The following is a 72,089-nucleotide window of genomic DNA, read 5'->3' as shown; positions in this document are numbered from 1 at the left end:
AAAATAACAAAACAAAAGAAAACGCATTGCTTGGTCCCAGGAGGATATATCCAAAAATATTTAACCCTATAAATTTGCATATTAACCCTTTCATGCACAGTGGTCACTGCAGTGGACAGTTATTCTACAGCTGTTCTCTTGTATATTATGGATTTTGTTGTTTTAGTTGCGTATCAGCCGACACAGCGGACCACTTATGCACCATCCCATAATACACTGCAATTCATACCATTACTCTAACTCTGCAATGCTTGAGAAACCTGATCTGTAGCTACATATTTTAATGTAAATCAATTGCTAATTGTTATTAGACTGTAATTAACAGTTTTGTTTTGGTTTTTTTTTTAAGTTGTTGTGTTTTATTGTTTTTTGCATATTATTTGAGTGAGTAAAAACTACTATTATAGTATGTTAAAATGTGAGAAAACATCAAATTAGCAGCATTAAAACAATTTTTTCCATAGTTTTCACACAGTATGACAGTAAATGCATGGCTCTTTGCTTCAAAAATTAAACACATGGTGTCCAGCTGAGTGGACAATTTTTGTAACCCCATGAAAATAGATTAAAAAAAAAAAAAAAAAAAAATTCAATCACATTGGTTTTTTTCATGTCTAAAGAGGAATAAAAACACTCAGGAAAAAAATCTTGATTAAAGTTCTCATAATCATGCATGAAAGGCTTAATTACTAATCTTAGCCAATTTAAGAGAACGATTTAATAACAAATTGAGTCAACCTGCCTGATGTGCAAAGGTAGTTTAATCTACAGTTTAGGGGCAGCGACTTAACAACACCCTGTAAACTGTCCCAAAAATATAAAACACCAATATATGACATGGGACCGTTCCTTTGTAATAGTAATAATGACCCTCCTCTGTTGCATTTAACCTCCTAAGACCCAGCTATGGGTTTTCTGTCCACATTTATGTATAAGAGTTTCACAATTTTATACAAAAAACCCCAAAACTATCCACCACAAAGGACATTCCATAAAAATTTTAAAAACTGCATCTGAAAAAATTGCATCATGATGTTTCCAATATAGGCACTTATTAATAAAAACAAAAAAAAGCTGGTCCTTTGCTGACATTTCCTGGGTCTCAGAGGTTTAAAGAGGACTATAATATGTCTTTATTATTACTGACTCTTACTATTTCATCCTACCGTTAGTTGTCTAACTTTTCCATTGCATCATATGTTTAATCTAAATAAAGGACATTTAAGGAAGTCTAACTCACAGACACAAGGGTTCTGATTGGCCTGAGTTCTTAAGTCATTCACAGCCTCTCCTTTTCGTGCAATGTGTGTGTGTAAGGATTCATCTACATTTTGTTGCAACAAGAGACAAAAATCCAACATAAGCAATGCCTGGTAATTTACTCCCACTTTATTAATTTCTAGGCGAGGGTCAAGGGCGTCACAGATGGACAGCCCATGACTTTTTGATTCATAACTTTTGAACCGACAAGTATAAGACAAATATTACACATAACTGTAAAGATCTAAATGCCATCTTAAACATAATCAAAGGGCAAAATTTTAGTTTCAAATATTTTTAAATGAAAATATCAAAAACTTCTGCATCACAGATGACATTTTTTTGGTAAGAATTACAAAGTTCTCAAAAGTGAAGTTCCTATGACATTTTCATCCTAAAATGTATTCAGTGTATACATTAAACCCTCTATTTTACAACCTAATAATTGGTTTGAGGAAAAAAATATGTTATACCTAAATAGCAAGAGTTTTGACAAATGGCAGCGTCACAGATGGACAAAGCCAAAAACGACACGGATGGACAACAAAAGTAAATATCCAGTTAAACATTTTTTATTTCAGTTATCAATATCATATACTTTTTTTTTTTTTTTTTTTTTTACAATATTTACAACATACAAACAATATTAACATTATATTCAACTGTATTTAGCATAGATATATGCATTTATTAATTTTAAACACTGTGTTTAGAATATGACATAAACGATATAATTGTCAAATATCAATGTATTTGGAATAAATGTCAGTTTATTTATGGAGTTTCTAAAACGAACCCAGAATGACGGCACAAAACTTTGTCACTTTTTTCATAAAACTCCTCAAATTTTTGTTTCACAAATTTTTTTTCATTTCAAAATCATTTTCCTAAAAATATAAGTAATTACCTACCCAAAAATATGTTTGGTGTAGATTATTGTCATTTAATTTTTTACCAGATGTTAACCTTCCCTTGACTTCGCCCATAAATTGATACAGAGGCTTATATTTTACTTATTTTGCTTTAGTTAATAATTGCTTGGAGCTCAGACAATCTGCTATCTGTCGACTATCTATTGTTGAATGTGTGCACCGTATGTCACCAGTAAAACCCATTGAGTTTGATCAATGACAGTATATGGGAACACTGGGTTATGTTCAGTTGTTTATATGTTTTTCTCTTCGGTTTTCTCTGTTTAGATACAATCACTTTTGAATTTACTATAGATATTCATGAAGATTTAAATTAAAAATAGGAAAATACATGATTTATGGTGAAGATGCACAATATAGAGGATAATATGACAGTTAAAGCTGCTACATCACTTGAGGAAAGTTGAATGGAGAGAAACATTTATTTGGGAACTGGGGCAATAATACTACTGGGTCTTTATTGGTTAAACAAAAGTGCATTTTCAGATTAACAGTTACAGAGTCTGACAAAGTTTAAACACACAATAAATAAATACTCAAGAGTTACGTAACTTTGCTTTATACTAGAATGTATAATGTCACTAGACCTGTCGATAGACATATTAATTTTGATTGTTTATGTTATTGGTCAATTAGTCCTTTCAGCCATAATTATTTTTCTTGATGTATAGCACTTCAAGCCCCTCCTTTGAAGTAGATCAGACTACACTTGTCAAGATCTGTTTGTTTTTTAATGGTGATCACAAAGGTCTAGTTGATCTCACTGATTACAATAATCTGGTTTCCAACTCGGTTCAAAACAAAAGAGATTAGTTTAAGATGTGCCTATATTGCTTCGTCCAGAAGCAACCAGTATAAACGTCTTTTTACTTCCTAACGCCTTCAAAAGGAAGGCGTCTTTTAAAATAAAAGCACCCATTTTTATAATTTAACCTAATGAAACAAAGTCCAAACAAATTGAACACACATCATATTTCAGATCCTTTCCGGTGAACCTCACCGACTCCAAACTCATGTTGCACTTCGGTCCCGTTGGAGATTTAGTTTACCTTTAGGTCCCTTTTCCTGTCCATATGTACGATGACCTCTGTCAAATTGGGCACCCCACAGAAACACAGAAAGTGCACAGACATGTTTGCAGATACTGTCTATTTCACATATTCCTTGAACAACTTTTTTTTCCAGATGATGAGCCTGTTTATCTTGGTACTTGGTAAACCTGTTAACATGTAAATATGAAATCTCTCTGTTTTCTATACATTTGCTTGAGATTACTTAAGAGTCTGTCCTCTGGGAAAACAAAGCATTCCTCTATGATGGTTTAGGACATCTCTACTTAAAACTTGACAGGGGTTGTAGGGATGGATGTTGTGTGAATTGGTCTTTTTGTTATGGTTTATTCTTAGTGATCAACGATATGATCAAGAGGGGGGAGTATGTAATGGCAAAATTACTTATATCCATATATATTCAATATATTTCATATATCATATAGGCTCTAACTCTATTTCAGATATATTCATGTTCACTGTGTATTCAGAGCAGTTTGGACCTCTTTTGTGTTGTGTCCACAGTAGAAGGCCAAACCAAAATTTCTCACAGGGTCTTATCTCTAAGTTCCTGACACTAACCAAAACACTTTCCACACATCATAATTTTCTCATGGGAGACAGAAGACTACAGGATGATTTTGTATTTTTGGGTTCAGACCGTCTCAGTCTTTGTCTGAGGGGTATCTCTTTCTATGGAGCTCCAAATAAAGGGATTTCTTTGACACTGAACGTTTGAACTTATCCTTCTTATTATAGACGAATTAGTAGAGTAATATCTTTCCATAACACTAAGTATATAAGTTATTATTAATAAAGTACTGGTACTGACCAGATCATCATGGGTAATGTCACGTCCGTCCACCAGCAAAAGTTTTCACATACACGTGCTATTCAAAATCCAGTATTTCTGAAAATATAGCTTCCACTGTCAAATAATATCAGTAGTCTGTGCACAAATGTATTAGCATTATTTCAACACAGTTCTATGCATTTCTTACATCTTTTTTTTGACAAAATGGCCACTCATTTAACTCCCTAAGTAAATTTTAGCCGTTATGAGCTATTTTTGTTGTTATTATATTTGTCCAAACAAATGTACCTTTAATGGTACCAGGCATTAAAATAAACAAGAAACTGAAGAAAACAAGGGTGGTCTAATAATTTTTTCCACGACTGTACATCCACACAAAACAGTAAACAGTCATCAGTGACTGTGTGATTTTCAACTCAGACTTCAATGTGCCTAAGCTCATCTGGGATATCCTCAGAAGAGTCAACCATTTCTGCAGCAGCAATTTTCACTGCTTGTTTTCAGATAACGCAACTTCGTCTCTGACCACAAGCTCCAGGTATGCCTAGTCTATTCTGCACTGATAGCACAGCAGCCTAATACAAATTGACCAATAGGTGAAGAGCTGGCAAATTTTTTTTTAACTGAGCCTTATAACCTGCATTGTGAACATAGTAAATCACTGAAGTGAACATCAAATGCATAACCCTATTTCACGGCAAATTTCTGCTGATGTGTGAATGGGTATTTGTTTATCACTCTGGAAAGGCTGAAAATTAAATAGTCAACAATCACATAATGCAAGGACCATACATAATGCGTAACCAGGACTCAGGATTATGGACAAAAATGTCCCTATAAAAAAGTATAATAATAATAATAATAATAATAATAATAATAATATATTAATAAATAAATGAATGAATGAATGAATGATGTATATGTTGACAGATGTCTGGATCAGCACTTCTATTGTTGCAATGTTCTAAAAGTGATCTTTTTTTACCTTACATGTGTTTTTCTTGTATTTTTATATATACTTCTTAGATTTTTGTGTTTGTTTGTTTTTGTTTGTTTGTTGTTTGTTTTTTGGCACTTATGGGAAAGGAACCACATATGGTAACTTCACTGACTTTGATTTTCTTCATGACACTAAAAAAAAAAAAGAAAAATTAAAATAAATAAATAATAAAAAATGCCAGCATCAGTACAGATCATGATACATGTTGAATCACAAGCTGTATTTATTTGTTAAACTATTAAGTATAAGCTGTTAAACTTTTCTTTTACTGTCACAACAAGACAACACTTATTTAGAACATCTGACAAATGTAACCTTGAAGAGGAGCACTCAGACACTGTGCACATAAATAGCACATACAGCAGAACGTCATGGAAATGTCCATGTTGAGGCTAGACAGACGTTTGGCAGTGTACGCCTCCCTCTGCTGGTTTGTGAAATGCACATACATACGTATCTGTTTACTTTTCTAAGTTGCTTCCTGTGTTGTTGTCTGTTTACTTCATGTCTTTGGGTCATGGGTTAACCCAGTTGTCTACATTGTCCCTGCCCCACTTCTCCTTTTCTCCATCTCATAGTCACTCCCCTCTCACCCGTCCTTTCCCTCCCTCACCTCTGCCTCCACCCATTCTCACCTGTTTCCAGTCAGGGAGGACAGTCTGAGTCTCTACACCCACCCACCCTCTCTCTCTGTGTCTGTTCCTGTCAGTTCATTTCACATCGTCTCTCATCTCAGCTTCCAAGGCTTTGTGTGTTTTTCCTGGTACCTTGACCTTTGTACTCCCATGTCTGTGTATATTTGGATTTTCTGTAGGACCAGCTACTTATCTTTGTAAGATTGGGCTTCCCTTCACCATTAACCCTGATGAAAAAGTTTGAATCGAAAGAAAAACTTGACCTGCAACAACTGTCAGTGAACTTCAGTAAAGAACAAATACAGAGTCAGCCAAAAATAATGTATACACACATCAGGAAAATAAAAACTTGCATAAATACTTAATTTGTATAAGTCTGATCAAATTAAGATAATACTGTATACTGTTGTACAATGTTTCCCAACAGATGGCATTACCCTCATGAATAGGGGTGTTAGCAGGGGTGATTCTAGGATCAGAGATTTAGGGGTGCAGAGCATCCAGAGCACTGGCCAGGCCAAGAAGTTGCACTGTTTTGTACATTTTAACGCAATTTCAGACCATCGTTCCCACATTTATGAAAGAAAAGCATAACATTTTTTGGGTATGAGAACTCTGTGACTAAACCATCAAATCTGATAAAAGTTATTTAAATGCTGAGCCACAGTAAAAGAAGAATGGATTGGAATTATAAGAGAAATATACCCTAACTTTAATTTCTGATGGAAGACAATCCTCTATTTTGATACAGCAGCTCCTCAGTGTATACATATACAATAGAATGGATTTAAGTCCAGGGGAATGTTAGTGTCAGATCTACCAGATCTACTTCAAAACACTGTCTGCACATGACAATACATGGACTTTACAGGTTATCAGTTGAACATTTATAAATGTGTTTATAATGTACTGTACATAAACCAATTTATATATGGAATAACACTTTACCATATACCATCAAAACATCAGCAAACCAGTACTTTTGTCATTCGTTTTCCAATTAATCTGACAAAAATACATAACATTAGCACATTTAATCTCTGAGGCAGATAATTTCTAAAAAAAAAAAAAAATTGTAGACCAGAGTATATGTTAAGTGTCTCTATGCTGTATTTTTGTTGTTAAAATATTACGTTTCAACCATGTACTGTATATGGTTTTGATATTTTTCTAGCATGTTAAGAATGGACATAAAGTAAACAAGAAAAAAGAAACATTTCAGCAACCTCAAATATTTTAGGGGTGCTGGGAATCAATTTAGGGGTGCTTCAGTACCCCCAAAAATGGGCTAAAAACGCCAGGGTGTTAGGAAAATATCGGTTCTGCAATATATCGCGATATTTCATTTCACAATACTGTATCGATATTAAAAAGTACTGTATTGATATCTTTAGATTTATTCAAATGTGTCATATCAGTACCTGGACTCTTGTATGTTTTGTCTGTTGTTTGTGTTTCCTGTTTTATTTTGTTAAGTTCTCCTCTTGTGTCATGTCTGGTGTCTTTGCTTCCCTTCCCTGATGTTTCACCTGTGTTGAGTACCTGTCTCCGCCCTGATTTGTTCCACCTGTGTCTCATTGTCTCCCTCCTTCTGTGTATATAAGCCTGTGTTTTCCACTGTCCTGTGCCAGTTTGTATTCCTCCTTGTGGTGTTTACCTACCAGCGTTTCTCTGATCCTGTTTGTGTGCCTGCCTGTTTGTTCCTGACCTGGATTGTTCCTCGACTTCTGAGATTTGTCTGACTCCCTGCCGGTACTTCAGCTGATCTGCCACTCTGGTGTTTGACCTTTTTTGCCCGGATTCATGGTTTGTGTTTTTGCCTTTTCCCTTATGTACCGTTGCCTGATTGCTAGACTCCCTGTGTATGACCTGGTCTGTCCCCTGACGCTCCTCTGCTTTCTCCTAGTCAGGTTCCCCTCGTGTGCTCCCGACCCGGGCAGTGAGCTTCCTCTTTGGATTCGGACGCTGTGACGAATCCACGCAAACAGTCCTCGAGGATTCACTCAAGACCCCTCTGTGTGAACTGTTTATTCTGTCTGTTTAATAAACACCACTTAATTGTATTTTTGTCTTTTGGTTGTGCTTTTGGGTCCAGACGTTGTATTTTCAGTCCTAACAAAATGTAGATATGGCGGAGGTTCATTTTTGTCTTTTGTTTTTCTTTATTGTTTATATCTTATTTATTCTTATTCTTTATTTTCTCACTCTTTCATTAGATAATGTTAGTTCCTTTTGTTGGGATTGAACTAAAATACTGTTCTGATGTTAGTTCTGAACTAATAGAATATGAACATTTGAACAGGATCTGAAACTGTTATGTCTGTAAAAAAGAATTTCAGTTTGAACACAGGAACACTTTGTGATAGCATTAGATCCTGTTGGGAACAAATTAAAAACGTGTTAGTTTGTGTGTATTTCTGGTGTAATTCAGTTCTTCAAGGAAATAATCATTAAAAAAAAAAAACTGCTTTTTTTAACAGTATCATGATATATTGTGATGTATCGTGATCCTAGTATTGTGATTTGTATCGTATTGCCAGATTCTTAACAATACACACCCTACTCATAAATGTAGCATCAATAGGTGATGTCTACAACATGGCAGTGGTATGGTTGTCGACTGAGGAATGTAGGATCATTTAAAGTGGTGCTTCAAATTTGACAATGCTGTTGAAGTCCAAAGACAATGGAGGCGTGAGTTTGGTTCAGAACCTCCTACACGTCTGACAATTTCAAGGATTCGTGATAAGAGCGAAACACATGGTACTGAGTTACCCAAGCAGTAGTTTGCCGTACACATAAATGTTTGGAAAATGGCCACCACTTTGAGCACCTCTTGTAATTGTAGAGGTCAAAGGTAACTGTATTAATCTCATGATGTCTGAATAAATTGGTATTGAAATAATTATGCAAGTTTTTTTTCCTGATGGTGTATACATTATTTTGGCTTGCTCTGTACATTTGGTCTTCAGAAGATCTTTTTTTTCAGTGTTACATTGAGTCAGGTGTAAAGATAAAGATGTATTTATGTAATCATGGCCTTTTTATTTTATTTTTTGTTCCACTCGTAGTGCATTTGGTGTGACATCTGTAGTATATTTTGTTTTAATTTGATTGTTTTAGGGGAAAATAAGGGGTGAGAGATGAGGTATAGTTATATGAAAAAATTTTGGGCACCCATCAAAAAAAAATAGTATAATTTGGTGTTTGTGAACACAGGCTTTGTCGGATCTGAAAGCTAATTGAACAAAACTTTAAAGAATCATGATGATAAATAATAAGTGTCCCCACATCTAAGCTTCTTTCACTAATTTTGTGAAGTGTCTACTATCAGCAGTCAGTTCACTGATCCACCCATAGAGCACGTCCTTCTTCAACATCATCATCATCACACACTGCTTCCTCCCCTGACTATGGCTACTACTAACTCAACTGATAAAAGCCCAACTGCGTCATTCCCTCATTTACTCCCTCACAGAGAACGAGGTGTCTAAACTCCTTTCCTCTAGCCGTCCTACAACATGCTTGTTGGACCTATTCCATCCAACCTCTTACAGTCTGTTGCCCCTACTATCACAGCACCAATCACACATGTGATTAATGCTTCACTGACTTCAGGAACATTTCCTACAGTATTTAAACAAGCGCAGGTAACACCACTACTCAAAAAACCTTCCCTCACCCCCACTCAAGTGGAGAATTATCGACCAGTCTCACTCCTCCCATACCTTTCTAAGATCATCGAAAGGGCTGTTTTCAAACAGGTCACAGAATTCCTCCCCAAAATAACCTCCTGGACATCAACCAATCTGGCTTCAAAATCGGCCACTCCACTGAAACGGCTCTGTTGTCTGTGACAGAAGCCTTGAAAGAGGCTAGAGCAGCAGCCAAGTCTTCAGTACTCATTCTACTGGACTTATCAGCAGCATTTGACACTGTCAATCATGATATCTGTTATCCATACTCTGGAACATGGGCATCACAGGCCACGCACACTCCTGGTTTCAATCTTACCTTACTGGTCGGTCCTTCAGCAGTTCACCGCCTCACCACGGGGGTCCCCCAAGGCTCTGTTGGGCCCCTCCTTTTGCCATATACACCACCTCACTCGGTCAGATCATCCCTCACACGGCTTCTCATATCATTGCTATGCTGATGATACCCAGCTCTATCTGTCATTCCCACCTGATGACCCACAGTCTCAGTGCGGATCTCAGATTGTCTCTCTGACATATCTGCATGGATGAAAGCCCATCACCTTCAGCTGAACCTGTCCAAAACTGAACTGCTGGTCTTCCCAGCTAAGCCAACCATACAGCAGGACATCTCCATCACTATTGACTCCATACCTCTGGCTCCTACCAGTGTAGTACGTAACTTGGGAGTCATGATGATAATCAGTTGACCTTCACGGATCACGTTGCCTCTGTCACCCGATCATGCCGTTTCACTCTGTTCAACCTAAAAGATCAGGCCATACCTAACCGAACAGGCCACCCAGCTCCTGGTGCAGACTATGGTTATCTCCCGTCTTGACTACTGCAATGCTCTTCTAACGGGCCTCCAGCTTGTGTTGTCAAACCACTACAGATGGTCCAGAATGCAGCAGCGCGTCTGGTCTTCAATCAGCCTAAAGGGCACATGTCACCCCCTTACTCATTGAGTTACACTGGCTACCCATAGCTGCCCGCATCAAATTCAAATCTTTAATCCTAGCCTAAATTCTCGGGTCTGCTCCTGTCTACTTAGGTGCACTAATAAAAGCTTATGTCGCCCCACGACCACTCCGCTCGTCTGGGAACGTAGTCTGGTGGGCCCCAGACCTTGTACAAGACAATCCAGGCTCTTTTCATGGGTCGTTCCACGTTGGTGGAACGCTCTACCAAGTGCTACAAGAACAGAGTCATCCCTGCCTATCTTCAAGAAGCTCCTGAAGACCCAGCTCTTCCGAGAGCACCTCCTGTCCTAGCACTTTCAAACATTCCATTTTAAATATTCTAATAAGGTTTTTCCCAGGACAACCACAGATTCTTTCACGATTATCTCTGGACCTGCTGCGGTGGTCCGGCCTTTCCCTGCCCTCATCATCACCACTCACTTATCCTCAACCGCCTCCATGTGTCTCCCCCTACTCCCCCCTTCTCCCCTCTCCCCCAGTCCCTATCTCTATCGCTCTCTCTTTTTCCCCTTCTCTACTCTCTCTCTTAACCCCAACTGGTCAAGGCAGACGGCCATCCTCCAGGAGTCTGGGTCTGCTCGAGGTTTCTGCCTGTTAAAGGGAAGTTTTTCCTCACCACTGTCACCAGTCACAAGTGTTTGCTCCTGGAGGATTCTGTTGGGTTCTGTAGAATTGACTTAGAGTCTGGTTTTGACCAACTCTATATATAAAATGTCAAGAGATAACTTTCTTGTGATCTGGCGCTATATAAATAAAATTTGATTGATTGAGTGATTTAATTGGTTTTCCCTGTAAGTCGCTTTGGAAAAAAGCGTCTGCCAAATGCGTAAACATAAACATAAACATAATTTTTATAAGCTCAAATCCTTCATTGTTCACTGGAAATTGTTATTAGGAAGTGTCAACTGGTGCCAAATTCACAGTTCGTAAAAATTTTGATTCCTCCAAACTACAAACACTGGACAATCTAAGCAGCTGTGGAAAACTCTGAAAATGACAGTTGTTAATGCCCAGAGTGCAGAGGAAAGCTACACGATAGAGCGTCCACAAAAAGTTTCCACAGTTTGAAAGGTCATTAAGAGGTGGCAGTTAAAGGGGTCAACTTTGGAGGTCAAGATGAGGTCAACAAAACCCTCTGAGAGAACTGCTCACAAACTGGTCACAATGACAGATCAAAACCATTTGATTTAAAAAAAAAAAAAAAAAGTGGAGTGGTTGTGCGCCAATCCACTGTGCAACAACACTTGAATAAGGAAGATCTTCAAGGAAGAGTCTGTAGAGAACACCTGGCTTCAGCATCATAAAATCCACTGTCAGAAGTATGCAATGGAACATCTACAAACAACTGACATGTTTTGGAAAGTGCTGTCAACTGATGATGCTAAAATGAAACTGTTTGACCACAACAGGAAAAAGTGTGTTTAGAGAAACAAAAGGAGCAGCGGTTCAACATCTTGGCAGCTGTTCAGCATGGGGGTTGATCCATCAGGATTTGAGATTGTGTTGTAAACAATAGCACAGGAAACACTGCACAGGTGGAGGAAAGAATGGATTTCTCATAATACCAACAAATTCCTAATGTCTGTAAAAGAAGATGAATTCTCCCAGAGGATCATGGTCCGAAACATACTTGGAGATTGACCATGGACCACCTCAAGAGATGCAAACTGAAGGTTTTGGAATGGGCCTTACATCACTGAAAATGTGTGGTTGGATCTTTACTGTACTGTGCAGGCAAGATGTCCAAGAATCTCTCAGAACTGGACTATGTATGTATGTATGTATGTATGTATGATTCATTAAAATTAAAAGTAACTATGCATTAATGTTGCTGGCAATGTTGTCTTTTCCCCAAGGGCTGCAGAAAACATTCTCCTGTACAGTTGGTCACCATCATGCACATGAGCAATTTTATCATTTGAGAATACAGATTTCAAATTGTTGGAAAAAAAAAAGTCTTCTCACATTCTAGCACAACATTTTAAAAATCTGTAAAAAATGAATGAAAATTTTTAATACAAAATAAAAAAAAAAAAATCTGTAAAATGATTTTAAAATTCCAGAACAAAATAATAAAATCTACATAAAATGATGTTAAAATTCCAGTACAAAATAAAACAAATTCATGTAAAATTATGGACAAATTCGAGCACAATTTTATTTTACTTTATTTTTAATAATTGAAAAAAAAATTAGACAAGAACTTAAATTAGTAATTAGTGAAGTAACTATATGCCTTTGATGGGTATGTATGATATATGATGTATAGTGCACTGAATGGTTAACATACACAGATTAGCATGGGGGCCCTATGCTGATGGGGTCTACAAACAAGTGCCCATCAGGCCCATGCATTAGGACGGCCCCGTTATATGAACATTCATTTGCTCTGCATTCATAAGTAACTCTGGTTGCCCTCACTAACCTGGCTGTCACCGTGCACAATTGGAAACTGAAGGCGCTCTACATCATGGGAGGAAACACTGACTGCATGGTACCTGTCCATGCATTTGTGTATCTATGGTCCTCTGCTTTGATGAAAACTTAAATGTATGTGTACAGCCAGAGGTAACACAGCAGTAGGTGGACAGTTTAACTTTGTGGCTACTGACATCGTTACACCTGTCTCACCTACATCGCCAGCTGGGAGTTCACCTGCAGGAGCAGTCCGCCATGGGTGAGAATACAAGCACGTCTTCATGTCATTCAGCCCCAGTGGTAGAATCAACAAAATAGCTTTAGTCCATAGTTTAGGCCTAATTTTGATGTGCAGGTACTTATAAATATTTCTTCGTCTTCTCCATAACATCTCAGATTCAACTATTGCACTTTTTTGAGTGAAAACCATTACTTTCTACATTCAGAATATTTGTGATATAGTCAAGGATTATATGTTCCTTTATAGCAGTGGTTCCCAACCTTTTTTGGCTCGTGACCCCACTTTAACCCCACAAATTTCTGCCGACGCCTGACATTCAAAATGGAGACTTTTTTTTTTTTTTTAAAGTTAATTTGTTTTTGATCATGTAATAGTTTGCTATACTATGTTGCAAATAAACATTAATTTTAGACGACATTTAATCTATATAATGTATATTATTATGGACAGAGGCATAAAAGCCGGGTTGAGATTACTGCACAAAGTGAGGATTTTAACTCAATTATGAAAGTGCTGCAGCAACTGAAACTGACCACAATCAACATTTGAAAGATAAACAGAACCACAGTGCTTCAGTTTCAGCTTCACAGTTTGTCATGTCTTTTATGGATTATGATTGTCTCTCTCAAATCACCGTATTTTTTTTTCAGTAATTATTATTATTATTATTTTTTTATTAATTATTAGAAATTTCAGGTGACCCCATTTGAATTCCAAGCGACCCCACGTGGGGTCCCGACCCTAAGGTTGAAAAACACTGTTATACACAGCAAATTTGTGGAGTAAAATAATCTGGAGTTAGGTTAAAAAGACTGAAAGAGTTAAATTTCTGGAGTTTGTTCTGTAAGTTTAACTCCAGCTTGTGTGTTTGATGGTGTCAGTTTTTGGGGTACATTTACCAGGTGTTGAGGAGCATGATTGAACATAATGGGTGTTGATTTCTGGACAGAGCAACAGAGAAGACCAGTGTGCTCATGGACCTCATATGAGGCGTTATATAAGTACCATTTTACCTCTGAAAGAAGGCTATTTATTAGGCTGGAAGTAACTTTTCTGTCAGCTCTGTCAGTATCATAATGTGTGTATTACTGTTCGGACCAACTTGCTAACCAGCTGCTAAAATTAGCTCTGGCTGAAAACTTAGAACATCGAACATGCTAATTTTACCTGGATGGCTTCCTGCATTGGAGTCTTAGGTAATTCATACAATTCATACAAGAGTTGAGAGCAAAGCTATTGAACAAATAATGCATGTCATGGTGCACTCCTGCGTTGCCACAGACCCCTCCCTCAGACTCATTATCAGCTTCACCTGCTGCCACCTGTCACACCTGGAGCAGATCTGCATGAGGAGCCCATAGAAGCACCTCCTCCGCTCTGGTCTGGTGCCAGATCATTGCTGCTGCTGTCACTGCTTCATACCTCCACAGACGTTCATCCCATTTCACTTCAGAGCCATAACCCGGACTCTCACTGTCCTGATCCTGTCTTCCCGTGGACTCTGATGTTTTCAAACCCAGATTTTGTCTCATTCTCATGTATTGTTTTATGTTAATGAACCCATTTTCTCCCTTCAGCACCATGTGTATGAGTTCAGTCTTTCACTCAGTCATGACAGTAACTGGCTAAAACAGCAACAATGTTTAGCTGTTTCCTTTGTTTTACTTTGTTCAGGCACCTCAAACAATTCATGGACTGTCTCCTGGGCAATTTAAATTGTTGAAAGAAAGCACTTCATGCAAGAGCACTTTATAAGCATCTATATAGCATGTGTTTGAGCACACTTTAAAAAAAAAAAAAAAAAAACAAACAAAACAACTAGTCAGTAGATGGTGTTTTTTGTTTTTGTAATCATTTTCGCTCCCCCCAAAAATTAAATCCAAATATTAACTCCATTAAGTGTTGAATATTAACCCCCATTAAGTGTTAACATATTAACTCCATGCCAGAGTTCACATAAAATGAATTCCAGGCGAGAGTTGTGTTTTACTCTACATGAGATTAGTTTTTGTAACTCCCAGAAGAGTTAAATTTTAACTCCTGAAGAGTTAAAAGATCCACTCTCTGAAAAGAGTTACTTTAACCCTGCTCTAGAGTGTATTCCATGATCTCAAATGTACACTTAAATCGAGTTGATTTTAACTCCCATGGAGTTTATTCCAAAGACCAGAATTTGCTGTGTGGGTTCAGAAAGTTATCTTTCCTCTTAAGATAAATAAACGTTTGAAAACATTCTAGATCCATTGGAAAATGTGAAACAGAAAATATGTCTATTTCTCTGAGCTCTTGTAACAATAGATGGTGTCCAGATGCACGGTCCGAACAGGACAGTTATGATATGATGATTTTATAGAATAAGCAGTAAAATGAGTCCAAATACAGGTGAGATTTTGCACAGCAACTACAGTGGGGCAAAAAAGTATTTAGTCAGCCACTGATTTTGTAAGTTCTCCTACTTAGAAAGATGAGAGAGGTCTGGAATTTTCATGAGGTACTGATAGAAAAATTCTGTGATACACTCTGAGACAAAAGACGGAGTCACTGGATTCTGGAATCAGAAGATTTTACTTGCAAGGAGTCAAGTACATACAGTGAGATGCAGCAGTTGACTGACTAACAACAGGAAGTCTAAGATCTTATGAAAGAACATGAATATTACAATCATTGGACCAAGTGTACAAATATTATGACGTTGATCAAGTTCACCATTGGCTTAGGTATTCAAAACACGGTGATGCATGGGTTCAGTGACTGCGTTTGCACTCTTCCTCCACCTGCCCCATGGCCTGATCTCCTCAAGGGCAGCTCTGGTCCCAAACCGGATGGACAACAAGTACGCTTTAGTCCCACACTGGAACAAAACAAGCAGATAGCAAAGAAATGGTAGACATATCCTGAGTGAATATGTCCTGGCATTCTAGCAAAATATGTCATCATAACCCATCCATGACTGGTGCTCTGGACACCTGGGGCCTCATGTATAAAGACTTGCATTGATTTCATACTGAAACCTGGTGTACGCTCAAATCTAGAAAAGTCTGAACGCACAAAAAAATCCAGATGTATAAAACTGAGCGTACGCCCGAATCCAAGTACATGTCCTTTATACATCTCAATCAGCGTGGAATTGAGTGCATATGTTGTAGTACCTGACTCCTCTCCACGCCCACATTTAAATATGCAAATTAGTATAAACGGGTCTGCAGGTGGGATTCCCTCTGGGATTCCCCTGTCTGCGTGATCAGATGATGACGTCAGGTGGACGTGAAGCTGAGGACAAAACAGGCTGAAGGAGAAAAGAGACGAACTCAGCCTGTGAGCAGAGAGTCGATGGTACTGTGGGTGACACTGTTCACACAGGGCTGACGCCGATCACCCCCAAGGTAAATATACATTTAGTATTTGTGGAAGTCACACATTAGTTTATTCTACGGGTCATACACAGTCTGATCACAGCCAAACAAGATAAAGGTTCATGCGTAATCATGTCAGGATATCAAAGAGGAAGTCAAAGACTTTGACTCATATTTAATCACTCAAATTATTAGTTTCCAACAATGAGACAGAAGACGGTCAGTGCCATCCTCCTGTCACAGAGGTTTCCTGTTGACTCCCCGGCGTTAGCCGGTCCTCCGGTCCGCCACAGCCCACTGCTGACGCCCGTCTGGCCAGTGTCCAGAACACCTGCATGGGTCCGAGCTGACCCGAGTCACATTAGGACATCATGAGGACAATCGGCGGAGTCAATGAGCAACTGGACTGACTAATAAATGTTCTCACAGACATGAAGACTACATTAAATGCATTTATCAACCAGTGAATTTTGGGTCCTTGTCTCTTTCTGTGGTTGTTGCTGAATGTCCTCCCGGGCAGGATTGGCATTGATGGGTCCAGGGTCTAATTGGTTCTGGTTCTGGTGGTGGATGTGCTGCTCTGACAGTAGGATGGTGTGTCGGTGTGTTCATTGTTCATCTGTGTATCTCCGATGTGCCCATCAATCAGAGGAATGACCTTTTTCACATTATTAACAGTTTCTCAGTGTCACCTCTAAGTGTCGCCAAAGGTTCCAAAGCACTAGAAACGTGCGTACGCCAGCTATGGACTTAGCGTGAAGGACCGCACATTTCCACGGTCATTTCACTCTTTATACATCTGAACGTGAGCGTGGAAAAGGGCGTACGCCAGGTTTTTGTGCATACGCACGCTTTATGAGGCCCCAGTGTTTACAGAATATAGTCTAAAACTGTTATCATCTTACATTGAGGGAACAATTTTTAAAAGAGCATTCTATTATCTGTTATGTAAACAATGTCCCCAAGACATCCTCAGAATCTTATGACAAATGTTTTACCTTTGTTCAAATATCACATCATAGGAACATTCTGGAAAAAAAAACAAAAACATTCCATAATTTGAGGCTTTAACAACAACCCAAAATCATTTTCAAAGTATTGCTTTCAGAATGTTCTCTCTTTGATATCATGTAACATTGTGGTAACCTGTCATAAAAAATGTTCTGTGATCTGAGGCCTAAATTACATCCTTAAAACATGTTTTGAATGTTTCTAGAAGAGTGTTCTTCATTTGTTACCAGTTAATATTGCAGGAACGTTTTATAGTTGAACATTCTATAATCAGTTTCCTAAAAAATATCCCAAAAACATCCACAGAATGGTGGACCAGAAACGTTCTTCCTTGTTTACAGTTAACATTATAGGAACATTGTATTAAATGATAAACGTCCTTTAAATGTTCTTTAAACATTAAGTGACAACGTTTTCTTTTACACTTTTAACAGAACGTATAGGGAATGTTTGCCGAAGGTGTGGGAATGTTCCCTCCTAGCTGGGAGCTTCTCATTTACTCGTGCATCCCAGCTCACAGTTCACAATACAAAGGCACAAAACATTTAGTACCAGACATAACATTGTCAAAATTGCCCTTGTTTTTCTTGAGAAATTTCAGGTTGCTCATAGGTTATTTGCATTTTTGTGAAAGGATAGTTTGTAAACTTAAGTGTTTTCATAATGCAATGTTTCTTTTGCTGTTTTTCACAACTGACCATGAATGCAGCATACGCTACCGCCCACAACACCGTGTCCCTCCCGTTTCCGTCGCCGCTCGTGCTCGACAGCCCGTCTTGGATAAGGGGCGGGTGTGCGCGTTCCCGATACACCAGGAAATATGGCGGCGCTCATGACACTCAGTCAGGTAACAACTTCCAATACCTCAAAAAAAAAGTCAGTTTTGATTTATTCATCAGGAACCAGAGTCAGCGACTTTAGTTTTTACATTATAACTACACTACGAGTAGTATGAAATGTTAAATATTAGAAAGTTTGGCCGTAATAGAAACATTGTGTTGACCAAGTTAACGTTAGCTAGGTTAACTCTGTCAGCGTACTAAACTTACTATACACTTGGGTGGGATCTGCTCTTTCAGAGAAAATAAACGCGTTTCCAGTGAGCTATGAGAATAAAAACTGGTCAGAAACGAGCCTAGGTCAACTGCAAATCTGTCAGTGATTCTCTCGTACTTTTTACTTCTCAGACGAGCATCGTACAGATCATGTTAGATAGCGTCAACAGATCAGATTAGCGAGAAAACACACATTTTGATATCTGTCAACGTCCCTTTTTAACTCAGCTTTTCTTCCATAGCTATCAAGTGGAAATCCAGCTTATGAAAACTACTACAGGCAGGTAAGTTTATGCTTTGTTTTGGAAATCTACTTCTCTGACAGTTGATTCAGCTGGGCTTCATTTGTCATGTAAACCTATTAAATCCACATTGTTATGTCTGCAATACTTGGAAGCTGGATCCAGGAAACACAGGCAGGATATCAGCTGGAGAGGCAGCTCAGTTTCTGAAGAAATCAGGGCTCTCGGACAGCACTCTGGGAAAGGTAGAACATGCATAGACATCCACTTGTCTGGTATTTTTTATGTTTGTTTGTTTTGTTTGTTTATTTATTAATGTAATAACTGTTGTTATTTCTAGATTTGGGATTTGGCAGACTCAGAAAGAAAAGGTTATTTGGATAAGCGGGTATGATTATTTCCCCTAAACTTGCTGTGATTCATTGTGCTGATATTTGCATTAAAATAACGGAATTGTCTGAGAGTCTTCTTCCTCTTTTACAGGGTTTCTTCATAGCCTTGAGACTTGTGGCCTCAGCTCAGGGTGGAAATGATATCAGCCTTAACAACCTCAACCAGGCCTTAGCTGCACCAAAATTTGTGAGTGGTTTATCTACCGATGTGTATAAGAATACAACAGAAACACAAAAGCATTGAGTTGTACTTTTATATCCCAAAATAATGTTCTTTTTGCCTTCTTTATGATGTTTCAGTATCTTGTATTCATTTTAATTTTTACAGAAAGACACTAACAGCCCATTATTAACTGCTTCAACTACATCAGCTGACTCACATTGGGCAATAAGGGTAAGCTGAAACTATCTGTTGTCAAAATCTATGGTTCATTTAACTCATCCATGGTTAGTTAAATAGATGTTTTTTTTTTTTGTCCTTTTCAGCCTGATGAAAAAGGGAAATTTGAGGGCATTTTTGAGAGTCTGGCGCCTGTTAACGGTCTTCTCTCTGGTGATAAAGTCAAGCCAGTTTTGATAAACTCCAAACTACCTCTGGATATTTTAGGAAAGGTGATATCAAAGATGTACCAAAGATGCATGACCTTTTTGGATAAGAATTAAACAAGCAATAGTTGAAACTAAGCTGCACCTTTTTTGTTTTTTTTTTGTTTTTTTCAGATTTGGGACCTAAGTGATGTAGACAAAGATGGACGCTTGGACAAGGAGGAATTTATAGTGGTAAACTGTCTGTTGTCTCACTACAGCCATTATGAGAAGCTTTTCTATTTAATATTAAAAGTTGCTTTCAATAGTAGGATTCCAAGGCAGGATGGAAAGTAGTATTTCATTTTGGTAATTACGTATGAAAATAAGACAGTATGGATAAATATTCCAGACTAGTGTTTCTATAGTATTATCTGTTTTCTAAAATAAAGAAACTGGAGTCTCTAAAATGAAATTGATCAAACAAGTAGAGTGTTTTTCATGTCTTTTGGAGCATGCAGTCAGTATAGCCAAAATGTTTTCCACTGTGTGAGAGAGACACACTCCTACACAGAACTGCATCTATGCCTGGATTGTTATTTAACTTTCTGCGTAGGATTGTGGCCTGATCGGTCAGAGGAGGCAAAATGCAAGATTTTACAGTGCTGGTTTGACAAGATGTAAAGGCTCGTCTCGAATGGGAAAACAAATGCATATACAAACTTTATGCAAAATTGTTGAACATGAGTGAAACGACAAGTGTAAGTCACATTTAAGGACCAAAGCGCACAGCATTCTCTGCAGTCAGAGATAAGATGTTTTTTTTTCCCCCGAAACTAATAAAACATAAAAAAGTAGCTACTTATTACCATTAATTTACATAACAACCTTTTAGCTATTTTACTCAAAAAGATGAAGCTACAGTGAATACTAAATTTAGATAAGCATGAAATTTAGAAATGAAAAATGATTGAAAGTTGTTTTGGCATGACATGACCTTTCTGTTTTTCAGGCCATGCATCTTGTGTATCGGACCATGGAGAAGGAGCCTGTCCCATCAACCTTACCAGTGTCCCTTATCCCCCCCTCAAAAAGGAAAAAGGCTGCGGTTACGCTGCCAGGGGCTGTGTCTGTACTGCCTGCTTTTTCTGGGTTTTCATCTGGCCCTACTCCTCTCAAAGACACCCTTCGCTCCACTCCTCCTCTGAGCAGTGCCACCCCCCTCATTCCTGCTGCTGTCAACCTCTCTCCACAACACTCCTTCAAATCCAGCACACAGGTATGGTACCTCACATGTATTAACTTTAAATGGTTAAAGGTTTTGTCTGGGATATTTCGTGACATCTAGGGGTGATGGTCCCGATTGCAGCCACCTGAATACATTACTCATTCCCCTATTGTTACTGAAAAACTCTCACAGAGCCATTTTTTTGTCAGCTCTGGCATTTTTAGTTAAGGGGGTAAGTGGATGAGTCCATTCAAAGCTACTGAAACTATTAAACATGGTGGCATGATATGATATTCTGCATGTGTGGTGACCTGCTCCCTCTGCAGACATAAAGGGCTTATTCTAAAGTTACAAAACACAATGGTTCTTATTTTTGTGTAATTGTACACTAATGAAAACATAATTGTGAATATTGTATTGCATTTCTGTAAGTAGATCCTCCTAAATGTCATTGATATGGATCCTAGTGACTCAATGTCTGCTTTGTTCAGTATATTATGGACTCCTGTGGTGAAACACTACTAACCTCATATCTATGTCAATATTATAATAGTCTTGCATTTCACATTAGTATTTATTTTTGAGTTTTTGTTTTCAGTTTTGGTTTAGTTATTGCTTGGTTGTCAAAGTGATCCCCAAATGGGACTCCTGAATTTCACTGGCATGATGGACAGATTGACCGTCTGCCACACTAAAACTAGTATAGTTTTTTAAAAGAAAATTGGAATGTATATTTCATATCTACCCCAAACAATAGATGAAAACTAAAGACATTTCAGTTAATTTTAGTTTATTGTATGATTTAGAAACTATATATTTATTTACAAAATCTTTGTAAAATCTGTTTTTTATTTTTCTTTCAGCCAACAAAAAATTTAACTGATTTTGATTCTGTAGTTATAAGAGGATCTAAATGCAGAAATGGAATGTAATAATCATGTTTGTGTTTACATTAGTGTATAGTCTTGCAATTGCTGGGTTTTCTGTACTTTCTGATGAGTTGGTAAATCTACATAGGGAGGGTGTCATGTTTCCTCAGCTCTGAACGGACTCCCTCTTCTTTTTTCACGTCATAGCGAATGGCACCCAGTATTAAGATGCAAACACCAGTCTAGGTGCAGCCACCTGAGGTTGAGGATAACCTCAGGATATTTATTACGTCACTTTGTTAATCTTGCTGGTTTTCTTCAAATAAGAATGCATCTGGAGGGCAGAGTCTGTTGTTTAAAGAAAAAAACTCAATTTTGTGAATGAATTCTCATCTGTTGCTAATGGCTGGACTTGTTTGGCCACATTACTTTGTGCACAGGCCAGTCCGTTTCTCTGTGTGTTGTTATTCACCCGTGTCTTTTGGAGAAACAGGTTTCCGTGAAAAGGAAGGGAAACACAACTCTCAGTTAACACCTGTGCTATGATCACCTGACGTAACTGTTATTACATGTGTAGTGATATCCTGTTATGTCATTCAGGACAGTTTCCATATTTCTTGCTTGTCTTCTTCCTTTATTGCCAGGTCATTTTTCCCCACAATTAGTGTTTGCTGTGGTATTTGTGCAAAAGCCAGCACCTGTATGTACTGTTTGCGTCACATTCTTCTACAGTTTATGCACTAATGGTCACAAAGAGGGCTTAAATATCTCGAAAGGAAAAAACAAAACAGTCTGCTGTGCTTTGCTAATTGCTCTTTTTTCCCTGTTGTGAAAGCAAATCATTTTTTCCTACAGGTTGATATTGTCCAAATGTTGCTTCAGAGGCTGCACAGACATAGTGTGTTCCAACACTGCTTTTATACAAACATAAGGGTTACAGATAATCAGCAGAAGTCACACCTGTGTCAACTTTAAAGACTTCATTTATTTCCACTGCTGCTTAGAGGCTCCATGTTAACCTATCAGGCCCTTTGAGATGAAAACTTTTGTATATTTCAGAATTATGAATAATAATTAAAAAATAAAAACGACACTTTAGGGAGTGGGTTAACTGGGTCAACTTTTAACCAGCAATTGAGGTAAATTCAGTTAAAGAAATCAGCGGCTACAGGTATTCATTGATATACACTTACGACACCTGTACATCTTTTTTAACACATTGGCCAGTATTAGCTGATTTCAACCAGTATTGGTATGAGATATCATTTCAGTGATGACAATGGCCAATATTTATCTGGTGTGATATTGTAAAGGTTTTTGTCATACATTTGCAAGATTGTATTTGTGCTCATTCAAACATATTGTAAAAAAAGCAGAACGACTTCAAAACATTCAAGTTAACTTATTTTTTTACATGTATACAATGAAGATTTCTTTAGCCCTTTTACACTGCACTTATGTTATGGGAGTATTTCACCTTTATTCCGGAACAACGTCTGTGAAAACGAAATTGTGGGATCATTTGGTTCCACCTATATTGCAGCTTTTTAACGCCACTGGAGGTAGTAACAGAGCTGTGATAAAGGTTGAATCATGATTCCAGAATGCTATATAATAGGAACACCTCTCGTTCCACAACCAAGGTGTGATGCTTTGATGACGACGACCCTCGCACCTGAGAGACAGTGGGCGCTTATGGAGGCACTGGCATGGATTCTGCGGCAGCCGCCAGGGATGCCGCAGCTACGTGCCACTGACGCTGCGGCTACATGCCATTTTCAACTGTGGCACAAAGCCGTGGGATGCCACAGCACCCTGGGTGGCTACGGCAGAATCCATGCCAGTGTCTCCATAGGTGCACTATACGCTGCACTGCATCACGCCCCTTTGATTCCGGAACACAGTGTAAAAGTCCAGCCTGTCTCACCTTTTTACTCTTTTGGCTTGGCTGTTGAAATCAGTCAATGGTGGAAAAAAAGTGGGATCACCATCTCGTCTTTTTCCAGGATCTCTGTGTAAAAGTGGCTTTTGTTTCCTAAGCAACAAGGAGTCTAGACAACAGAAAATGACATTGGTTTCATTTATCAGCCTAATTGTCATTTTAGATTTACTGTAAGTATAGGTATCGCTCAGAATTTTGCAGTTAGTGCATCCTTGATGGTATCCAGTTAAATACATATAGGAAGGATGTTGATGAGTTCAACATAGAAGATGTATTTAGGTGTTTATTTTCTGATGTCATTTGTTGATGCTGGCTAATTTAACTTCTGAGATAATGATTGTCCTGATTGTCTACATCCATTAGAACAGCCTTTTATGTTTGGTTACTATTAAAGTTACAAATGTACCAATATCTTCCACATAACTTTAATTTCAAATGGTCACTCTCAGCAGATGAAAATAACTGAAGTTGCAGCAGACTTAAATGAGTTTTTTTGTTCTTTTGTTCGTTTATTGCAGCCTGTGGTAAACTGGGTCGTACCTGTAGCAGACCGGGAGAGGTACGCTGAGATATTCAAGAAAACAGACACCGACAATGATGGCCTTGTCACCGGCACTGAGGTCATCGAGATCTTCATGCACTCCAATCTGTCTCAGACAATGCTCGCACAGATATGGTGAGACTACAGCTCATGTCAAAGCTGATAGCATAAATCTTATTGCGTCATCCAGCAGATCTCATCGTGAAATAAATTTAAATTAAACTGTTTTAAAAAATTTAAAACAGATTTTATTAGGACAGAAACACAGCAGAAATGTATGATAGGCTCTCAGAATCTGCTTTGTTACCTGATAAACCTGGCCATTTGTTTCTAGTCAGAAACATTTCAATGTAACACAAAAAAATGGATTAGCCGATAGCAGGAGCTCCATTATAAAACCAAATTATGATCAGAAACTGGCAAAGGTAAGACAAAATTCGTAATCATCATGTCATGATGTGACCTTTAGTTTTGCACTTCTGTGGCTCATTCAGTCAGTTTTAGCGACAGAGAAATAATACAGAAAAATAGTACTGTTGAATCTGCTTAGTTTTAGCTTAACTGTGCAAAGATTGTCCCATTGATCTGCAGTTTAATGAAAGTATGTATGACATTGGCTAGTCTTTGACTGTCAACTTGCCATTTGAATGCTTGTTGTTTGAGTTATGTTCTGGTGTACAATATTTGTTTTTGTTTAGCTTTCAGCTCATGTCACCTTCTGGTGACCTAGATGTATAGAATATGTACATAACAATCACGTAGCATTATCATGGCAATGCAGACGGAACTGTGACTGCCCATAGTACCGTAGTGTCCCTACCATTATTTGTCTTAAGTGCAGCAGCCACGCCAGACTGTTATTAGGGGAATCTATGGCTCAAGAGGTAGAGCAGGTCATCCACAAACCCAAAGGCTGGTGGTTTGATTCCTGGTCTATGTTCACACAATAAAAAGGGGAAGCAAGTTTTCCTATTCGCTTTGTGGCTATTTCTCTGAATTTCTGTACATATGTGAAATGGTCTAAAAGCACACTAAATTATATATATTTTTTCCTCCACTGTTTGTTAAAAACATAAAATTGTGTTGCAGAAGGATCTTCAGACTATACTTAAGTGTTTCAACTACTCAGGGAAAATGCCAGAACCAAATTAACATCAAATCCCACTGAACACCCTGTAGACCACGATGGAGTATGGCTGGAATATATCCCCCTAAGTTAAACAGCACTCTCTGGTGGACAAAGTATTATTGCCTAAAACAATGTTTTTTTGGTCCTATATTATTACAATAATTTGTTCATAGCTTAATTGATTGTGAACCAAATCTGCTCATTTATTAAGTCGATGCAGTTATAGTCTTTCAATGGTGTCTTCTCCAGACTGGTGAAGAAGTTTCAGCTGCCTAACCTAATCTTGACCGTCACTTCATCTTAGGTGTTGTGTTAGGTCTTAAAAGGAAAGCACTTCTGCCTTTTAGGAAAGAAAGAAAGAAAGAAAGAAAGAAAGAAAGAAAGACAGAAATATTTATTAAGGACACCCTAGACTATAAATCAGTTTAGAGCAGGAGTTACAGAGGCTGTGGAACATATTGCTGTTTTTGGATCACTGTTACTTGAAACACTGTCACTTTCTCTAACGATCAGTGTGTCTCCTCTGTTCTAAAGGGGACTCGCTGACACTAAACAAACTGGCAAACTGACCCAGGAGCAGTTCTCTTTAGCCATGTATCTGATCCAGCAGAAGGTGACTAAAGATGTGGAGCCTCCCTCCAGTTTGACTCCAGACATGATTCCGCCTTCAGAAAGGACTGCAGCATCAGCAGCCGGCCCTGTGAGTACTGAAGAGTCCACTTCAACCACTGCCTCAGATTTCTACAGCACTGTCAGTTAAAAGCGCTTCTTTCTTGCACTGTTGTGTCAGTTTGTTACTTTTCTCTTCCTCGAACACAGTTACATCTAATGGAGGAATGGATAAACAGTCTTTCTTATTTCAGTATTTCCATTTTATGCTGCTACATCCCATACACCACAGGTGTCAAACCCCGGTCCTCGAGGGCCGGTATCCTGCATGTTTTAGATGTTTCCCTCTTCCAGCACACCTGACGGTCGTTATCAGGCTTCTGCAGAGTTGGATGACAGGCTTATCATTTGAATCAGGTGTGTTGGAAGAGGGAAACATCTAAAACATGCAGGATACCGGCCCTTAAGGATCTGAGTTTGACACCCCTCCCATACACCTTTTACTCCACGTCTTTGTTTTAGTGCCGTTTCAGAATTTTTTATCCTGTTCCTGTCAAGTGAAAGCCACATCTTTAAATGTGCTGAGCTAAAATCCTTCTTGAACCAAATTAACTCTTTAAAAACCCATTTGGATTTGATAGAAAATGTATTGGTGTAAAGCAGAAAACAGCTGTTTTCTCAGATCTGACTTTTTAGTAATGCTGGGTGGTATGCATAACTTAGCCTCTATTTATTTTTGTGGTTTATTCTCCTGTCAGCACTATGTAAAATATATAAAAACAAATATTTCACCATGTATATAATGAAGGCTTTATTACTGTAGGCTGTGTTGGGCCTCACAAAATGATAGCGTATGTGAAGTAATCAGTATGCATCAAACAGCTGCAGAATGTTAGAGAAACACTGTAAAAACATAACTTAAAAATAGAGATATGCCAGAAATTTTTATCATTGTTGTTTTGTTTTTTTTTTAATTTATTTTTTGAAACATTTTAAGAGATAGTTCTATAAACACTAAAGTGACCTAAAATACTGTAAGACGTATATCTAGTGTTTTAATCATTCATATCTTTTGGATGATATCTGCATACATGGATCATTAGTATGGTGGTACAGTGCTTAGCACTTTCCTCTCACAACAAGAAGGTCCTGGGTTCAATTCCAGCATAGAACAGTGTGGGCCACCCTGTGTCTGCGGGGTTCGACAGTTGGGGTTCAGCATCCAAAGACATGAAACTTAATAGGTTAATTGTTGAATGAGAGTGAGTGGTTGTTGTCTTTACACATCAGGATGCCCACAGTCAAAACAAGTCTTCTATATAATAACTCTATAATTCAGATTGTTAAATTAAATTAGTTTTAGTGGTTGATCTGATTTACCACCCAGCACTAGTCAGGACATACACAGTTTTAACAGGATATAGAAGCCACAGACATATGATTACAAGCTGTCATTTATGTGACTTTTTGAATCTATATTATTCCAGTCATTTGAGAATATCTCATTAGCTGAATAGTTTTTTTTGAGTCTTCAAAGTTATTAGAAAAATTAACATGACCCCAGAGGTACACTGTTTAGTTAATTATTGTATAAAAATGATATGCTCATGTACTTAAAGCATCAAGAGCTTAAATGCAGGGGAGAAAAAAGCAGTATTTGAAATGTCACCCCATCCATCATCATCCATCTGCTCTCAATCCAAATCAGTTTCATTTAAGTGATTGTCTTCCACTGCTGGTATCACTTTGCTCTTGTCTGCTACTCTTATGCATTAAAACTGAATAATGACTTCTGCTTAATGGATTTCTGCTGTTTAACCTGTTCTTGATCTTTTTCTATGATCTTTTTTTATACTCTCCACCAAACCTTTGACTTATGTCTGCTCTGAGATCTGAACTTGCACTAATTTCGTCACTAGGTGGCGCCTTTGTCCTATCCTGTTCCTATCAGTCTCAACGTCATACAGCTGATGTTAATAGGACTTACATTTATTAAAGCTTTTTCTCTCTTAAGTGTCTCTGTAAAAAGAAAAAAAAGGAAATGTAATGAATTCTGTTCGCTATCTACTCTGAATTTCTTCTGCTTTCTTTGTGCTTTATCTAAATTCTGTGCATGTTACAAAAGGCAAATACTGCCATCTGCTGTCAACAACAACCACAACATCTTAGTTCTATTCCTGTTGTAGCTCCCACAGTCATGCTATTATTTTCCAGATGTAATATTATTGTCACAGTGACAATATAATCATCCCATCAGATTCTTTGTTATTAAGGATGAACGTAAAATAATTATCTCATCACTATTTTCACTCATTTGGCATTGTTTTGGATTTGACAGTTTCTCTGTTAATGTTAACTGACGCTCCTCCCTCTGCTCTGGTTTAATTGTACCTGAGGGGATAGTTCATGTCACAGACCACTTGACAGTAGTTTCTTTAAATATTTCATTAATATGACTGTATAGGCTATGTCAGTTAATTATATCAAATCTGTCCTGTGCAGTTTTTGTTAACCAAACATAAAAGACAAATGCAGTTTTTACGTCTATTATTCAGTGTTTACTGCTCTTAAAATATTACTCACTACCTGTACTATACTAGTCACATAAAAACAAACAGAAATAGAAAAATTGTCAATATCAATTCTTTTATAATTATAGTATAACAGTACTAGGCCACTTTGGAAGGACAAAACAGTAAACCAGTCAGCATTTGTAACAAATGTGATATGTAAAGCCATCAGTTTTTTTTCTTCTTGTGAGAAAATTTGAGACACAAATCTGACAAAAGACGCATGACATGTTTGCTGTACAAACTGAATAAGGAATATAAGCTATAAGAAGGTTCAGATGACAACAAAAGTATGATCTTCATAAAGAGTAACATGTAAATTAACAGTGATAAAATGAGCCACTTGATAAATATTTCTTTATCAGTAAAAATAGAGTATTGGTTTACATTATGGTATGTTATTGTGTTTTATTCCATTTTCATGTAACGTAAGTGCAGATTGTTTGAAATTTTCAGGATACTCTTCCATTATTCCACTATGTTTACTACATTGTCATGTACCGAGTTAAAATATGACCTAATTTTCAGTGTAAAGCGGATCCTCATGCCTCTTCTCCTCTTTCTTTCTTTCTCTTCTCTTCTCTCTCTTCTCTCTTTCTCTCTCTTTCTTCTCTCTTCTCTTCTCTTCTCTTCTCTTCTCATTCATGTATTGTCTCCCTAGCGGTGCATGGTGTTTGTGTGTGTTTCCTTCCTGTGTCTTGTTTTGGCAGACATACCAGTGGGGAGCCCCCCTCCCCCCAAACTGCATTTGCTCATTCGCTTTATTTTCCCTCCTTTCTGTGTTCTAACATATTTTACTGTTTTTTAATCCCTGTCTTACCCCTTTTACCCTTTTGCCTGCATTGTCACACCTGTTCTCCGCTGCTCTATCTCTGTGAATGTCTCCTAGTGTCTTTTTGTTCCTCGCCATCTCTCACATGAGTCTGTCTGGATATGTCTCCTCTCAGGAAAGTACCAGTTCCACGGGGTCGGCTGAGCTGACAGGCAACAAAGAGCTGGATGACCTAAGTCAGGAAATAGCTCAGCTGCAGAGGTGAGCCCCTGCACCCTGAGTAGCAGCAGCATAGCTTTGTGTTTTGCACTTCCTCTGAAACTGTCTGTGAAGAAAACGGGAGGGGGGAGACAGGATTCAGGATCAAAGTTCTTAAAAAAAAAATTATTGGGTTGAATGTTCAGCAGATGTGCTGATCTTTATTAAGCCTGCTCTTAGAAAAAGAACCAACTCATATGTATGCAAGTCATAAATTATATAAGACTGTAAGAAACATGTTGAAGTTTTGGTTTGGTATAGTTGAAAAGCTTTCTGAAGATGCCTTATAGGAGATCATTGGGACTTCTCACCCTATTTGTTAATTAATAATGTAAATAATGATTAGTGTAGCCTAGTGCTGCTGTATTATATTTTTGTCTTCTGAGGGCAGAAATTTGAAGCTTCATTCTGAGCAAATGACAGAATAAGTATTAAACAAACTGACTGCATATATTTAGTTAAAACATCAAGTTTCAGTTTTCAAGTCAGTCACAGTTGGTAAATAGTCAAAAACATGTGATCCATTCAAATGTATTGCAGTTAGGCCAGACTAAAGAAAATAACCTTGTGATTTCTATATTGTTAACTATCATTTCACGTCACTCTTTCATGACATAATCTCACTGTCTCATTCTTCCTCTATCTGGGGTTAAATGTAGAACCAGCTCCGTAGCAGTTTAGTTTTGACTTTGTGTCTCAGTCCAATATTTCAGCTATTGGTTTTCTATGTTTAGGGTACATTTGCAATGTTGTTATTATTATTATTATTTTTTTATTTTTTTTATTCAAAGGAAAACAATGTATTTTATTTTTTAAAATTCTGTGCCACTACATGGTTTCTTGTCATCTTCATTAAAATTCATACTTAATCTATTACTTCTACCGCAGTGATATATATAGTGGTATAAAATTACCACGGTAGACAGTACAATTGTCAATTGTAATTATTTGTATAGCAGTTAATTGTCAACCAAAATGTCAGTATCTGGAGTAAATTCTTTGAGAGTTGATATTGGTAATATTTCTTGTTGTAAACAATCTTATTTATTTCTACATGACGTATACATATACATGGGATGAACATGATCTCATATTTGCAGCAGATGGCCCATCTGTTGCTTTTTCTTTATTGGTCATTGACTCATTGGTCTTTAAATCTGTGAAGAGCCTACATATAACTGAACAGAAGGGACCCATTTGTTTACTTATGGTCAAACTGCTACTGTATCCTCGGTACAATTTGTACATCTCAACTATATGGAGATGAAGGGTTTTCATGCAGTTCCAACTTCTCACCACAGAGTTATGTGTGGTGAGACGTTTTTTTCCAACTTAAAAAAATCTATGACTGTAATTTGTTTTTTTGCCTTCCCTTTTCAGTGCTTATGCTGTTTTACCTTTAATAGAAGAATACACTCGTTACTACTTGTGTTTTTTTTTTTTTTTTTTTTTTTTTTTTTTTGTATTCCAACTCCAGAGAGAAATTTGTACTGGAGCAAGAGATCAGGGAAAAGGAGGAAACAATCAGGAAACAAAACAGTGATGTTCAGGTAAGACTAAGATGAAATATTTACAAATTGTGGGCAAAAACTCAAAAATTTGTAATATTGTTTAAATGGTCAGATAACATCAAATTCCCTTTATTGAACTCCTAAAAAGTATAATTTTATAATGTTTTCCTTTTTTAGCATTTATTTGCTACATTTTAGCAAATAATATGGGATACTTACATATTACATTTTGCTCCTTTACTATTTATGTTAAGATACACTCTGAATAGTCAATTAGCCAACCTTTACATTAATCTATTACTTTTAGCTAGTTTTATGAAATACTTATACTTGGTTTTTCTATCTGTTTTATTATTCATATTAACTTATCCCTTTTAGTGTTACTTGTAGCTTGCTATGCTAACATCTATACACAATGTAAGGTGATGAACCATTTTCTGCAACCGGGGATCGGACCCATCTTGGACTACAGCCCAATCCACATAGCACATGACACTTACTACCCCTCCTATGGGTGGTGGGCTCACAAGAGGGTGGAACCTTGTAAGTCACTGAGGCGTAGCTGTTATGGATATTGGATTCGTGTATGAACAGAGCCAGAGCTTTGCTTGCATTGCTGGCACAAAGTCAGACTCGTTCTCAGTGAGGTTTGACATTTGTCAGCAACTCGGTTCCTAATTTTTATGGACAGAGCTTTGAGGCACAGCTAGGGAATAGAAGGTGTCTGATTTGGTAGCGTCAGGGTGGCATCTATGTTTTGTAGCTTGCCAGCTGATAGGCCATGAGCTGTTGTGAAGGTGTTGTGTCCGGTGTTGTCTTTGTCATCCTTGTCTTCTTTGTTAGCAATTTCTTCAAGCATCTGTTCTGATGAAACTACTGGTCAGATTCATTTAAGTGACAGATATCAATATAGTTACTACTGAGCACTGGCAGGAAGTCATATATGGACTTTTTTAATTTTTTGATCAAAAGTACCTCGCACTTCTATTGGGAAATTGATATCCTGCATCAAGACCACAGGACTCTAACTTCAGCAGCAGAACTGGTTGCAACTTGTTATTGACCCTTGGTAAAACATGCTGGTGAGATACAAGGCCAATTGGTCCTATTTTTCTAAATGATGTGGTCTTCGAACTCTGACCTTGCACTAGGGCAGCTGAGTGTGAGGCAGCGGTTTACAGTTAGAAAAGGGTGGAGGTGTCCTCTCCAGGTTGTGGATGAGTTGCTACCCCAAGTGGAGGAGTTTATGTATGTCAGGGTCTTGTTCACAACAGAGGGAAGGATGGAGCGGTAGATCAACAGGTGGATCAGTGTGGTTTGGGAATGAACATGGGTAGTGACTGAAAGAACAAGGTCACAGTTACAAGCTGTAAATGGGAACACTACAAGGAGTTACTTTTCTCTTTTTATATGTCCAAATGAAAACAACGTCATGTTTGTGTGTGTGTTTCCTTGGGTCTTCAGGACATGCAGAATGACCTGGACCGGGAGAGTAACAGCCTGCAGGACTTGGAGTCTCAGAAGCAGGATGCCCAGGACCGTTTGGAGGAGATGGACCAGCAGCGTTCCAAGCTGGAGGGGATGCTCAATGATGTCAAACAGAAGTGCCAAGATGAGACCCTTATGGTTAGAGAGTTCCCTACAAATAGAAGATGCCATGTTTATTGCAAACCCTTTCATTCATATGTAGATTTTTCATATTGAAAATTAGAACATCACATGTGAAGCCACTTGAAGTTTATCTAAAAATAATGTTGACAATTTTGTGTTTTAATAATGTCATAATTTGTGCTCATAATGCTGTAATATCCATATGTTATCTTTGGTTGAATTCATTCTTCATTCATTTGAGGCTAAATAAGAGAAACAATGTGTGCTATAAAAGTTATTGCTCTACTGTAAAACTAACATTCTGCATTTTATTCTTGCACTTTTGTAGTGTTAATTTACACATAAAAAAACGTCTTTCTGTAGTATGTACACAAGTTTAAATGGTTACACAATTGATGTGACTACAAATCAATTGGAAATGCATCTTTATCTATGTCTGTGCTCCAGATTTCATCCCTGCAGAGCCAGATCCGCTCTCAGGAGACTGACCTGCAGAGTCAAGAGGATGAACTGAGCCGCACCAAGGCAGAGCTTAGCCGACTGCAGGACGAGGAGGCCCAACTGGAGCAGAACCTGCTCTCTGGTCGGGTCCAGCTGGACAGCATTATGAAGTCCCTCAAAACCACCCAGGAAGAGATCAACCAGGTTAGTGTGGATCAAGACACAACAGGTTACAAAAGGGTTTCTCCGATCGGTTAGCCTCTGTGTTGTATATACTCGGGAAGCCTACTTAAGTTTATGTTCATGCAATTTATCATTTGTTCTCCACTACATTTTAGCGGCCAATATTGTACTTTTATTTTATTACATTTTTCTGCCAGCTTTAGTTATTTTTCAGTTATTTCCTCCTCTTCCTGTTCAGTGAAGACCATCTCCAAATAACCCTTTTCCAAATGAGAACTATGGCCTCCAAAACCCTGAATTGACCATTAAAAAAAGCCTTAAGTATTTTTTAATATAAACAAATTGTATTGAATTGAGTGGGGAAAAAATCAAGCAGTGGGGTAAATCCATTTTAATTCCTAGAACTAAGATAAATTTCTTGTTACCCAGTAATCAAAAAGGGCCTTATCATGAAATAGAAGGCAAAATGTCAGCAAGTTGTGCTTGTTACACTCAATAATACTTTGTTAACAGTAGATTTAATATTGTTAGAAGTTCTGCAAGTGATATTACTCATAAAATGATCTTGTATATCTGCTGGGATATTGTGCAAAGCAATCTTTAACTTGTTATTGAATAAATGTAGCTCAATATTATCTGGAAAACCTTAAGACAAGATGCATAGATAAGACAGTCAAGTCTCTTCTCCCAGGTAACAAATTCCTCTCAAGCTATAACCCTTAAAACCCTTAAACTGCATTGTCACTATGGTGAAAAAGATATATGTTCTTCTCACAGAACAGCAACACTACACACATGATGAGCTTGTAGAATTTGATGCTTTGTTATTGGTTAAGTTACCAGCAGTTTATAAAGTAGCTCAAATGAAATGAATTCGACGTTAAACATGCACAGCAGTAAAATGCAGCACACACATGAATGCAGCAATTAAACAAATCCATAAAAACATACATAAATATATAAAATACTGACAGGGACCATTTTACTTCACAAGGCTGACTTTTTAACTGTATGTTGCTTTAATAGTCAACACACCTGTGGTAATGTCGTGATTTCAGTGCACAAGTTTTACTTGTAGTGGAATGTTTTCACAGTGCAATGCTAATTCCCCCAGTTGTACTTTTGTGTTTTCAGGCTCGCAGTAAACTGTCACTGATCCAGGAGAACCAAAAGGAAGTGACCAAGACCATAGATCAGTACAACAGTGCTATAAACAGCATCAATGGAGGAAACTTAAGCAACCTCCCAGACCTTAGTGAAGGGTTTGCTGAGAAAGACCATGGAGGTGTCGGGAGTATGGTGAGAGACACATATAACAAGACAACTTTTCATTTGACCTCATCGTTATCAGGAAAACAATCACAAATATGTGTTAATGTTTTTAGTTTTTATGTTTCATTGTGATTGATTTTATATCTGTACAGCACTTTGATTGAAAGCGCTTTACAAATAAATTATTAAATTATTAAATATCCTCATAAAACAGTTTTTGTAGGCTGGATGTGTGCTGTGCTGTTTGGTGTGACACAGTGATGTAAAGGTTTCAGTCCCATTTGTAAATGTGTTTCTCTGATGTGTTGTTTCATCAGAATAACTCCCTCAAATCAAGGATAGCCATGTTCAACAACAACAGCAGCAGCAGCAGTAGCAGCAGCACTAAGGAGACTCCAGCAGACCCCTTCCAGAGAGAGGACCCCTTCAAGTCTGACCTCTTCAAAGGTACCTGCTTGTATTGTTTTGTTTCTACAGATAATCTTTTCAGTTCTTGAAGTACATCCCTACTCTGTCAGCTACAGTTGCCTGGTAAACACCACTAACCCTAACTTTGTGTCACTGTGAGTAAGCATTTCCACTAAGTGTACCTACAATATCTGGTGCCAATTTGTCTCGTCTTAATAAAATGGAAATGTTTGTTGTACTCTCCGGTCTGTTGGAATTCAAACACACACACCATGGAAAAATCAAACAAGTAGCTGATTGTTTTTTTTTAAAGGCTGAAGATGATTCAAGGTGTTTGCTTTTGTATGTGCTTTTGCTTTTATATCTGTCTTGCTATGTCTGCCTGAAAGATGCTTGAACTACTACCTCTTTGTATTTCTTATACAGACCTGATCAAAATCTTAAGACCAGTTGAAAAATAGCTAGAATTTACCTTTTGCACATTTGGATCTTAATGAGGCTTTAAGTAGAGCTACAATGTACAAAAGCAAGAAGGGGGAGTGAGACAAAAAGCACTTTGAAAAAGTAATTTATTGAAAACAACAAGTAAACTGAAATAGGCTGTTTATCAGCTGATCAAAAGTTTAAGACCGCAGGCTATAAAAGCCAAAATCTGCTCAAAATTCTCATTTTCTGTTGGGCATTCACACGGTCATGCCCTCCTGATGGCTAAAGCTAAGAAGCTTTCTCTTCTTCAACATGGTCGGATCGTCGAGCTGCATAAGCAAGGCCTCTCGCAGCGTTCCATTGCTGCTGAGGTTGGACGCAGTAAGACAGTCATTCTAAATTTTTTGACAGATCCTGAGCATTATGGAACAAAAAAGTCAAGTGGTTGACCCAAAAAAATTACACCTGCGCTGAGCCAGAGGATCCGACTGACTGTCCGTCAAGACACAGGGCGGTCCTCGACCCAAATGAAGGCCCTTACTGGTGCCGACTGCAGCGCAATAACCATCAGACGGCATCTGCGGGAAAAGGGTTTCAAAAACAAAAAACAAATTCAAAGACCTCGTCTCCTACAACGCCACAAAACTGCCCGTTTAGACTTTGCCAGGGAGCATCAGACATGGGACATTGAAAGGTGGAAAAAAGTTTTGTTCTCTGATGAGAAAAAAATTTAACCTTGACGGTCCAGATGGCTTCCAACGTTACTGGCATGACAAGGAGATCCCACCTGAGATGTTTTCTACCCGGCACAGTGGAGGGGGGTCCATCATGATCTGGGGTGCTTTTTCATTCAGTGGAACACTGGAGCTTCAGGTGGTGCAGGGTCGTCAAACGGCGGCTGGTTACGTGCAGATGTTGCAGCGGGCATCCCTCATGACTGAGGGCCCTTGTCTATGTGGTAACAGCTGGGTTTAAAAACAGGACAACGCTGCAGTTCACAATGCTCGCTTGACCAAGGACTTCTTCAGGGAGAATAACATCACTCTTTTGGACCATCCCGCATGTTCCTCTGATTTAAATCCCATAGAGAACATTTGGGGATGGATGGCAAGGGAAGTTTATAAAAATGGCCATCAGTTCCACACAGTTGATGCCCTTCGTGAAGCCATCTTCACCACTTGGAGCAATGTTCCCACCAGCCTCCTGGAAACACTCACATCAAGCATGCCCAAACGAATTTTTGAAGTGATTAACAAGAACGGTGGAGCTACTCATTACTTAGTCCTACTGAGAAAATTTTTTGTTCTGGTTTGGAGAGTTTTTTGTAATTTTTTGAGCGATGGTCTTAAACTTTTGATCAGCTGAGAAACAGCCTATTTCAGTTTACTTGTTTTCAATAAATTACTTTTTCAAAGTGCTTTTTGTCTCACTCCCCCTTCTTGCTTTTGTATATTGTAGCTCTACTTAAAACCTCATTAAGATCCAAATGTGCAAAAGGTAAATTCTAGCTATTTTTCAACTGGTCTTAAGATTTTGATCAGGTCTGTACAATAACAAAGTATTGAACTGAATTGTAGGTGTAGCCTTGTCCGAGTCTTAGCACTCTTCTAAGCACTATTCTGTGCTTTCTAGTAGATCCATTTGGAGGAGATCCTTTCAAAGAGAGTGATCCCTTTAAGGGGACCTCATCTGAAGATTTCTTCAAGAGGTCTGACAAGTCAGACCCATTTGGATCCTCAGACCCCTTCAGTAGAAAACCCACTCCACCAGCAAAGGTATCTCTGCCTTTTATCAATACAATGACGCATGTTTTAATGACACACATGGACATCATGATTGCAGATCCAAACAGAAATATCTGGATGTTATAATCATTGTGTGTTTTGTTGTAAACATCTTGTGAATAGTTTGTTTACTGTAGTTGTTTTCCCTTTTCCTTTTTCTCAGCCAAGTGCCTTCAGCAGCAGTGACCCGTTCACATCAAACAGCCCAAAACCCAAGGATTCAGGTATGTCACTCTTCACAAGCATCGTGTGACGTAGGTAAACTCTGGATCTAAATGAGACACAAGCCTGGTCCATAATCTCACTTTGGCTTCTATTATTTTACAATCTGTCTGTTTTATAGTGCATACTTTCTCTAACTAAAGTGTATTTTCAAGTGTAAAATGTTTGTTTTTCTGTTTTCTGTATTTTTGTCTGCCATCATGACTATATATGAAAATTATTATTTCTTATTTCATATTTTATCATCCTTCAACTGACTGGTCTAAAGAGAAGAGTATCTACATGCACATACATAGATGTAGATAGAGATAATATACACTACGGTGCAAAAGTCTTAGGACACATCCAGCTTTATAGTTTTCCAGGGTTGAAATGACCATACATATTTATTTATTTCTCTTTCCTTCAGGTACAATATGATTATAGGAAGTATGTGCACAGCCTTAAACGACCAAAAAAAAAAAAAAAACAGTTTCAATGCAAAGGTTAAAGTCCCTATTTATTGTGACCCCTGACCCCATGACAGGAAGCAGCACAAACAGTGGGAAATATAACGTGTTGAATAAAATCGACTTTAAAATATCAGAAAATGTATGCAGTAAGTCTGATACTATCTGAACAAAAGAGTTAAAGACATGTTAAGTGCAAAGGAAGGTCACATTTAATACTAAATGTTTGGTTTGTAGAAGCTGTTTTTCCCTGAAACTTTTGTTTTTACTGTTGTTCATACTTCATATGTACCCAGATTGGATCTCAATACAGAGAGTGAGGCATGTATATATGTTTACATCATAACTTGTTGGTAAACCAACAAATCTAATGTTGGCCTAGGACCTTGACACAGTACTGTATATTAGTTAATTTAAGTATAAGTTCTTAAAAGAAGCTCTGTCTTCCTTTTTTTCTTAATACCTAAACAGGTCCTCAGAGAAGTTGGTTTTTATTATGTTTTTTTATTTACTTCTTAGTATATAGATCTACATAAGAAGTGTTTTTATTCAGTTGTGTTTACTTACTAAATTTGGGAAGTCAAGTGGTTAAAACAGGTCTAAACCAAAGCGTCTACAAAATTTACGCTTTTTATGTGTGATGCCTTCAATATATTGAAGTGAATATGAGTTTCTGACCTAAAAGCAAGGCTGCACTGTCATCCCTGTACTGAATATGTTTAGATTTTCCGTCCAGATTTCCCAGAATGCAGCTTTCTAACTGACATCTGAAGGTGAGAGAACATTCAGTTGTGCAACATGACTCAAAAGGCTCATTCTTTGCCATTCTGTGTGACGTGTTAGATTTGGATTTTATTTTTGGGGGCATTGGGGGCAAACAATTTTTACTTACTGCGGCTTCAAATTTTCCTGTGGTTCAGGGCTATTTTTAGTGAAGTACCTACGCATTTAACTACTGGCCAACTAAAAATACCCGCCCCCTACCCTGGAAGAACAGGAGGGCTGCAGGAGCCAAGCATAACAGAAACTCTGTGACTGCTGGTCCCTCTCTACTAGAATACACTGCCACCCCTTTAACCAGTTCACTCCTGCGTCTGTTCTGCCTTTATATCTGCTGCCATTGAGCCGCTTTGCCTCATTCAGTACGGAAGTTGTTTTAAGTTGGTGGCTACTGCTGACCAGTGCACTGCCATGCTACACACAGAGGCAACTGTAGCCCTGAGCCCAGTTACTGTGTGTAAAAGAAAACACCGTTTGGTGCACATGAATGGGGTCTTTTGTGGTTACACATTCACAACAAACATATTCTGTTACAATGTTTTGTTTTTTCACTGTAACCATCCACACTTCGCCATTTTTTTTCATTAAGCTGCATACCAATGGTTCGTCAAAACAACCTCAGCACAGTTCTAGTTAACAGTCCGCCGACTGACACCTTTAATTAGCAGATCACATGCATACGTCAGCATACACAAAACCTCTAGCTTTCCAGGTTGTTTTTTTTTTTTTTGCGAAATGTCATGGAAAATTAAGCAGTCAAGCCACATTCCCTCATTTTCTGAAAATAGATTTTCAATGAGTGGTTTGAACTTTATTAGATTTTCCACCTCTTTCCATAAATATATTCAAATGTTCCAAATTCTTGTTGCTTCTTTTGTCGCAGATGTATTTGGGACAGCAGACCCCTTTGCAGGCAGCTCTTTTGGAAGTCAGGGTGGATTTGCAGACTTTAGTCAAATGTCTAAGGTAAACTCTTGCCGTTGCACCATAAAGCATTATTTTTGACCAAAGTTATACAAAGCTGTGCCAGTAATTATGCTCTTATTATTTATTTCTTATTTTTTGTGCCAAACCATCACATTTATGAAAATAGTTTGTGTGATTAAAAGGTGAGGGTTATTAGATTGCAATACTTATAATCCTTTTTTTAAATCTTTGCTGTGTGAGCAGAAGTCGGACAACCCTGTGCTCCCATCAAAGAAAAATGTGCCTAACCGGCCTGCACCTCCATATGGTGAGTCCTGATTTCAATAAATGTGTGTCACTTTCAACGTAACTGTGCTTGCAGCTTAACTTGACATGAATGATTCAGTCATGATAAAAATAATCATCATCAGCATGTAGTCGAATTAAACCATAGAGTGTAGGTAAAGATGAACACCATGACAGCTCCCCTAAAGTCCCCAAAAAAAGCCTGACCTTTGCCTGGCGGCTTGTCCCGTCTTGCTAAACCCATCTCCATGCTTCATTTTAGCTCCATGCTAGTACTGGAACTGATCAGAATTCATTAGTGCGGTATTGTTAGTATTGCTTCAGAGGTTCATTTTCAAACATTTCGTGACATTTAATGGTGAAGATCCAGGTAGCAACCAACCGAATACTCCTACACCCTCATCTGCGGCAGCCACTAAATGGCAAAAGACTGTCATTAGTCAGTGTTTGCTTTGTTCATTGTGGGCTTTGTAGTCAAGATGATATTAATTCAAATTCAAGATGGTAATGCCTCAACACTGGCTACCACCCCCATTGGGGAAAAGAAGACTGTAGTTGTGGGCTACCGAAGCTTTAACTTGCATCTTACTAAGTGACTTTTTTTTCCATTTTAACATCATGGCTCTTAAGTGCAGGTGTTCCAGATAAACCACCTAACACAGTTTTACACAGGCCTAGCATCACCCAAGACCAATGGCTGATCTGAATTTCTTCAAACAAATCACAAACAACCCAGAGAAGTGTTTTCCCTGTGTCAGTGTCTTGACAGCTGAAATGTCAAATCACTATCAAGAATCCATTAGATGTGTAAGGAACCAAATGGGGCAGTCAGCTGATTGGCATGCATCATGTCTTTACATATCTACTGGGCAGACTCTGGATCTGAAATGTGCCTCTGATGCAGCGTGGTAGCTCCATAACTGCACCAGCGTGGCTTCACTCATCCATAGCATCATATTGTCCATCATTATATGGAACTTGTGCTTTAAACCAGTTGAGATCAATGCTATTTGTTTAGAGGAATCTTAATAGAGTACACTTTATTCAACTTGTTTAGTGCGATTTGGTCACAGCTTTACCGAAACAAAATGCAACTTATTTTGGTACTCTGTGTGATTTACTCTGTGTTATTGGAGGGATTTTTTTTTTTTGTACCCTGGTAGTATGTTGAAAAACCTACTTCCCTTTTGTGCTGTGATGCCACAGAGCATGTAGTTTCTTCTTCAAATGTTGTAAACAGGAAAGCTGTCAGATGAGATACAGCACTACTACATGTTTCCACAGTGATGTGAACTTGGTGGCATCTACAGAGATATGAAACGCTAGCATGTTCTAGATGTGGTAGTTTTTTATGCTGTTGTGTATTCGTACATGCTGTACTGCATTTGTCCAGCAATCACTGCCAAAGTGTTCGGGCCATAGCAAAGTAATTGTAAGGCTATTGTATCCCCAAATTATTAATATCTCCCAAAATACTGGTCCTATCAACTTGTTGTTTTCGCTTGTCTGTTCCTTGACCAAAAATTCATAAATATGCCAAACTACAGCAGTCAGTTCTTTCCGGGTTTTGTGTGATTCCTCAGACACACATACACAAATGCATGCATGCACACAGGGGCCATTTGGCTTTTATAATATACATGTTCAGTCAATAAACCATGTAGAGCTGTCTAAAGCTAAACCTGTGATGAGCTCCACTATTATTTGTCTTTCAGATGATTCTAGCCTCCAGTTCATATTGTGCTTTGTGTGTTTGTGAAATCACACTGTACTCACTGTGCCCTTCCGCGGTGACCTTGCAGTTATTCTTTAAGCAGAAGCCACAGTGTGGGAAAGCTGGTGTTCCCCTTTGCTTTGCCACTCAAAGTGTTTTAGTGTCCACGATTAGCCAATCGGCCACCTCCAGAGATGGGCCCTCATACATGATAGGGAAGTGATAAGCCCAGACACTACGGGCAGTAGTACACACATAATTTTAATCAATTTGGAAGGTGCATCTCTGCATATCATCTAAAACTTTGTTCAGCACTTTTCCTGCTTCTTTTCTCACAAATATAACAATTACAAGTGTTTTATTAAAGCAATATTCACATTAAAGCAGAGTATTTTTTCATGGTAGGATAATGGTACACCTTGAATGTTTTCAGATGGAGCCTTTGTATTATTCAAACACAAGAAATTAACCATTATGGCCACATTATAATACAAACTGTATAGAAAATGAATGCGTTCAAAGTTTATTGTTAGACATGGGTGTGTCCCTCTTTTATAATTATGTTCCAAAAAAGCAACACTGTGCTTGTTGAGCTTCAATGCTTCAATAAGCTTTACCCAAAATGCGGTTAACACCTTTTTTTTAAACCTTTTTTTAGACCAATATCGCTTTCCCTTGGGTACCATGCATACCATATGCTTAACTGGCTTCCTGTGAAAATTTAGTAGCACAGTATGACACATTTGCCTCTTGAGTGTGAGCATATTTTCCCAAGAGGCTGAGTGGCTAATTGTAATGTAATTTGGTGTTTGTCATTAAATGTCTTCCTTCTCCAGTAGGTTTGCTCAGTGCATCAGAGGGCACTCGCTCTACAACAGACAGTAAAAACTGTCTTAAAGTGACACAGTCCAGTAAAATATCCAAAGACTGCCCTGTGGCTTTTGCAGATTTTGGCTCTGTAAGTGGAGTCTACTTAAAGTTTTTTTTTGTTGGGTCAAGAATTGTTGTCGCATGAGCTGCTGATATCTTGATCTAACTCTTCAGACTGTAGAGCTGAGTGCTCAGCGGTGTCGGCTCTTTGTCACTCAGCCTCATCTGTCAACTTTCATTCGTGCAGGAAATATCACAGGACCTCCATGTTTACTGGCTTCTAGACTAATAACCGAACATCATCAAGTCTTTAAATAAAACTCCATGTTTGCATGATGGACTCCTCAGAAAGCCTCAGCACATGTTTTATGTCCATCTGGGAAAGGGTCTTGCTTGCTTGTCTGTTGTCTCTGGCTTCTACCTTTCAGAGGAAGTCCAGATTAATCCGCTCTGATCCAGCGTGTCAGTGAACTTGCCCAGTCAGGTAGCACTTGAGGAGCATTCTTCAGGTTTTCATGTACAAGTTAAAGGCTTAGTCACTGTCAAAGCATGATATGCCTCGAAGCAGAGCACAGCAGAGTAAATCTGCATCATTGTCCTCCGTCTTCCGCTGCTTTGCCATCATGTTTTAACATCAGTTTTAACCGCTGTACTCTCGGCCAGAGATATTGCATGGCAGCTTTTTGTGCCTGGTTTGTATCACTTGACATGGATTAATTTTATTCCTCATGCCAGCATGACAGTTGTGAAAGGGATTTATAGGTTGTATGTGTGTATGTATGTATTTATATGTGTATGTGTGTGTGTGTTTTGTGTTTGTGTGGTTGTATATATATAATATATATATAGCTTTGTATTGTAATTGTTGTTTTTCTGCCAGGATCTGAACAAGGCAAGGTAAGACTGTACCAGGGTGTGGTGGTCCGCTTCAGTCCTTTGCATGTGAACAGACAGGCTGGTCTGAATAATTAAATAATCTGAGTACAGGCAGTGATTCATCAGCATGAATATTTCTACTAAATATCCTCAGTCACATTGATCATTGCATTCAATGTATTGGGGAAATATGTTGCCAGTAATTCATGGCAGCAGCAGTTTATCACAGAGAACAAAGGGCTGGGTATCACTGCTAAACCTCAGCTTTGGCAATGGTTCTTAAACTAGATTTTATTAAAACCAGTTGTATGAATTCTATTTAAAAAAGGGGGGGGTGACTTTACACATTGTGGTGCAGATCTTTTTTTTTTTTTTTTTGTAATTTTTTGAGCATCAGTGCCAAGCTTGGATCACTTCTAAGACCTAAACATATAAACCTGTTTACCACATTGTCAGATTAAGTTCTGTTTCAGCTCTTTGATTGAGGAGCCAAACTGTTCAGAAGTTGTGAAACATTCGAACCCTAACATTGAATGCTGAGTATGAGATCCGTCATTCACTATATTCAGGTTCAGCTGACCTCATTTTATAGAAAAAGAACATTACCAAGCCTATACCTGACCAACTGAACCAACCCTAGATCATAACACTGTCCCCACAGGCTTGTACTGTAGGCACTAGGTATGAAGGGTAATCACTTCATCTGCCTCTCTTCTCGCTCTGATGTGTCCATCACTCTGAAACAGGGTCAGTCTGGACCCATCAGACCACATGACCTTTTTACATTGAAACACAGTCTGATCTTTATGCTCTGTCAAACTGATGGATGGTTAAGAAATGAGAAACTATTCACTGCATCAGTTAGAATTAAAGAACCTGTTTCACCTGAAACATATTCACTGCAGTAATTATCCAATGGAATGATCGGAACTATTTACTGAGTTAAAACCAGGTGGAGACTTTTTTCATTGGACATAATGTTTTCAAACTACAGGATACTTGAATCTGTTCTCCATTCATTTTAAAACTTAACCTATAAAAATAAGAGCAGCCTTTATCAGCACTTAATTACTTAATGCTTAATATTTTAGTTTTGATCCTTGTTTCTAGCTGTAAGCATGCAGAACTAGTAGATAACTGAATAACACATGCAAGAACCTTGAAATAATAAGGAATTTACAACATCAGAGTTTGATTGCTGCATGTTGTTGCAGTAATCACACAGTAACACCATAATATATATGTGAGAGAGCTGTGATGACAAAATTGTAACAGGTTTCAACAAGAGAAGTTCATCATGGTTGATCTGAACTTTTGGGCTTTGCAGTTTGGTGCAAATTTTCAGATATGAAATCTTCCCAGACCAGAGTGCAGAGAAACAGCCAGTCCTCAGACCAGCACAAAATAAATCGAACCCAATATATACAGTAAGAAAACAGTAATCTTAGTTCAGACCCTGTTTCAAGACATTCACCTGTGAAAAAGGCCTGACTCCTTTGGAGTCAAAATTTGGTAAATTGGGAGCAGCGATTTTCCAATACTCAATTTAGCAGCTCATTCTGTGCCATATACATTCATAGTTTGGTACCCAGCCCTACTTAAAGTGTTTTGTAAAATTCTTACTATTGCTTTCTTGGCTTCTTGTAAATTATTATGTAAGTGTGTGTTTGTGTGGATGTGCTTGCTCCTTAAATCATTTTCTGTCAAATCACTTTGATGATTGTTTTTGACCTTAGTTACAGATTATCTCCAAATTGCCTTCATTGTTCCTTTTTAGCTCATTATATATTGTGCTTGCGTGCGTTGTATTTGTGTTGCCGTGCCAACCCTTTCAGTTTTTGGATTATGTCTGATGTTTGCTCGTCTCGCTGCAGTTTGGAAGTGAGAACCAGCAGCTGGAGTGGGCCAAGCGGGAGAGTGAGCGCGAGGAGCAGGAGAGGCTGAGGAGGCTCCAGCTCCAGGAGCAGCAGGACCTGGAACTGGCCATCGCACTCAGCAGGGCTGACATGCCCAGCGCCTGAACGGTCCACGGCCTACGTGGACCGCAGTAGCTTCCCTCTTCCGCCTCAGGGTCCACAGGCTCACGACAGCAGCACCGCTGCTGGCTCCTCACGACCAGAGCAGCCCCTGTTACCAATTTATGTAAAGACCAGTGTTTCTCCAGCCATGACTGACTGGACTCATGTCAAATGACTCCACATTTAGCAACCAGTTATGGTTCATTGCTCCCAAACTACATGGCAACTATAATCAGGGACAATACGGAGCCACTTGATTCAAGCCTGACTTCATCCTGCAGAGGAACCCAAACCAGCTGCAGCCTATATCTAACTCCATATCTTGTTATGGCTAATCACCATGCCTTATCCCAAAGCTTTTTGTTGCAAGGAAAGTAACTTTTAACAATATTTTACTGTGTTATTTATATACAGAAGCAATGAATCTGTGGTTGTATGAAGTACTTATAAAATGCACTGCATAACCTTTAAGCTTTTTAACCTTTTAATACTAGAAACATTCATGTAGGAGGTCAAAACATCTGTCATGACTGGGTTTGGTCATTTTTAACCGCTGCATTGACATGGTTGTCATTTTCCCCTGATGTCGTGTTTACAGTGGGAAGGTTACAATCAGATCAAATTAATGATCACCTTTTCTATAGTGTCATATAACTCTCAAACTGTTATGTACGTTACAAAGTGGGTTAAGGCTACAGTGAGCTGTAACCAAACAGTAACTAATACTGTTTTTCATTGAACATCCACCTGAAAATGTCGTGATCCATTGTTCACTTACTGATCAACCAGAAAGCAGTGAAATAATGACAATTACCGTTCATACAACTTGAAAACAGCTTTGACATTATTCTGCTAAACAGTATTTGAGCTTCCCACCCTGAGCGTGACGTCAGAAGGAAATGTCAACTTTGTGAAGATGATCTGTTGTGGTTGAAAGTAAGTTGATGTGTGTTTTGGACCAAGGAAATCCTGCCTAGAAGGACTGGACCTTAGTTATCAACAGAGCAATGTGGATAAAACGGTATCATGATAATTGTCCTGATCATTGGTCCTGAGTCAAAGTAAAACAAACCAGACAATTATTCTTTAAGGTGAGAACATGACAAATGGCGGAACATTTCAGAAATCTACAGGTAGTATGTGTTCAATGTAAAATTAAGTAATCTTTTGTTTGCATTGTTAAAACATTTTGTATGTCTGACGATGCAAACAAACTATAAACAGTATATTATGATACTATGATTAGCATGATAAAAAAAAACATATTGTGATAATTACCTTTATTGTTTTATTGCCCAGCTCTAGCTCTGACAGGGACTGAAACTACATTTTCTTTGCCTTTTTCTTTACCTTTTTAACTACAAACCTACAGTTCTGAAGTGCATGAAGTGAAAAGATGTTGAATGAATTGAAGATGTGAAATAAAAATAGGACTCTCCAGTGCATGTAAACATAGAAGGCTATTGGGAATCCTTGATGATGCTGATTGTTAGCATTTGGGTCCAGGTTTTGCTTCGTTTGAATGTGATCTAGCCTCGGTTCTCTTGGGTCTGCTCCAGTGGTTGACATGGTAACGATCATCCTCTTCCTTTTCTTCTGAACTAGTCGAGTTCACCTGGAGCGTCATCGCACCACGCCTCTGAAGTCTGCCGTTCATCAGATGATTGTAATGCCCCGGAAACTTGCACTCCCTCCAGTGAAAATGTGTGAAGCTGCGTTGTTTATACTGGTGCTGTTACACTCATCTCTGTTCTTTTTGTTTTTACTTGTTCATACTTGACACTGATAGTCATCTCTGCTACCTAGTCAAGTACTTTCTCTCTCATCTTTTTTCTTCCATGAATGTCTCATGACCAGTTTGGAGGACATTTGTTTTAAAGCCTTTAAAACATTGTAGGTATTTGTTAATATACACTAATCAGGTTTATTGGGCACATATTGTATGCACTGTATATTCCAGGGCTTACTGGACATGTACAGAGTGACGGCGCCTTATTTATCGACATATCAACATTGTAACATAATATTGCACAGTATGTATGTGATTATAACTGAACTGAATAAAGATTCATTTTAACATTCCTTTACAAAAACGGCTCATCTTGTGCACAGTGAGTCATGTGTACGCAGCAGCACGTCAAGAATAATACTTGGCAAATGAACACGTCAATGATAAATATAGAATTTGCACAGGTGTCTGAAGAATATGAGTCTACACAGACATGATGGATCACCGGTAGGACTTGAGTCAACTCTATTCTGACATCTAATCTTTTATTTCTAAAAATGTTGCCGAAATACAATACAAAGTTATGCCTGACTGAATTCATGATGGATAGTTGATACATCTAAAGACATGGCTAATGTACACACTGTGTTTCCTCCAGAAGTTCAGATACTTGTGTAAAAAAAAACAAAACACTAGAGGCACTGATTTCTACTGAACTGAATGATGAATGATATATTCATCATTCCGGATCAAATCTAACATGATATGAATTTCATTTCATGTTGGATTTGATCTGGATAAGTGGAAGACGATGAGTACGAGTTAGATTTGATTAGATGGAAATTTAATGATCCCTTGGGCAGAGCCCTCAGGAAATTGAGGTTCCGATAGCAGCATAACACCAAATGTACAGTATAAGAAATATAAGAAAATGGTGATACAAAAATTATTTTAAAAAATGAAAAAAAAAAACAAAAAAAAACAGCAGTTGCACATTGAAAAGTAGTGATAATAAAAAAAAAAAAACAACAGGAAAATAAAAGTAATAATAAAGTAGTGTTTATAATAAACTATTATGTTGTAATATGCCTAATGTATGCATATTTAGTTTAATAATCACAGGATAAAAGTAATAATGGGATAACAGTCGTAACAACGATATATATTTACTAAGTAATATAAGTATGTTACTTCTGTGAAGACATACCACTGTAACTAAAAAAAACAAAAAAAACAATACACTGAAAGTAATCACATCAAAGTAAAGTGGAGTTCATCCTTTCTCACTGTTTTTGCATAGTTAAATTGTTTTTAACATGCTCAGTTTTTTTTTACGGTATCATCTTGTCACATCTTTATGTTGTTTTTGCCTTGTTCTGTCTTTTACATGTTTTTTTTTTTTTTTTTTTTGTCTTATTGCATCGGGTCATTTTTGCCTTGACACATCTTTTACCTCGGTTTCCATTTTTGTCATATTCATTTTGTAGTTTGTTTGTTTTTTTTGCATCATTTTTGTTTTATTACATCTTTCATGTACTTGTCTCTCTCTGACATCGTTTGTGTCTTGTTACATGTTTTACATCATCTTCATCTGTATCACCTTTCATGTATTGCTCTTGTTGTGCCTCTGACGTCATTTGTGTTCTGTTCTATTTTTCTCATCTGTTGTTTTCGTGTCTTGTATCACAATCCCAGTACGACTTTTCCACAAACCATTCTGCTGCAGATGCAGTCATTCTTTTAACTCAATAAACCTCTTCTTTAGCCATGTCATGTGATGTGGCCCCTGTTTTTGCTTCTTTTATCCACCTGTAACATCCTGTCCCTCTAGTAAAGTGCATTGCACTAAAGAAACACTATGTATTTGACTTGATTTACTCAGGTTACTTAACCCTGTCATGCATGAATTATAAGACTCTTAGTTGAGTTTTTTGGGAGGGGGGTTTTAGTGTTTTTATTCCTCCTTAGGCATGAAAAAAAACAAAACAAACAATACAATTGAGTTGTGTTTTTTTTTTTCATGGATTTACAAAAATGTCCATGCTACACCATGCATTATATTCTTGAAGCAAAGACACAAGTATTTAAAACCCAATATCAGAAAATGATATCAAAACAATGAAATAAAAACATGTTTGATGCTGCTAATCTGATGTTTTCTCACATTTTAACATATTCTAATACTAGTTATTACTCACTTCATTGAGATAATATGCAAAAAAAAAAAAAAAAGTTAATTACAGTCTAACAATTAACAGTTGATTCACACTCAAACATGTTAGTGCAGATCAGGTTTATCAACAACAGCAAAGTTACAGCAATGGTATGAATTGCAGTGTTAGGGATGATGCATAAGCGTCCACAGTCTTGGCTGATATGAAACTAAAACAACAAAATATAAAAATATCGTATACATATAAAATACACATAAAATAAAGTATACAAGAGAACAGCTGTAGAATAACTGTCCACTGGAGTAACAATTATGCATGAAAGGGTTAAATTATTCAGATTAACAGAACTGTGCATAAGTCCTTGGCCAGCATTAGGTTTGATGGTAAAGTTCCATTTGTCCACACGCACGCATTTGTCAGTCTCTGTATTAAGATCCAGTCTGGATATATGTGAAGTTTGTACAGTAGTAAAAACATCAGCTTCTATAAACCATATTTAGCGTGACTTCCCTTTACACTTAACATGTTTTTAACCCTTTTCGTCAGACAGTATAAGATTTATTGCATTCATTTTGATGTTTTATACCAGGTTTCATTCAACACATGTCAGATGTTTCTAATCGTTTGTGCTGCTTCTTGTCATGGGGTCAGGGGTCAAACTAAATAATGACTTTAACCTTTAGAACACATTTACTTCAGTTTTTATGCGTCTTTTAAGGCTGTGCACATATTTGTTCATATCAGCCCAACAGAAACAACAAAGCTAGTGGTGGCCTAAGACTTTTACACTGCACTGTTTGTAGATGAAGCGTTACACTAGTTGTGTTGTCATTGTATCTCTGTGCATTGAATCACTCCTTATTCAATATCCTATTTACACAGTTGTTTGAGGAACAGTCATCTCACAGATGAATTGGATAATGTAGTCACCTCTTTTAGTTTCTTCAAATGTTTCTTAAAATAACTAAATAAATGCTACAATGCCTTCAGGGCAGATTGTTGATATATCTTGGAGTTCTGCATTTATATTCGGCTGAAAAAAGTGAAATGAGAGTGATATATTTGCATGAACCACTAAAGATATTTTTGACCCTGTGTGTACTTCCTCTTTTTTTAATATGATAAATACCAGCAGTGTTGAAGCACACATTTACTTATATTCTTCATCCTAATAGATGAATAAGAACACTTTGTCTGATTGTCTACATATTTAAGTTTTTTAATATTTATTTCCTTTTTTTTTACAGATTAAATATACAGCCATCTGGGTTTGATATGTCTCCTCAATGTAGCTTTTGATGCGGCTGAGACAAACGCTTACTGACACCACACAAACATAATACACGCAGACTGTGATACTTTGAAACTGTAGTGCAGTGACTCTGTGTAATTGTAGTATTAAAGCCCTTTGATGTCCTACTATAATTTGGAGCCATCAGAAAGGGAGTCGAAGGGCTCCCTGATGAGGGTTTTGCTCGGCCCCTCTGTCCAGACGGCTCCCTGTTCACTCTGTAATTATGGAAATGGAGTGTTTGTATTTATAGGCTAAGCCCACAAACGCGGCTGCCCTTCTCTCCGGATTGCAGCTGCAAAACATCACAGTGCAAATCAAGTGGCTCTGTTTTAGAATTAAATTGGGTACACAACGGCAGCATATATAACCCACTCAGTATAATTGATCTGACAGTGTGCAGGTCTCCACACAGTATGTGTTGTCAAATACATGGATGTGGTTCATTAAGCATTTCCTTGAAGTAAAGAGATCCCAAGTCAAATCAAATTCCATGGTTTTAATATTTACAATAAATACACATTTTACAGTATAAAATCCATGTACATATTTATATAAATTTAAGTAAAAAATAATGCACAGGACATCAAGCCCTGATAGTGTACAGAGGGGCTGGATCCAGGAGTTTCACAAAGAGGAGACACCAAAAAAAAAACAAAAAACAACCAAAAACCACATAACAGATGAAGAATGGAATAAAATAAGAGTTGGGGTCATTCAGATAATCAGGCAGTTCAAGTGAAACATTGTCTTTGCACATGTGGAGCGGCTTTATGTGCAGTTTTATTCCTGTCAACAAGAACATGTACTCTATTGGCGGCCATGTGTCACAAGGAGAAGTTTTACAGTAGCACAGTATCAGAAAGGCACTTTGTGTCAACCACAGCATTCCAGTTGTGTCAGAGAGGAGTAGTATGTGTACAGGGCCAGCCCCTTGTTGGTCTGCCTGCTCTAAAGCAAACAACAGCTTTTCTAAAGCTTTCATAGAACCAAAGTAGTACCAGCTACATTATTAGACAATAAAAACACAAATAGTTTAATTCAATATATAGATATAAAAGGCTTTGGTCTTGGAGAACAATTTAAATAAAAATGCATCAGCGGAATCACAACAAAACCCCCCAGGATTTATCCTCATAAGTCCTGTTTTCTCAGCTCCTTCACATGTGTCTCTTCATGTGAAGGGCGAGGTGGTCAGACCTGGAGAAGGCGCGTTCGCACAGGTGACACTGGAACGGCCTGTGTCCGGTGTGTTTGCGGAAATGACGGGTCAGCTCATCGGAGCGGGCGAATTTCCACCCACAGCCCTCCCAGCTGCAGTGGTACGGCTTCTCACCTGAGGAAACACAAGCAAACACAGACGATCAGAGCGGTGCTGCATCAGCCACAGTGTGCGTAATGGGCCTGGGTTACTTCTAATAGACCACCATGTTGGGTTAGGGTTCATAAAAGTCTAACTTACCGGTGTGAGTTCTTAAATGAGCCTTTAGGTGGGAACTTTTTGTATAAGTTTTGCCGCAGCCGGCGAAGGTACATGTGTGCGTCGCCGTGCGCTTCCTGGGCCATGTGCGCCGCCCTCTCTTGGGTTTGGAGTCCAGGAGCTCCAGGGGGGAGGACGGCGGCGTCAGCATCACCCTCTGCGCACCAGGCTGCATGGAGAGACCTTCATCGTACATGCCGAAGGCGCCGTGGGGGGGGCCTTGGTAGGGCAAATGCATGTGCGGAGCCTGAGGGTGATGCGTAAACGCCGCCGCCGCCGCGTTGTGATACTTCTGCGGGAAGCTCATGGGCTGGCACAGAGCCTGGCAGTCTGTGGCCCCTGCCTGGTCGTCGGGGCTGAGAGGCGGGGTCATGCTGCTGGCTGCCCGCGGGGAGATGGCGACGCGCGGCTGCTCGAAGGACATCATGCACGAAATGTTCCCCTCCTGCTTGATTTTGCTGCAGCTCTGGGGCACCATGCCCAAAACGGGGCCGTAACTATCCATAGGGGGCTCCACTTTGATGCTGTCCAGTCTCTGGTAATGTGCCGTGTTGACGTAAAACCTCCCCTGAACGCCGGTGGGAGCGCGCGTAATGCCATAGCCGCTGCCGGTTCCATCTGAGCGGAGCAGCTCCGTCATGAGGCTGGCTCCATAGGGGGGCGGAGGGGAGCGGTGGTCGTCCGCGGCTGCTGCGGGGTAGGATGGCACCGAGTTCCCTGTCGCGTACATGTGACCGGGGTCTGCTGTGCCCGCGTATTCCGCCGCGTTGTCTGAGCCAGTTGTGTTGGCGAGAATAAAATCCAGATCCAAGTAGTTGCTCAGATCCTCGTCGTCTTTTTTGCTGTGGTTTTCCAGACTGTGTCCCATCTCGAACATGGAGCAGCTGGCGGACACTGGCTTGTCCATCTCTGTTTTCCACCTCTGATGAATAAAAAACACATGAATATCAGTCAGATTATTCCTTTAAAACCGTGCGTAAAAACTGCAACTGCGCACCGGACCAGTCATTCAGTCATTTTATTGTTTTAAAACAGATGAAAATGTGACCATGCTGTACATAAATGAAATAGTCCATGAAAACAGGTGAAACAACTGTTCAATCCAACTCCAACACACTCACACAAATCAAAAACGATCAGCACTTACATTTTCCCAGGTTTTTTCTCTATGGTTTGAGAATGTCGAAAAGGACGGCAGCATCACTCCGGATAAGGCCATCGTTTGTGGTGAAATAATAAAAACTATCTCTTGTCAAAAAAAATAAAAATAAAAAACTGAGCGGCAGCCGCGCCAGAATATGTGCGCCTACTTCACTATGGCCACTCCACAGCTGCGCTTCAGAGACATGAACAAGTTGAAGTGGTAGGAGGTCCCACGGAACTTTATAACTCTGGAAGCCGAGTTCGCCTGGCCAATTGTGAGAGGTTCAGGAAACAACGTAAAGTTTGGTAAATTTAGCTCTTTATAAAGCGGCTCCTGCAGGCAGTGGGGACTCAGTGCGCATCTCCGTGTGACAGGCAGAGGCAGCGCAGAGGAGCCTATAAAGTCCAGGACCTCCCCAGGCTGCGTGACGCACACAGACCAACCCACCTGAGCCGAAAAAAAAAAAAAAAAAAAACCAGTTCCAAGCAAATTACAAACACAGGGCGATATAGCAACCATAGATCCTTACGTAATACGCTGAAAGAACAAGTCTAATGAGTGAAATTAGCCCCAGGACAAGCCGCACCGACACCTCATTTAAAGGCAGAGAAGCGTCCCAGTTCACAGCCAAATGATCTAAAACAAAGACAAGTATGTTATTTATGGCGCATCTGACATCTGTATAGCCGCAATTATCCAAAACATTCAACTGTTATGTTGTCTTTTTATTTGAATTCTCCCATGTAATTGCGTCATTCAACGTTAAATAAATGTTTCCCTTGTTTATCGTTGTTACAATAACAGAAAGTGCACACATAGTAGTAATCTGGTACTGAACTGGAACTGTCAAAGTGGAGCAAAACGACCACTAACAGCCAATAAAATAAAAATAAAATAAACAGAAATGGATCTACAGCAGCATCAACATTATTATTATTATTATTATTATTATTATTATTATTATTATTATTATTAATAATAATAATAATAATAATAATAATAATAATAATGATGATGATGAGTAAAAACAACAATAATAATAACAAAAAAATGTAAAATATGCAAAATTAGAAAACCCAGTAGTAATAGTGGTAATAAATGAATAAATAAATATTCTAATCAAGAAATAAACTGGCTACACAAATATATATAAATAAATAAAATATACAATGTTAAAGTATCAATAGTAATAATATAAATAAATAAACAAAAAGAAAAATATAATAATAAAAAAATAAAATAAAATAAACAGAAGTGGATCTACAGCAGCATCAACATTATTATTATTATTAATAATAATAATAATAATAATAATAATAATAATAATAATAATGATTATGATGATGATGATGATGATGATGATGAGTAAAAACAACAATAATAATAATAACAAAAAAAGTAAAATATGCAAAAAAGAAAACCCAATAGTAATAGTGGTAATAAATAAATAAATAAATAAATAAATAAATAGCGATATTGTAATCAAGAAATAAACTGGCTACACAAATATATATAAATCAATAAAATATACAATGTTAAAATATCAATAGTAATAATATAAATAAATATATAATATATAAATAAATAAAAAGAAAAATATAATAGTAAAAAAATAATAGAAATGAAATCAAATCAAATGTGTGCAGTGGGTCTTGGTGCGTTGGTCTCTCCACCTGTTTGCCTCATCTCCTGCTTTGGCTTCTTTGTGCTTAATTGTTGCGGCTTTTTGTTGGGTCGCAGTGGGCTTGTCCAAACAGGCGCCAGGCTCGTCTGAAACTGTTTTAACGCTTTAACCGCCGCTGATGTAAACATGATTTAAGCCAACGTCCGATTCAGGTGTAAATGGGGTCACATGGGCGGTGGGCGCGGGTGGGGGTGTGTGTGGGGGTGCTTTATGTCTAAGGCATTTGCATGACAAGTGTGTCCTGTTGCTGATGCTCATAGATCTGGTTTGTGACGTTCAGACTTGTTTTCTCCGCAGGGACTCCTCTGCCTTCACAGGTCAGTATTCCAACTGGAGGCCTTTGTTTGGTTCAGTCCTGAAACCACTCAAACACACATGGTTTTCTTGGCTTAACTAGATCTGGATCTGGACAAAACCCTTTCATTATGGTGACCACATACATTTCTTTCTGATCATATATATACATAAAACATGCAGCTGTGGGAATAATTATTAGTCCAACTGTTATTTTCTGTAGGAACTGCAGTTAACTCCATTCTGCTGTGGTTCCAGTCATTTCTAGATTGTTTTTCAACCTCATGTGTTCATAATATACACTACATACCACATGCTATTGAGAACATGAAGGTTTGAAGTCACTCATTTAAATGCACTTTATTTTATTATTATATATGTGAACATTTCTTGTGTCATTGGACAGGTTTTTGCCTCACATTTGCACTCAAAAAAAAAAGAAAAAAAAACCCTGATGACTCCATACACTGTAAAAAAAAAAAAATCTGTAATTTAACAGAATTTTTCAAGTTTATTTTACAGATTTTTCCTGTATTTTTAAGATACAGGAAAATATCAATGAAATGACAAAAATAGACTGTGATTTTGCACGTCAAATGTAAAATAACATGAAAAAACTGTAACTGTGAATAACCAAAAAATTTCCATTTTTTTAAAAAAGTTTTTTCTTTTTTCACAGAAAAATACAGTTAAAATACTTTGCAAATGTATCATAATTTCATAAATATTTCTTTTCTATTTGTGAGATTAAACTGATAATTTAAAGTTTAATACTGTAAAAAAAATAATAAAACGAGATCAAATTACTGACAATTAACCGTAAAAGAAGTATTTGTTCTGTAAGTTTAACAAGACTTGTTTGTTAATTGACAAATATCTTTAGTAATTACAGGAGGTTTCAAAACAAAAATGTGGAATAAATGTATTTTTGTGAATGTATAACATGTATAAGCACTGATAAACTGTTCAAATACAGTTTTTATCAGTGGATTGTACAACTGAGTCTCATTGAAAATTATTTATATATATATTTATAGGTAATTTGATTGTTTTAATTCATGTAAATATTCTTTATTAAACATTAAACAGTCAAAAAATATGCAAAACCTCATGTAAAGTTAAGGCAAAACACTGTATTTTAATTATGGAAAATTACCATATTTTTATGAGATGGTTATTTTCCGTTATTTAACAGTATTTTTTCGGGACCCCTGCTGCCAGAATATTACTGTTTTTTTTTTTGTTTTTTGTTTTTTTTTACAGTGCATGATACATCTATGGCAAAGTTGACTATTCACTCTGTTGTTACAGTGAAGAATGAAGTATTTCCAGAGTTATAAGTAAGTACTGGCTCCACAGATATACTCCTGATGTGGAAAATAAAAAGTATAAGAACGTTTAATAAGATTTTACTGATTTTGTTCAGAATAATAACCAATATAAGAGGAAAGCTTAACAAAATAACCACTAAATGAACAAAATCAGAACTAATTTATCAATATTTCCCTTCTAGTCTTCTAATGTTAGTGTTATTTATAACATTTTTAACACAATACCTCATGAAATAGTCTTCCCAGCATGGCTCTTATAAGAATATTAGATGAAAACATGCAGAAAGTCATGTTTTCTTGTGCAGATTTTCTAAAAAAATTATGTTAAAATGAACCCTTTCATGCATGAATTATGAGAACCTCAGTCAATGTTTTGTCTTTAGTGATTTTATTCCTCTTCAGGCACGACAAAACAATGCAATTGACATTTTTTTATGAACCTATTTTTCATGAAGTTACAAAAATGTCCACTTAGCTGGACACCATGCGTTTAATTTTTGAAGCAAAGAAACATGCAGTTAAAACCCATCATCAAAAAGCGATATACTGTGAATGAATGAATTTATGTTGGTTTTACATTAATCATTGCACTTAGTACATTAATCATAATAAACATAAAAACCAAAAAAGGAATAGGCTAGAAGCAAAAGCTTATTTTTTTTGCTAATCCTTTTCACCTAATACACTGCTTACATCAACTTAAATGTGTACAGCACTGAGCATAATTAATATATATTAAAAAAAAAAAAAAAAAAAAATCAACAACAAAAACATATCTACCATCTCAATCCAATATTTCTAAATAATTTTAAATTAAGGCATTTTTAAAAACTTCTATACTGTGTGAAAATTATGATATAAAAACATTTTTAATGCAGCTAATCTGATGTATTCTCATATTTTATCATACTCTGATACTAGTTATTACTCACATCATGGAGCTAATATGCAACAAAAAAACCTGGGTTGAAGAAAACTTAATTATAGTCTAATAACAATTAGCAATTGATTTACATAAAAACATGTTACTGTAGATCAGGTTTTATCAAGAACAGCAAAGTCACAGTAATGGTATGAATTGCAGTGTTTGGGATGATGCATAAGTGTCCACTGTGTTGGCTGATATGGAACTAAAACAACAAAACCCATGAATATACAACAGAACAGCTGTAGAATTGATGTCCAATGTAGTGACCACTATGCATGAGAGGGTTAAACAGGGAGCCTGATAATATGCTTCATTTTATGTGTGTCCCCCCAAAAAATATCTCTCTGGAATAAAATAGGGATATAAAGCTAGACAGATCCTTATACGTGTAGCACTGGTTCATTCTAACCTTGATTTTCTTGCCCAGCAGTAAAACATTAGTAGTGTTAATAAAATACACACATCATTGTCATCATCAGTAAATGAAATCAGACCCTTCATCCCCTCCTGTTAGATCCACTGACCCTCATCGTGCTGTCATGTCCACGGCCTGCAGTCATTTTGTCAGTACAGCTGTGAGGTTTCCACATCCTGGTCCCTGATCTGTGCGCTGTGTGTTCAGTGGAAAAGTGCGTCACGCTGCCGGGATCCAGTAAGACTGGAGAGGAAGTGTGTTTTTAGTGGCAGCGAAGCAGCGGGCCTGATGTCTGAACCCCTGACCGCTGACTCTGACCCCGGTCTGAGCTGCAACACTACCAGTGAAAGTGAGAGAGCTTTTACTTCCTCTGTCACTCGCCCATACTCAAGGCTTTGTAATACTTTAAATTCTGCATGGAAGGAAAAAGAAGTTCATTTCTTAATAGTTAAAGTCATATTATATCTGTTTCATCTGTATATATAACACACTACATTCTATTAAATGTAAGATTTATATTCTTAGTACAGTTCATTTGACAAACATTAAAATCACTTGAGGTTCAGTGTTTTGTTTAACCCATAAAGACCCAAACCACACCATCCACCAAAACTATCTACTAATCTAAAGGTTTAATACCTGATACATTAATTCTGTCAATACATGTAAATAATTGGTGTAAAATGCAGTTTGTCATCTTTTGATTTGATTTGATTTTGATTTGTTTGCTCCTGGAGGATTCTGTTGGGTTTCTGTAAATTGGCTTGAGCGTCTGGTTCCAACCGGCTCTATATGTAAAGTGTCATGAGATGACTTTTGTTGTGATTTGTTGCTATATAAATAAAATTTGATCTGATTTGATCTTTTCATGGTCATCAGATATGACTCATTTGGACGTTCAGAGGCTCCGTAGTGAACGTGGAAACGCCGTCATCTTCTACAACATTGATTCACCAGTAAAACCCATGGAGTTGGATGAATGACAGTGAATGGAGACACTTGTTTTTATGTTTAGTCAATGACATTTTTGCTGAAAATGTAACTTTTTTCCTCTTTTTTTTCAATTTGATATAATAACCTTTGAATTTCCATGAAAATCTACATGAGCAGTGAATTAAATCTAAGAAAATACAACATTTACACTGAAAAAACTTAAAATAAAGAGGATAATATTACAATAAATAGTGAAAAATCATTTAAGAGAAGTTAAATATAGAGAAAAATCCATTTGGGAACTGCTACAAAAGTACCACTGGGTCTTTATGGGTTAAATACACTCTGACATGTGAAAGTCAACCACAAATGCATCCTTTTCATGGGCAACTTTTCTACCGTCTACTGTGATGGAGTTTTAAAAAGTGCATTTGCTTATTTTCAATACTTACTGCTAGGCAAACTCATTTTAGTTCAGGGGCCACATTCAACCCAATATGATCTCAAACGGGCCGGACCAGTTAAAAAAAAAAAAGAAAAGAAAAAGAAAAAAGGAAAATTACATTATGAAAATGCTTACATCTACAAACTGTCCTTAAAAATCTGTATAACTTGAATGACCTACAATGTCTTAAGAAAAATACGTGTAATTTTAACAATATTATGCCTCAGTTTATCATTTATACATGTGCATTACAACTTGTATTAAAATGACAGATGCCCAAAACATTTAGTAACAGGCAGAATATTGGTAAAATTGCACTTATTTTTCTTAAGACATGTCAGGTTTTTCATATTTGTTTAGGTTATTCACATTTCTTTTGTAAAAGGATAGTTTGTAAACGTAAACATTTTCATGTAATTTTACTTTTTTACACTAAATCAAACAGAAAATTTGAGGTTTTCATTATAAGTTATTATGATATTATTTTACTGGTCTGATCCACTTTAGATCATATTTGTCTATATATCCTTCATTGTTAGTATCTTGTGTCTAAATTTGCATTCACAAATTCATCCCACGGGCCAAATTGGGGCCTTTGGCGGGCCGGTTTTGGCCCACGGGCCGCATGTTTGACACCTGTGATGTAGATATTCATGGATACTCAGAGTAAATTCAATGTTAGTTATATCAAGACAGAGAAAAATGAAGAAAAAGTTCCTATTTCAGCAAAGGTATTGCTAACTGAATGTAAAAACAAATGTCTCCAAACACTGTCATTGATCCAACTTCATGGGTGTTACTGGTCAATCAATGTTGTAGAAGATGACAGTGTTTCCACGGTAACTGCGGAGCCTCTGAATGTCCAAATGGGTCATATTTGATAACCGTGAAGAGACAACAAACTGCATTTTACACCAGTTATTCATATGTATTGATAGGATTAGTGGATCAACAGGTATTAAACAGTTTAGATCAGTAGATGGTTTGTGTCACCGGTGGCTGTTTGGGTCTCTATGGGTTAAAATGAGACACCTTTATTGACACTTTTAGACTAATCTGTGCTTGAAAATGTTTCATCAAAACCCTTTAAATCAGGGGTGTCAAACTCATTTTAGTTCAGGGGCCACATTCAGGCCAATTTAACCTCAAGTGGGCCGAACCAAAAAAAAAAAAATAGCATAATAACTTATAAATAATGATAACTCCTATTTTTTCCTCTTTGTTTTAGTGCAAAAGAAACAAAACAAAAAAATCAAAAACATTAAATTATAAAAATATTTACATTTACAAACTATCCAGACAAAAAAGATGTGAATTACTTGAAAAAACGGAAATTTCTTAAGAAAATTAAGTTCAGTTTTAACAATATTATGCCTCAACTTATACATGTGCATTATAGATCAGTTCTAGAAAGACACAAAACAATTAGTAACAACCAGAATATTGTTAAAATTGCACTTAATTTTCTTGAGACATTTCAGGTTACTCTCATTTTATTGTTAAAGGATAATTTGTTCATGAAAATATTTTAATAATTAAATTTTTTTTTAATATATATATTATTTTCTGCACTATAACAAGGAGAACATTTTGAAGTTGTCATTATTCATCGGCATAACATGATATTTTTTCCACATTAAACCAAGAAGAAAATTTGGAGTCATTATTTATAGGTTATTATGTTATTATTTTACTTGAGATCACAATGGTCTGTATGTGGAACCTGAACTAAAACTAGTTCAACACCCTTGGTTGATAATATCTTCAGTGTAATTTTCACACTATCCAAGTTCATCCTGCAGGCCAGATTGGACTCTTTGGTGGGCCAGATTTGGTCCCCGGGCCGCATGTTTGACACCTGTGCTTTAAATCATATGAAACTGCATACAACACACAAAGCCCTGTGTAAAGCAGCAAAGATGGATGAGAAAGGCAGGAAAAGGCTGTAGTTGGCAAGTATGGTGTTCCCCTAGGTCTGGTGACGTTTAAGAGACAGGTTTGTATTTCATTCTGATCTGTCACTTCCTGTGGAGAAGTATGAGTACCTAACAGGAGAATTTGGGTACATTAGGAGAATGTAAAGGGCCTCACGTGTGATGGGTGGGACACTCCTCATACTGCAGTCCACAGAAAAGTCCTCTATAGCACAAGTTCAACACAAAGACACTTGTAAGACGTTCATAAAGAAGTGGTTCTTAGATGAGTCACTTTGAGAGACCTGCTCAGAACCAGTGCTTCATCTATAGCACAGGTGTCAAACATGCAGCCCGGGGACCAAATCTGGCCCGCCAAAGGGTCCAGTCCGGCCCTTGGGATGAATTTATGAAATACAAAAATTACACTGAACATATTAACAAACCTTTCATTTCAGGTTCCACATTCAAACTTATTCAATCTCAAGTGGGTCAAATCGGTAAAATACTATCATGATAACACATAAATAATGACAACTCCACATTTTTCTCTTTGTAAATGTAAATATTTTCACGTATTTGCACTAAAACAAAGTATAATTTCACAAAAAAAATGTGAATAACCTGAACAAATATGAACAACCTGAAATGTTTTTTGAGAAGTCAGTACAATTTAAACAATATTCTGCCTGTTACTAAATGTTTTGTGTGTTTGTAGATCCACTGTGATCTGTAAGTTAAAATGTAAATGTGTAAATGATAAACTGAAACAGAATACTGGTAAAATTACACTTATTCTTTCCATTTGTTCATGTTATTCACATTGTTTGAAAGGATAGTTTGTAGATGTAAACCTTTTTATAATGTAAATTTACTTTTTTTGCTCTCAAACACAGAGAAAAGTTTGGTGTTGACATCTTTTCTATATTATTATGTTATTATTTTACTCGTTGGGCCCACTTCAGATCAAACTTAGCTGAATGTGGCCCCTGAACTAAAATGAGTTGTACACCCCTGATCTACAGGCTGTTCTTTGGGGTTTTAGCACTGTTTCTCCATTTTTTAAACTGGTTCCATTCATTTCTTAGATCCTTAGTTCCAGCTTAAGGTGCAAAACGGATCATCATATCATCGTATTACCACATCCAGCTCCACTTTCTTACAATTTTTTCATGCCTTATCCTCCTTAGCGCCAGCAATGCATTTTGTCCACTCTAGGGGACAAGAGTCTCACAGCTTTACTTAAAAAAAGAAAAAAAGAAAAGAAAACACTATCCACTGCAAAGGGCATTCCATAAGAAAAACAAGTGTTCAGAGAACGCAAACCTCCACCAAGCACCCCGAATGGTGTGCATGTGTGGATCGACTATTTCTTCTTAAATTAAACAGTTTCAAGGTTGTTCCATACAGCAGAAGAAGTTGAAGCTTGGTTCCAGTCATGTGTATGTCAAATTATACTAAATTCCAATCAATATTTGTTGAGTTATAATGAAAAATGTGTCATAAATGGGATTTTCAATGTTAAATTGAAATGTCCACAGAGTCCATATTACACAGTGGATGTGGACAATTTTTTGCCAGATACAAGATATTGTTATAAGCTGCGGGTGGATCAAATTGGAGGCTAATTGGAGTTGTTTTGAATTTTTTATGAATTTTCAAAAATTTCTTAATGATGAGAGATAGGAAAATTTGAGATTTTGTGACCTTGCTGTGACCTTGAACTTTGGCCTACTTGGCCCAAAATTTAATGGGTTCGTCCCAGGGCCTAGGCCTATCTGTGGGTACAATTTGGTAAAGATGGTTGGAATAGTTTCCCCGTAAAGTTGCTAACAAACAAACACGCAAACAAACACACAAAGCAAAGTGATCATCTTATTATTATCTGTAAAAACTGTTGCGTCATGTTGTTTCCAGTCAAGGCAATTATTTGATGTAAAAAAAGCTCAAACCTTTCCTTTCTTGGGTCTCAGGAGGTTAAGGTCAAATCATCCTGCTTATTCTTTGTTGTGCTTCTCTTTGACACTCAGTAAGAGACCAAATCCCTGCCAAACATTGGGTTTTGTTGTCAGATGCTGCACATTCTTTTTTCCACCAGTTTCTCAGACATCGGTTTTGCTGTCCATTCTGTCTGTTTTTGCAGATTAGGACAAGGCCAAAACAATTCACCCTTAACCCAAGGGAAAAATCAACAATTTGTTGGTTCTTTCAGAAGTGGACCTGACTTTCTAGCAAATTATTTTGAGTTGAAGTGTTCAAAATGACAAACAAAACGAGGTAAGTGAATGTTATCTGGTCCATGTTGAAAATGGGGTAACTCTGGTTTTGTGTGGGGTCGGGTTAAGACTATAATGATTGGTGAGGCCAAAAAAACCTTGTGAACATTTGTTAAAAACCAGGGCATTGGTAGTTCCAAATATGTTGGACTTTGTAAAGTCAAGAGCAAAACTTGTAAAGTGTCAATAGTCTGCTATTGTTCTAAGTGGGTTTAGTGGGAAAACAGAAATGTATACAGACAAAAGCACTTACAGCACATGATGAAATGACCTTATGATGCTTTCTTCCTTGTGGAAAAAAGCAAACCAGCTCTGAACTGGTACCAGCACCAGCCCAGATCTTCCTCTAGGTTAGTGTTCATGGGAAGGGGGTAGTAGGGAACGTCTGTCTTGCTTATCCCCTCTACACAAAGGTCAGAGGTCAAACGTGAGACAGGCAGCGATTCACATTCGTCTGATTTTTCCTCAGATCATGTTGTTCAGCCTCTCACATCTCGCTGTTTCAATATGAGGCTCCACTACGGCTGTACATGTGACTTTTTCTTGCAGAACAGGAACCTCTGAAACAAATTTTAGTGTACATGAGCAACAATTCCTCAGAAGCCTCTAAAATACTCCTTCCTTGAATTAAGATTTACACAACAGCTTGAGTTTGATTGAGCAATGTGCATGTCATTTCACAATTGTAAAACCATTGGTGCCACAGTCTTATCTGTGCGGCTAAGTTACTAATTTAGCAACAGGTTGTCAAGTTGTTAACAAGTCACATAGCTGTTGGCATACTCTTCACAGCGGCCACAAAGACAAAATTCTTAAAGGTATTCTGTTTTCTTAAAGTAGCTGTTGTTACAACAGAAACAAAAACTTTCCCACGAGTACCTTAAACAGTCATGTGGAGAATTTCAGTTATTCTCTTCTGTTTTTGTTGATTATATGTTCAAATCTGGCACTTAGGATGACTTATAAAGCGCTACAACATTATTCAGACTTTCCAAATACAGTCAAAATATGTGTTGTCATTTCTTTGAAGTTGTTTTTGGGCTGTTTAAGTCACGCATAACGTCTGTGTCAGGTCTCTGAGTGTTTCTTCACTGTGGTGAGGATTCGGACACATCAGCTCCGGCTAATGCGGCGTACTCCACGAACTCGAATGGAAAAACAGCGTGTACAGCGTGTGAGAGGTAGTGGCGGGCCTTCGCGGGACGTTCTGTCTAAGCGAGAGTCAGGAAGAGTTTGAGAGTGAGTGGGATCCTGCTCCGGCTTATATACCCCAGTTATTTTTAACCACCCGCCCCTTGCTTATTACAGCGTTTCCCCCCTGGACCACTCAGGAAGCACGTTTGGCTCCTTTTCCTGCTCACACGCGGCCAGATTCAAACAGAATCAAAGAATGATAGCATTGAGGCTCTCAAGCCCCCCTGTTGGAAAAAAAACTCAGGAGGACGAAGGGGGAGAGAGAAATATTTAGCAGAAAAGGTTGGCACGCGTCAGCGCCATGACATTCAAAGTGCTTGGCTCCAGGCCCGCTCCAATTTCAGAAACCCTCAAACATTTGTTAAAAAAACAGCACAGGGACAGGGCAGTCGACTCTGAACACACATGTGTACCTGCTGGTGAGCGTTCAACATGGTGTTTAGTAAATTAGCACATCTAAAGGCTGCTGGAGTTTCAGTAGTGAAGATAACTGACCTGAGCTACCAGTAAACTCCACTACACAGACACACAGGTAATGAGGCTCTGCCCATTTCAATAATGCCTTGCATGACACTGCTGGGCTGTTTACACTTACAAGATCTAAGCAAACCTGTTGAAACTGTAAAACAAACAGAAACCAGTTTCCTTTCCAGGACTTGCCACTGAGACAAACAAAAAATTACAATTACTATTTCTTTTTTCTTTTTTTTTTTCAGTTGAAACCTTTAAGAGAAAACAATGTTTAATCCAACAGTTCACTTATTTAATGTACTTTTTTATATCCTTGTATTTCCCCTACTATAAAAATGATAAAGGATGTAGAGTTTTTGAACTCATAGCGGTAGAACTTGACTCATAGCGGTAGAACGTAAGAAAGTACTGTAAGGCTCAGAAGTTAAAATAATTTATGTTGAAGGAATGTAAGGTTTAACAATGGAATTAATTACAGGGAATAAGTTAATTAAGGTATTTGTTAAAAAATATATTGACAGTGTTTACACAAATAACTATTTACATTTATGTTGTAGAATAATTATTTACACATACACACATTTAATCTTTTCATTTGTTGTATGTAAGCAGCTAAAATAACCTGCTGAATGTGCCTTTTCTAAATCACTTACATTTACCAATCTAGGTACTGTTAGTTCCTGATTGGCTGGTTCGGTCATGTGAGATGATGTTTCAGGAAGTGTTGTTGTAACTGTTACAGTACGTGAAAAGTAAAGCACTATTGTAAGCAGAAATCTGTCTCCATCCTGCAGTTTCATTTTATAAAGCATGAACTATTAACCACCAACGAACCCTCATGTTATAGTATTTATATTCTATCACTTACTTACTTAAGTAAGTGATATTGATACTTAGTGATATTGATACTTAGTGATATTTTGTTTTTTGTTTTTTTGTTTTTTTAAAAAAGAAAAGAAATTATGCATTTTAAAACATTTTCCTGTGGTCTACATAAACTGCTCTGCTTGGGTCTGAATTCTTCACTAATTCAACTCCACAGGTCCATCTTCAACCCTATTTCTGAGCAATGACACCAGAAAGGTCATTTTGAGCGCTGGCCCTTTAAATGCACATGAGCCACGTCAAGCCCCACCCCCTCCATGTTTTTGACTGTGCTGCCCTGTCCCGTTCAACCAACAACTAAAAATTTTAGGTAATCGGCTCTAAGTTTGGACATATTTTCAGTATGGACTACAACCGCTGCTGCTGACAAACAATTATGTCGTACTCAGAGAAAGGTTCGTCAGAAGTCTTGACCTTATTTGAGCAAATGTTGTGACGTAACTAGCTATAAAACGCAACAAATTAAGCAGGAATTAAAACAGGTTGTAGAAATCCACTTGATTTTTGCAAGAATGAATATAAAGGTAACTTTGCAGCACCTGGAGGGTTCCAATTCAAACTTTTTGAACTATTAGGGTCTAAATAAACAAATAAAGACTAATAAAAGTGGGTTTAACAAAATATGACCCACTTAAGTACAGAATGCCAGTAAAAATTCAGTTCCGTTTAAGAAAACATCTATTTCATTTCATTTCTGATGTAAATACTGTACTTTATACTCCACTACATTTGTTTGTTACTAAATGTACATATTGTTGTGTGCTTGTGTTGTTTGTGTCACTTGTGGACATTAGTGAACATCATTTCTAAGCTAATAGCCCCTTTTGCACTGCAGGAACTTTCCCAGGAACTTTTACTTTCCAGTAACTTTGAAAAACCTTGGTGCATTTCCACCTAAATTAGCCTGGTAAAAAGTTTCCGTGTAAAAAGGTCCCGGCAAAGTTGACTATTCACTATGTTGTTACAGTAAAGAATGAAGTATTTCCAGAGCTATAAGTAAATACTGGCTCCACAGATATACTCCTGATGCGGAAAATAAAAAGTGTAAGAACGTTTAATAAGGTTTTACTGATTTTGTTTTAGAATAATAACCAAGATAAGAGGAAAACTTTACAAAATAACCACTAAATGAACAAAATCAGAACTAATTTATCAATATTTCCCTTCTAGTCTTCTAATGTTAGCGTTATTTATAACATTTTTAACAGAATAGCTCATGAAATAGCCTTCCCAGGATTGCTCTTGTAAGAATATTAGATGAAAACATGCAGAAAGTCATATTTTCTTTTGCAGATTTTCAAAAAAAAAAAAAAAAGTTAAAATTAAACAGAGAGCCTGATAATATGCTTCATATTTTGTACTGCAGGAACTTTCCCAGGAACTTTTACTTTCCAGTAACTTTGAAAACCCTTGGTGCATTTCCACCTAAATTAGCCTGGTAAAAAGTTTCCGTGTAAAAAGGTCCCGGCAAAGTTGACTATTCACTCTGTTGTTACAGTGAAGAATGAAGTATTTCCAGAGCTATAAGTAAATACTGGCTCCACAGATATACTCCTGATGCGGAAAATAAAAAGTGTAAGAACGTTTAATAAGGTTTTACTGATTTTGTTTAGAATAATAACCAAGATAAGAGGAAAACTTTACAAAATAACCACTAAATGAACAAAATCAGAACTAATTTATCAATATTTCCCTTCTAGTCTTCTAATGTTAGTGTTATTTATAACATTTTTAACAGAATAGCTCATGAAATAGCCTTCCCAGCATGGCTCTTGTAAGAATATTAGATGAAAACATGCAGAAAGTCATATTTTCTTTTGCAGATTTTCAAAAAAAAAAAAAAAAAGTTAAAATTAAACAGAGAGCCTGATAATATGCTTCATATTTTGTACTGCAAGAACTTTTCCAGGAACTTTTACTTTCCAGTAACTTTGAAAACCCTTGGTGCGTTTCCACCTAAATTAGCCTGGTAAAAAGTTTCCCTGTAAAAAGGTCCCGGCAAAGTTGACTATTCACTATGTTGTTACAGTGAAGAATGAAGTATTTCCAGAGCTATAAGTAAATACTGGCTCCACAGATATACTCCTGATGCGGAAAATAAAAAGTGTAAGAACGTTTAATAAGGTTTTACTGATTTTGTTTTAGAATAATAACCAAGATAAGAGGAAAACTTTACAAAATAACCACTAAATGAACAAAATCAGAACTAATTTATCAATATTTCCCTTCTAGTCTTCTAATGTTAGTGTTATTTATAACATTTTTAACAGAATAGCTCATGAAATAGCCTTCCCAGCATGGCTCTTGTAAGAATATTAGATGAAAACATGCAGAAAGTCATATTTTCTTTTGCAGATTTTCAAAAAAAAAAAAAAAAAAGTTAAAATTAAACAGAGAGCCTGATAATATGCTTCATATTTTGTACTGCAGGAACTTTTCCAGGAACTTTTACTTTCCAGTAACTTTGAAAACCCTTGGTGCGTTTCCACCTAAATTAGCCTGGTAAAAAGTTTCCCTGTAAAAAGGTCCCAGTAAGGGACTTTGCTATGCTGATTAGTGGAACACACTTGTAGCATTCCATAATTACATTGACCCCTACAGCCAGTGTGCAGTTGCAAACTTATTTATTCCATTTCTACATGTTTCACTTGGTTTGAGTTTTGATCATTTGGAAAATGAAGTGGACCAATGACCAGGGCCATTTGTCGAATACACTCTTTTGGGTATTTAAAGCAACTCTTTTGAGCATATTTGTTTCAAACTGAGCCGAGTGTATTCGACTCGCTCCTACAAGTGCATCGCAATCATCTGTCTGTCCATCTGAATACACTAATGAGAATAAAGTTATAAGAGCCTGGACCTCATGAGAAATTCAGTGGGACTTGGAGTGGGCAACTCAAAATGACCAAGCCTCATTTGAATAAATTTTCAGAAATTTTGACATGTGATAGAAACGCAAAGTACTCAGATTACCAAGAATTCTTTACCCAGGTAGAGAAGTTCCTGGTGATAAATGTTCCTGTGAATCTGGTGGAAAAGGGGCTGATGTCTGTTACCTAAAGCCACTACCAGACTTTTCACTGGTTTCTATGCAGAAGAATATTGACAGATTTTAACATAAATTCTTATTGTGTCCCTCAGTGTCTCTATTCTGTTGTACTGCAATTTACCCACCGACAACAGCAACAACACTGGGTACCGTTATTTCAGAAATGGAGATACATTGTAAAATAACCAGCTCTCAGCAGAACACAGACTGCCACACAAACTTCACTTAAACATACAAGGATGGCCAGATGTCACATTCTGAAGTTTACAAACCGTATTATTTTAAAATTATCTAAACAATACTTACTACTTAACGATAAAAATAGAATATATAGATAATACAGTACCATAAAAGCTGAAATTCTGTATAATGAGCAGTTTTATTTTCAACTCTTGTTTTTTTTTTTTTATCTAAGTTGTTACTTCCTCCACCTCTGCTGAACCAACTGTTACTATCAAAATTACAGATATTATTATAGACTATAGTACTATTTTTTTTGATAGTAATAGTGAATTTGATAGTAGACACACTATAATTTATAGTGCAGTTCTATGATCTTCATCCCATTTATACATGCACTGACTTAGTATCAAAACTGTTGCTTGATATAAAGCAGAAGAATTGGAAGTCAAACAATCAGCAAATGTCCGATGTATTGTAGAAAAGATTGTGTGTTAGTAACTCTATCTCTGTAATGATCCTATTTGTCATCTTTACACACATTACTAAAATGAGATTTTCGGAAACAAAGGCCACATACTGACCCATTCTGCATTCCACAGCACTTCTACATTAAGACAGCCAGTGTCTGGCTTCTGCAGAACCCAAACATGTGTCTCGACAACCAACATAGCTTTCAGCAAGTGTTATGGAAACCCACCTTTTAAAAATATGCAGCTCACCCAGGCTAACATGGCAGAATAATGGCTACATGTGGATATAATTGAGCTAGTAGAGCACCAAGGGGGATGGGCCTCAATTTATTAGCTGTTAACACCAGGAATCATACCGGTCCCACTCGTCTCACATACACACACACACACACACACACACACACACACACACACACACGGCTTCACTGGCTGTGAAAATGTTGTTTTTTTCTCTCCAAAGTGCTAAGAAAGGTGCTTTTTATTTGATAAATGAGAATGGGCAGGCTCTTAGGGGCTTGAAGTGGACCACTCTGCAACTGCACTGGAAAATTTCTTAGTCGGCCTTTGGACAAATGACAATTCAAAGTCCTGTTCAGACTCTGCTTATATTCATGAGACAGAAATTGTTTCATATTTGCATGTATGATTTGTCTTTCTGAAGTTCACTCTCTTTTGTTTATTGATTGTAAATAACATTGGAACGCTCATAGACAGTCTGTCTACACACTGTTTTGTTTGGTCTGCTCTTTTTGCTGATTTCTGAGACATCTAACGTTGGAGACCAACACTTTGAGTCTGGTGACACTGTATAAAGTGGAGTCTATTTTGCTGAAAGCCTGGGGAGGCCTGTGTTTTTGTGTGGTATGACAGCCTCAAACCTGTTCGCATTTGAACATGCCGAACTAAACTGTGCCAGCTGTTCAAATAGCATAACCTGGGCCTGGACACAGGTTCTCCATTGAAGCCACACTCCGCTTGATTGAGTGATCCAGCCTGCAGTGCACTTTATAGTGTACACACCTCGAAATGGCGACATTTGTAAAAACGCTAATAAAAACATTCCTGGAGCGAGGAATGCTCCAGGTATTTCCTCTCCTACACCTGGTTACGATTCCTTGAGTGCACTCGTCTGTTTTCACAGAAACACACTCTTTCAGAGGAGTGCATATTGATCCTGTACTCATGAATGGCGTTGTGTTTTGCTAAATGAAAGACATTGAAAACATGACTCCCTTCAAAGGCCAGATCTTTCAGCTCTTACCCAGACTGTCAGGATCTTATTAGTGGGTTGTTTGGGAAATGAGTGAGAATGAGTTACTATATGATGGTGAAATGAATGAAAGTACGTGAAATTACACAACTGACAGTCATCATGTACAACGTCAAGTAGGAAACAGAAAAAGGTCAGCTGAAGTGGCATAGCATATATGTTATGATGTCAAAAGGTCAGGATATGTCTGCTTACAGTAAGCAGATGGTTGTCCTCTGGATATTAAAGATGATTAACAGAAATAGCACAGAATGGACGGTTACATGATGTTTTTTAAATCCGATTTATTTTTCCAGTAGAAATTAGTTAGGAACTAAAGTATTTTCTCTTCTGTTTACATGGAAATGTTAAACCCGAATAAAGGTTTACATGAGGTATTAATGAGGTAGATAAGTGAGCAAAGGGGTTTGCGCTGCAGTGCTCACGTTGCCTTGTTCTCGCAGCCCTTCTGTTAGCTTAGCTTAGCATAGTCACTGCATTTCCATGGTCACATGTAGCCAGTTTTTTAAAGGTGATTTGTTGTCTTTTGTAAGTGATTTTCTGAAATCCAATCCTCCCTAATTATTTCTTTAGACCCGCGACTTACTGCACTCATACAATTTTGGGACTGTTGTGTTGACGGAAGTTGGAAAATCTTTTTGTTGGAAGGGATGCATGCGCTAAATTAGCTTTGCTTTACCGTTTTAGCTTTGCATTAGTTTTTATTTCCCAAGATTTTATTCCTGCAGTAAATCACATGGCCATGATTTGAGCCTCAATTTGTGATCATATTGACCCCACCGGACTAAAGTAATGATTAGGGAGAACTGAATTTCACAAAATTACTCATAAAATACTACAAATCACCTATAAAAGCCTGGCTACATCTGACCATAGGAATGAAGCGATTATGCTAAACTAGGCTAAGCTAAGCTAACGGAAGAGCTGCGAGAACAAGGCAATCATCGCACTGCCCATTTATCGAACTCATTAGTGCATGACAAATGAATTAATAAAAAACAAGTGGTGAACTATTCCTTCAGGATTTTCCAGGCTGGTAGATCCCATCAGAATAGCCCACTGGAACGGTTTGGGTTGACTAGACTGCAGTGCATATTCTTCTGCCAGCGCAGAACGTGTGTGTCATCGCGACAGGACAAGACAACGAGCATGTGCAGAATGGCAGGAATAAAGTCCAAACGGAATAAAGGGTTTACATGTCCAAGGAATAATTTTGACCGGAATTAAAAG

The 72,089-nt window shown here is 37.6% G+C and overlaps 2 protein-coding genes across 8 annotated transcripts; one reads left to right on the top strand and one right to left on the bottom strand.

The window, feature by feature from the left end:
* Positions 1 to 18,152: 18,152 nt before the first annotated feature.
* LOC115436577 (epidermal growth factor receptor substrate 15-like 1) lies at positions 18,153 to 47,394 on the top strand. Of its 7 annotated transcripts, none has more exons than XM_030159457.1 (23): positions 18,153 to 18,238; positions 18,689 to 18,730; positions 18,844 to 18,933; positions 19,029 to 19,076; positions 19,172 to 19,267; positions 19,409 to 19,474; positions 19,567 to 19,692; positions 19,801 to 19,860; positions 20,618 to 20,884; positions 24,163 to 24,320; positions 25,849 to 26,014; positions 29,441 to 29,526; positions 31,001 to 31,073; positions 32,499 to 32,660; positions 33,093 to 33,290; positions 34,404 to 34,568; positions 34,859 to 34,988; positions 37,011 to 37,150; positions 37,323 to 37,383; positions 39,494 to 39,576; positions 39,781 to 39,844; positions 42,373 to 42,494; positions 45,157 to 47,394. In XM_030159457.1, exons 1-23 carry the CDS (start codon positions 18,212 to 18,214, stop codon positions 45,301 to 45,303), a joined length of 2,577 nt encoding a protein of 858 aa, XP_030015317.1. In that variant the 5' UTR covers positions 18,153 to 18,211; the 3' UTR covers positions 45,304 to 47,394. The 7 variants fall into 7 exon arrangements, with proteins under 7 accessions (XP_030015317.1, XP_030015315.1, XP_030015316.1 ...); XM_030159455.1 differs by having other exon boundaries at positions 39,488 to 39,576; XM_030159456.1 differs by having other exon boundaries at positions 37,008 to 37,150.
* A 3,579-nt stretch (positions 47,395 to 50,973) lies between these two features.
* Positions 50,974 to 53,496, bottom strand: klf2b (Kruppel like factor 2b). The gene is made up of 3 exons (XM_030159470.1): positions 53,122 to 53,496; positions 51,957 to 52,896; positions 50,974 to 51,830 (listed from the first exon to the last, which is right to left on the bottom strand). The coding sequence occupies exons 1-3, from the start codon at positions 53,191 to 53,193 to the stop codon at positions 51,655 to 51,657; spliced, it is 1,188 nt and encodes a 395-aa protein (XP_030015330.1). The 5' UTR covers positions 53,194 to 53,496; the 3' UTR covers positions 50,974 to 51,654.
* Positions 53,497 to 72,089: the final 18,593 nt, after the last annotated feature.

This window comes from Sphaeramia orbicularis, chromosome 17, assembly GCF_902148855.1.
Source record: "Sphaeramia orbicularis chromosome 17, fSphaOr1.1, whole genome shotgun sequence".
In the NCBI taxonomy this organism is placed as follows: domain Eukaryota; kingdom Metazoa; phylum Chordata; class Actinopteri; order Kurtiformes; family Apogonidae; genus Sphaeramia; species Sphaeramia orbicularis.
Note: the sequence above shows the minus strand (reverse complement) of the source record. Positions and strands in the feature narration are given on the sequence as shown.

Bases quoted from the DNA above. Each gene is read 5' to 3' on its own strand.
- LOC115436577 (XM_030159453.1), top strand. From the start codon at position 18,212: ATGGCGGCGCTCATGACACTCAGTCAG. The intron at 18,239-18,688 runs GTAACAACTTCC...TTTCTTCCATAG, and splicing joins CGCTCATGACACTCAGTCAG to CTATCAAGTGGAAATCCAGC. The intron at 18,731-18,843 runs GTAAGTTTATGC...AATACTTGGAAG, and splicing joins ATGAAAACTACTACAGGCAG to CTGGATCCAGGAAACACAGG.
- klf2b (XM_030159470.1), bottom strand. From the start codon at position 53,193: ATGGCCTTATCCGGAGTGATGCTGCCGTCCTTTTCGACATTCTCAAAC. The intron at 52,897-53,121 runs GTAAGTGCTGAT...TTTATTCATCAG, and splicing joins GAGAAAAAACCTGGGAAAAT to AGGTGGAAAACAGAGATGGA. The intron at 51,831-51,956 runs GTAAGTTAGACT...GTGTTTCCTCAG, and splicing joins TCATTTAAGAACTCACACCG to GTGAGAAGCCGTACCACTGC.